This window comes from Dermacentor albipictus, unplaced genomic scaffold (assembly GCF_038994185.2).
Source record: "Dermacentor albipictus isolate Rhodes 1998 colony unplaced genomic scaffold, USDA_Dalb.pri_finalv2 scaffold_26, whole genome shotgun sequence".
NCBI classification, from domain to species: domain Eukaryota; kingdom Metazoa; phylum Arthropoda; class Arachnida; order Ixodida; family Ixodidae; genus Dermacentor; species Dermacentor albipictus.
The window spans coordinates 3,027,060-3,099,148 of NW_027225580.1; the positions used below are offsets into that span (position 1 = coordinate 3,027,060).

Genomic DNA, 72,089 nt, shown 5'->3' on the forward strand with positions numbered 1-72,089 from the left:
TTATTTATTTATTTTAATTATGCGGGCTCCTTCGCCATAACGAAAGAAACGGACAGTTCTCCGTATTGAAATTATTTTATTGTGCGGTTAGCGCTGCACTTCATTACACCATTCATTCAATGTGTATAAAACGCGAGCTTCATCTTTATTTTCGTCAGTTAATGTGGTTCATCTGAGTGATGAATAATCATTCTCTAACGCATGCAACTCGACCTATAAGTTGGTTGGCTGCTTTTCAGTCATGATAAAAAACTGCACCTTCCGTACGATTACTTTCGCTTCTCGGATATAGTTGCCATTTAACTTTTCTCCATGTTAACTTCCAGTATATAGCCTCGTGTGCTTTTTCAGGTTCATTTTGGAATGGTATGCGGGCATGACTAGCATTTGCAGAGCACAATAAATTGATATGAAATCGGTAATAAAATCAGTAAATCGGTAGTAAAAAGGTAATAAATCGATACGCCTATAAATGCCGCTGAAAGCGGCCGTGCTTCTGGATTCCTTATCTTCCAACATGTGCTGCGTCATGTGCGTGTAGAGCTCGCAGGTCCCACTCATCCCTGAGCGCTGGCGGCGGAAAGTTCTTGTGCCTTCCCGCATCACCAGGTATACGCAGCGTTTCTATGCCACTCTATTTTGACACTCAAACGTCACTGAATTCAGGTTTTATGTCGCATCACAAACACTTCTTACCTAAATCCGTGCCCGAAACATACGAGTCAAACATTGCCACCTTCCGTGGCAATGTTCCGTGGCACACCTGCACTCACGTATTGGGTTCACGGTGCAGATAAGTCGGCAATTCAAAGTAAAGGCTACTCTTGGCAGGCTTGATCGAACAGCATTCTAGAACATTTTGGAAGGATTACACGCAAAAAAAATAAAAATACAAGGTGGCGGTGGGGGCGGATGGAGCAATCCGCTTGGTTGCTCAAACTGCTGGAGCTTCGCAGGGCGTAATATATCTGCTATTCAAGGCCGTGTGCAACAGATATGAGCTGACAAGTGGAATCGTACCACCACACGTGGGAGGAGGCAGCTTATTGGCTGTGAAAATTTTTACGAAGTGCCAAGAGTGGCAATGTATGGTTTTGGTGGCACTGCAATGTTATGACTAAAGCGCGAACACGCCAAGGTGACAGAACGGGACGCCAGGTAACGTGCTGTGGCATTTGGTTATGTTGCACTGTCGTGTTTTTGGGTTTTAGTGATAATGAGTTTACAGGACCTATTTATGACTTTCATTTTTCACGTGTTACGCGTCCGTGTTTAAGGTTCTACGAAACCGCTAGCTTAGGTCTGGGATAGATGTGCTGTAGTTGCCCACGATGGCATGCGACGCCCACTCAGCTTCTTGGAACATGCCGAAGATCGGGTCGCCAAGCACGCACGTCAGTAGAATGGTGACCGCCATGGTGATGGTTTTAGCCAGGAATCCGGGTAGCACCTGCGAAGTAAACAAGCGGCCGCCTATTGTAAGGACACGTTTCCTCCTACTCTCACCGTATACTAAGATTCAAAGCCATGTACCACGTTGACCACAACCAAATATTGCACCGGTAGGAATACTTCCGATACCGCAAGTGCCCGTGCTGCACAGATCGTCGACTGGTGCACGAATGAAATGTCATAGGTATACCACCTCAGACCACGTACGTCCACGCCTAATCAGAGACAACAGCAATCCGAAGCCTGTTCAACTGAGTGGAGCTCGAGGCGGACGAAGAAGATAGCGAGGTTAGCCAGCGTGTAGACCGACCGGCTATCAAGCGCTGCGGAAAAGGAGTAAATGGGGAGTATATAGGGGATAGGATAGGGGATGTAAAATAAAACAAAAAATTAAAGGAATGCACATAAGCGCTATGTAGCCCACGACAACTCTCAAAGCCGATCACTCAGTCCGCATATCCTCAATAAACGCAGCAACGCATTCAACATCTTCTGTGTTGACGAAGGTATCGACCGGTCTCCCAGGTGGTGGTGGTAAGAACTTTATTGAGATTCTGCTCAGTGATGTTCTGGCAGGCCCGAGTCCTAGGATGGCCCCTCACGAGGAGCGACCCTTTCGGCCCAGGCAACGAGGGCTTTTTGTACTTTTACGTCCGGCGTTCTGAGCAGCTCTTCCCACGTCTGTTGTGAGGGACCTGGCAGGAGCGACCTGGGAGGGGGTAAGCCCTCGCACCCCCAAAGAATGTGATTTTGGGTAGGATTCTTTCTTGCGAAAGGGACCAATGTTCAGTCTGTCTATCGCGGTCGATTTTGTTTTCGACTTACTGTAGCGAAAGCACAATTCTCCCAACGAAAGTTGTCACACGTAAGGCTGTGGGCCACTTCGACGTCGAATGAATAGCTGTTTGTAAATGCTTCGATTTTGACAATTTCTACCTTTTATGTACTTTCCTCCACTTTGGGGGCTTCTGCAGAACTGATTTGCCATATGGAGGCGGGTGTTGGCTAGTTCTGTCGAGCTCCACTGTACCAGTGTATAAGGTCGGGCTCTATTAATCGAAACGTCGAAGTGAACGCTGTAGCTGCATTCGTTGTAGACAGTATCGCTATACTTTGGACATCATTGTGGGCAGATCGGTCGGCCTCATCCGCAATGTAATTACCACAACTGCCGCAACCGTCTGGTATCTACTGATGTGCTGTGCCGCATTCAATGTCTCAATATTTTTCTGCGATGTTTGCTTCCATCCGTGTCCAGCGGTGCTTCTCTACAATGTCACTCGCACTATCTGTGAAGCAGAAATGAACACGAGGGCAGACAAGTCTAAGCATGCTGACACAGTAAATGTGGTTGTATGTACATGGCAGCAGCCTAATGTTGAGAATGAATGCGGCCTTGTGGGCTGAAAACGTTGATTTCTATTAGCTCTCCTGCTAATTATGCAGACTAGCGAAAACATGGCCCGAAACATGATATACAAGCCTGCACCGTTTCCACTACGTTGTACATAGCGCGATGCCAACAAGTCAGTGTTGGTATCGTCCATCCCTAAGTACCATCCATCCCTATGTACTCCGATCGTCTGGAGCATTGAAAGCTCATTAGCTGCGACAAAATGGTGTGATGATCAAGTGTGTTCTCTCGCATGTCCGAATAGGCGAGCCACAGCTGCAGCTTCCGTAAGTCCGAGCAGCAATGATTAACAAAGTCCTGTAATAATAAGAAATCATCGATCTGTGTTTTCTTATATCAACGTACCATTTCCATCAGAGTGAGCCGACCCTGCTCGTATACCATGGCGTTCGCCGGCGTTCCCACGGGCAGTAAAAAGGCGTAGTTGCTAGCAATGGTCGCCGGAATCAAGAACAGCAGCGGGTTCACATGCAGAACCTTGGCCTTGAGCAAAAAACAAAGAAAAAAGATCCAGAGGGCATGATTTCCATGAAAGTGTTCGCAGTTTTAGACAGGCGCAACTTTGTCACTGAAGTTGATTTCTGTATACAGCGAGTTCCTTACGCCGAGATCAGTCGGTAGGCAATCGAGTTAGTTTTCTTTTTTTTCAATAATTGCCGTACGCTGTGGCGAAGTGCGTTTACGATGTTTACTCTTAAAAAATGCAGCCACCTTCGGGGCTTATTTTATCGGAGAACAATAATTGGTATAAATCTAACGTGCATTTACTTTCTTTAACGCTGCCCTCCCGGTAGTCTCACTAAAGGTCAAGAATTGAGTTAGCGTACCAGTGTGACATACCGTTCCTGAGAGCAAAATAGCAAGTGCTGAATTCAAGGGAAAGAGGCGCACGCAAGATTGACCACGACTGTCGTTGGGGGTTACATAAGATAAACCTCAAAGAGTTAGAATTTTACTGGTATGGATGAGTGTCATGACATGATAACTACAAATAATACTGAATTGTCGTTGTCTTTATGCAAAATTAACTTTTTACGTAAGGGGATCGAGATAACATGGGAGCAAATACATCGTTGTGCAGTACTCCCTACATGGTTTAATCCCGATTTTTTTTCTTGGTGTGCCAGTGTAAACTCAATTTCGATCTATCTTGCTAAATTCGCATCGCACCGCACAAGAAACCACAGCGATGCTCCATAAATGTCTACTCACCAATTCATCAAAAACTGGCAGGAGAACGGTACACGTTGCCGAGTTGCTGACCAGTTCAGACATAAAAGAAGAGACGATACTCAGGCAGATCATGAGTGGCACGGGAGGCATGTGGCCCAATGTGGCTAGTTTCTGGCCCAAGAGTTCCGACAGCCCAGAAACCTGGAGGTGTTTAAAAAGCGATACGAGAGAAAAGGGAGAGTTTTGAAGAGATGACATGGAAACATCGCTTAGGCCCCCTTCCTCCTCAACAATATTATTATTCTCAAGTTATAAAGCAGCGATAAAATAAAAAACTACAGAATTACCTTCTATCCCTCATGCTTAAGTAAGCCGAAACAATGGTTGTTCTGACATCAACATAACCACACAGTTCATCTATATATATACCCAACTCGGGTGAACGGACAATGTGCCAAGTGGAACGTGCCTCACAATCTATAGCTGCTCGCTTGGCGGCGACGTTAAACAATTTATTGAGCTATAGTAAACCATGCCCGATTAAATTCCGAGGTTTTACGCGCCAAAACCACGATATGATTATGAGATGGTACACAGGTATTCTTGCCTTTCGCCCCCATAGAAATGCGGTCGCCGCACCGGGTTCGATCATGCGCCGACTTCCTTTAAACTAATTGTCGTTCACATTATGTTTAAATAAGCCTGCGTCTGACTGTTCCAAGCTTCTCCCGCTACTTAAAGGTGACTTCCTTCCCCACTGGAAAGCCCTTGAATCTACAGAGCGCTACAATAGATGAATTGGAATGTAAGGAAAATGTACGGAAATGTACGGCAAACGCACGTCAATGTACGGGAAAAACGCTACGTTTTTCCAAGTGCCATTGTCAAAGTCTGCGGGCGGACTCCTGGTTGGCCAAGATGCAGACGCTGCACGAAAAATAAAGATCAGCTGCAAGCATTACATATTGCCCAAATGGCTGCACCTTCTAAGCCAAGTATACCTACACCAACTTTGCACACAGGTCAAGAATTTTAAGGTGCCACTCTTTGGACCTTCTTTAGAGCAATTACCTAAAGAATACATTATATTCGAAGACATCATGTTATAAAAAAACACACACAATGACAAGCTCAAGTTTCAACATGTTGCCAAGCATGGGCTGCATAACGTAAAACTATTCCATTTCTGTTTTACTCCAATCCCCTGACATCAAATTTGCGTAAACGCTGACGCAAGCATCGGGCGGTGACCCACAGCGTTATTTGAGCAGCCCAATCAAATGCTCTCTTCACTTATAGGACGTCAGTTACATTTGCTTTCAAAGCGGATAACATTGCCTACCTTAGCAGGTTTTTCTCGTCTAATTGGCTGACAAGAGGCAAGAAAGAGCACGGAAATGAAAGGACGTGGGTGGAGTCGAGCTAGTGCAGTGAAAGTAGATAAGCGCGCAGGAGAGTAGTGCCGGCGTCAGCGATTGGTCAATTTCCCCTTGCATAGGCTTCGGGGGCTGGTCGAAAATCGCGGCGACAAGCAGTGGGCAGTTAAATTGCTTCTAAAACGGATTTTAAGCTAAGAAAAGTTTGACAAAGTGATGGTATATACATGCCAAAATCGCTCGCTAACGTTATGCTCCCACCCAGGTATTTATTATAAACAAAGAAGCCCGTGCTTCCCGGCAGCTACGATTAGCCAGTACCAGACCGATCAGTGGGCAGCCATCTTCAATTTCGTTTTGAAACATGGCCATATCTGGCGGTACTGAAAATATTGCAGTTTTGTTTGGTATAATAATGCATCTTTACAGCGTACACGTCCCTTTGATATGGTGAGCTAGTTCTCGCGGCTTTGTGACGTCGCGTGGCAAACACACGAACTGGGCGCAGCCAGAGAATGTTCGACCTATGCAGAGGGCTAAGGGCGAAAAAGGCGTAGAATCGGAAATAATTATTAGATCGAAGATGTATATGGCTAGCAGGTTCCTCCGTCCGTCCGTTTGTCGCCTGTACGCCGAAAACTCCTCCGGTGCAACCCCATGCGCATGCGCGAAAAAAAAAAGGAAAAGAGGCGCGATTGGCTTTCCATCAGCAACGCTGCGAGTAGAACAGGAAACGAGCTCGTCTACGCCATGCCGATGTTGCAGCCCGGGCACAAGAACAGGCTCGTGCAATCGAGCGCAAGCAGCAACTGCGTGCCGAGGATCCAGCAGCCTACCAAGCCGTCGTTGAATGAACCGTCGGGATTGACCCAGTGATAAACACCGGAGCCGCACGTTTCACCTTCGTTGGTTAACCATCTGTACGGAGTGCTTTGGCGGTGAGAGAGAGAGAAATTTATTTACAGAAAGGCAGAGAGGTCGGCCTGACCTATAACTTGCTCTGGCCTGCTACTCTACACTGGGGAAAAGGGACGGGGAGGGAAAGGGCTGATGAATGATGATGGTAAAAGGAAGATATACGTATATACGAATTCACAGAGTTGTGGCATCTCTAAAGCCGTGCGTCCAGCTCAGTAGCTTGGAGAAAAGCTATAGCGGCATTTGTAATCAGGGCTGCGCTGTCTGCATTAGGCCAAGGACCTAAAAGAAACTCGTCTGATAGCGGTCTCTTATGGATCGTTGCAATGGAAGAGACAAGTTGCTGTCGTTCTTGCGCGTACACGGGACAGACGCAAAATATATGTTCAAGTGTTTCTGGCACCTCACTGTATTCACAGTTTGGGCTGTTATCACTGCTACCTATCCTATGTCTATAACGGTTGGTGAATGCGACACAAGGCGAATCCGGTGCACCATGCTCGTGTGGCTTCTTTTGAACTTGTGAGGCAAACGAAACTTCATTTCTTGGTCCCGTTTGTGTAATCGCTAGTGTCGCCGATCTGGCTGGGTCCAGTGTTCCAACGTACGGTTGCGTATTACGCGACGAAGTAGGGCGTTTGTGCTTTCCTCCTACAGATCGATCGCCTTAGCCAGTAGCGTCGGCAAAGTAATGGAAATAATGGTCTTGTCAAGGCTGGAATGGTTTCTAGAGAAAAATAATTGCTTTTGCGGTTATTTTTTTTATCCTTTGGGCCTAATCGTGCGTAATGTGCACACATTAAATCAGAAAACTGTCTTTGTAGTTTTCGGGACGTCGCGTGACAGACAGGCGATGAGGGCATGACCTGAAAGTGTTTGACCAATTGTGAAGGGCTAATGGAGTAGAGGAATAGAAGCGGATCGGAATAGCTTTACGTTATAGCACACCGCTTGTTGCAGCTCGAAGCACGTGACTACAACAGAATATAGAATTCAGAATCATTCACCAGCTATCTTTAGTAAGGTGGCTGAGTGGGCTAGTTCCTAATCCAAATTAAACGTAAACAGTGCAAAAACAGCACGTCCCTTGTTGTTTTCGTCCCCGTGCTGCTTTTGCGCTGTCCACGTTAGGCAGCTATTTTGGTCACCCGGTTCAACTACCACGATCCGTCCGTCGATGTGGTCCGTCGATGTGTTAAGTAGCTACATATCACGACATAAAAAAAAATCAAAAAAGAAATATCCCTTACATCGGTACGTGGGAAGCGCATTCGGTATACGCGGGGCATCGCATAAGCGCGTCGTCACCGCCACAACACGAAAACGCAGGCAAATTCACGTGTCACCATCTCGTCAGCAACAGCCTTACCAGGGCGGCCAGGAGAGCGCAGTTTAATAAAATTGAAGTCGCTGTGAGAGCAAGCTAGGCTGTAGTCAAAGGACATCTTCATTGACGAAGTAAATAGCGCATGGATGCGAGAGGTAACAAATTTCTATCTGTAGTACGACGACAATGATTAATATGCATTCTGTATATATATGTACTTCATGGAACTTCGTTAGCCACCAATATTTGGCCAAAAGTCTTCGCAATACATTTTTGGTTAGTACAAAGCCTTGCAACTGTTGCAACAGTTTCATTTTTTTCTAGAAAGTTCCAAGATAAAGACAGATTTTCTTCAGCATTAGACACATAAAACACAAAGTTAAAGCTTCCTTGAGCTTTACGTGTTCGCAATAATGAGTTACCGAAAAATGGCAATGTGATTTTTTTTCTTAACACGCTTTACACCAAAAGCAGTCCTAGATCAATGGACCTTCCAGAAAGTCCCACTGACCCGTCGCATTAGTGAAAACGCAATGTGATCAGTAGGCGACAACATAGGTGCAAAGAAATAGCGTTGTGTGCTGCGCATCTGGAAATTGCGATTTGCTCACCCTCATGCCTTCGGCGATGGCGAACCCGCTGCCAATCAGTAAAATGACGCTCCACGGCAGCTTAGCTTGCACCATTTCCCAAGACAGCAAGGAAGGACTTTTGGTACCCTCCCAAGGCTTTGATGGAATCATGAACAGCAGGATCACCGGTATAGTTACCGCTGTGGCGTCCTTGGGCTTTCTGCAATTTGAAGCACACGCAAAAGACCATTTATTACCGAACGCAAGCATTCGCTTCCAATAAAGCATTTCGTACATAATTCTTGCTCTTCGGACGCCACATTTAGCCCTTCAAGGCCAATAAAAAATGGCAAGGTATAAAATAATGCACGTCGTTAACGTTTCGACAAAGAAACCTGTTACTTCGAACACTTGCTGTTTTAATTACGTAACTACTCATTAATTATCTGCCCGGGCAGACATAATTCGAGAGAGGCAGGAAAGAAATGCAACCACTAATAAAATAATTACAGTAACTAGCTATAAAGTTCCCAACTTTAGAGCACATGCTTATATAATGTTGAAGGTGATCGTCATAAAAGTCTACCTGTAGGTTTCTTCATATAGAAATGGCGATGCAGGCCGCAATAACCGGCGTCAAATTATTCGTCGAACTTACATAATCACGCACACGTCACCCCGAAACACGGAACATTGTCCAACCCCTCTGTGACGTAAAAGCGTGGGGTAAAATGAAGTTGCCATCGCTCTGCCCTCGACTAACGGGATCATTCCCCATTCGCTGTTTTCGCAACTCGTGTTTGGGCGCTTAGTCGCCATAGCACCAGGAGTGAGACAGGCCGATTTATCGCGCTACGGCGGGTTTCTCTTTTGCGCTGCCGCACCACGTCCGAGGTAGCTTGCAGCAGGAGATGCGCCTTCACGGGACCATGTACGTAATCAGATAAATTGGGCGAATGATTTGACGCTCGTTATTTCGGTCCACGCGGCCACTTCTAAACGTATAAACTAGGAACTGCAGTGTTAGGACGATTCCTATCAACTCTTCAATATAAACACATGCCGTAAAGTGCATTAAAAATTCAGATGTGGAGTGTTAACCGCCCAAAACACACTCTGCTCAGGAGGCACCGCATAGTGGGATATTTAAGCACCTGGGGCTATTCAGCATGCACCGAATTCACGGTACAAGGGCGTTTTGGCCGGGATTCGATCCCACGACCTCATGCTTAGCAGCGTAACGCCGTAGCCACTACGCCACCACGGCGGGTGCCGTCAAGTGCGTAGCTAGGAAGTTAATATAGAGTCCTTTTATTAATCCTTTGATGCCTGATTTATTTTAAACTGGAGAAAGAATTTCAAACTTTGTGGTGTATTTAGTGTTTGCCCTTTTATTAAAATCTACACCGGAAATCTTCATTGCACGCCTATATTTAAAAATCGGCATGTAGTAAATTCGCGACACTGGGCATTTGGTCCATCTTCGACCAATGGCGAAAACGTAATAATACGGACACATACTTTACAAATGGCTGGTTCTTGTCTTCTGCAACGCTTTTCATGTTACTAGAACTTATAAAGCCGGTCTTACTGGTCACAAGTGCTGATGAATGTTGAAGAAGGCGTTCATGTGTTTATTGAGGTTGAGATAGGCATGTGAAAACCATCTGTTCGTTACAGTTAGGGTGCACCTCTGCCGCGTGCCTTTTACAAGTGTCCAGTGCCCCACATGCTGATGCTGTCGTCCGAAGCTGGCGCTGGCTCCATGAGAAGCATACCCTAGGTACGCCACTAAATATGTTTTCGTGGCCAATTTTTTCACGAAGGAGAAGTCTATCGAGAACACACAAAGACCAAAACTATCCCGTAATTTCGGCGCATTAATGTGTACAGAATTATTCCTCATGTCGCGAATTCGTAGTATTCGTCTAATTAATAGGTTAATTAGTGAATGGGTCGCTTTGGTTTCTCTTAGGCATTTTTTAGCTGTTTCGAATAAAAAAAAAGAAACCATACATACTAAAGTGCCACAGGACGGCACTATAACTTCTCGTTCGGAGCTCCGCCAGACTGTGTTTTGCACTTCATATTAGTAATTCGGTTAGTGAAAAGATAGAAATAAGCGATAAAACAATGAACACAGGGAGCACGCCAATGAGTGTTTTAATGAGCAGGTGAGTGAATATTTCAAGAAGAGGTTGTGCTATGCGGACCAGAGCCCTGCCGTGCTCGCAAGGCTCTAGATGGTGGGTCGGCGATTCCAAGGCCACCTTTACTGAGGAGTCTGTCTCTCTGTTGGGACAGCGGACAGTGAGGCGGGCGATCGTGTTGGTCACGAGGGGAACCAAAGGTACCACTTGCGACACCGACATCTCTCGGCGACACAGGGGGCAGCTACTAGATCCGGGACCCGTGTCAAGTGCCAGCCAGCCATGGATGTAGATGAAGCAAATAATGCGGTGACCGGAGCATCCCAAAGGCTTTCGGTACACACCAGCTCCTGCGGAGGCCTGGGCTCGAAGTTCTCCACGGAGTAGACGGGCGGTTCACTCGGCATATCGGTACGCAGGGTCGCACTCCGGCTAGAAGATGGCCCGGCCGGCGGTTGACGAGCTAAATTGCCGAACCAGTCCCGTTCAGATGAACTCATTGCCCAGTAGCGTTTACATGAAAGGCAGCTGCTAAACGCCGAGTTGTGGAAAGATCCGAGGCTCCAGTACTGCGACGCAGATCGCAGCTGACGCGACTCTTCGTCTCCGGCGTCTTGTGACGAGAACGTGGTCCAGCGTTAGAGAGGCGCACGCGGTCTTCGGTCGGCTTGGCCAGTTGCCGGTCCTGGAGTGCACCGTTCGCTGGACACGCCTGGTCGAACCGCACCTTCCGTGAAAGACCTCAGAAACGTTCGGACCTGCAGCGGCTCTTCTTCTTCTAACCTCGCAGCTCGCAGCACGAGGCATGAGACACACGTGCCGGAGCGCGCTATATATAATAAAGGCGGCCGAGGAAGATGACGATGGCTCTTAGAGAGGGATTTCGACAACTCTTTTCAATCAACCGAGTGTGGCCAATCCCACCTGTGGGTACGAGTCATGTTTTGAGGCACCAACAACAACAACCACAACAAAAATCGCTCTCTTGCTCCCCGCCTGCAGAATATACCTCAGGTAGTTGTTGTTGTAGCCTGTGATGCGTGTGGCGCCTACCCACGATGGGGGATTGGCCAAGAAATGGGTGGATTTTTCGAAATTATTATGGAGCATAAGTTTCCTAATAGCTATTGAAATAGCATTGAATAGCGCAGAATTACCTGTTAAATAAAATCAGGAAGGTCCTTTTGAATGAGTAATAATTAATTTAAAAGTAAAAATAAAAAGAAAGGAATTTAGCAAGGCATTCGTTTAGATTTATGGTATGGTAAAACTTCATCCTGCTCCTTCGGAACGCGTGTCATCACGTAGCGGGCCACTCCCACGTTGGTACAGAAAGGCCGAGCCTCTCTGTTGCATCACGGGCCCGATGGACAGACTCGGTGAAATACCCGAGCATAATATGTGACAACCGGCTTAGTTGCCGCACGCATGGTGAATATATAAATAAAAAAGGAGTGCAAGGGTTGGAATGCCAAGAAGTCTTTGCAACAGTCGATCGGGATTGCGGAGAGACTTTCTTGTGATCATTTGTGAAATGAATGTACGGCCAATTTTGGAATTTGGATGTGTTCTATATTCGGGTGTGCCGGCGCATAAATTACATCCCCTTGTTCTTCTGGAACAGGAAGCTTTACGCCTGTGCCTTGGTTTACCGAAGCTAGTTGCAACAATGTATTATACGTAGAAACTCACTTACCCGTCTCTTCTGTGCATATTTCGGCTATCAACAGTTCAAACATTCCTAAAGATGTATGAATTCCCTATAAAATTACAAATCATTTTGTAATTTTGCAATAATTTTTCAATCTTCCTGGCCTAGGTTGCACACTCCTCATGCCATCCTTGTTCAGGCACTTGTTGGTTGCTTAGATGTAGGATTATGTGATATCCCGCCTACTGACAGTCAGAGACAGAGAATCTGCAGATTATTTTTGACCATATATACCCGAACAACACAAAACACCTCTCTTGCAATATATTTCATGGGCTATTACAAAATCACTCACTGGAGCTAAAAATAAACGCTGTCGTAGCGACAGAGGCGTCGCAAACAGAAGAAAAATCTGGAATTTGAATTTTCTCTTCCGCTTTTGACTGGTCTTTGTCTTTAAGACTTCCCGACTAAGTACCAGTATTTATAGCTGTGTTTCCGGCGGTTACATTGGCTATACAAAAATTGAACTCATCAATCTCGGAAGTTGTAATAATAACGGATTAATAATAACCTCTGCCCGGCAGAGGCTTGGTGGGCGAGCTCAGCGCGGTTCCGCACGCTCAAGCCACGATGTCTACAGCTATGCAAATCACCGTTGACGGTGAGGATATCTCTCCCGACGAAGTCAATGAAAGCGCTGGGTGGACCACGGCATTACACAAACGAAAACCCATCATCCAGGACCCGCTCGGGCAGGGCGGCCCAGTCACCGACATGCGTCGTGGCGGGAATAAAAGCCAGGCTACGGCGAGTGTCAAGACACGGCTAACGACTGCTTCGAGATTGCCTCGCCTACCGAAAGAGCATGTTCGAATCATAATCCGTCCCCGTGGAGGACTGGACATCAAGAAGATGGGCCACTTCAGAGTTGCCCAAGCCCTCACTACCGCTGCTAGACTTACGGAGGCGGATACGGCGGAGGATATTATCTGTCCGAACGTGGTGCAAAACATATTGGTGGCAAGCACGCCATCAAAACGCAACGCCATGGCCTACGCCGATGTGAAAGCTTTACTCATTGGACAAGCAAGCTACGAAGTTAGTACATATATCGCGGCCCCCGAAAACTCATGCAAGGGAGTTATTCGTGACATTGATCCCACCATCGATCGAGAGGAGCTCAAACGCCTTATCATTCAACCCAAGAACCCAAGCGCCCTCGAGGTGAGACGAATCAAGAACACAAGCACTGTAGTCATCCTGTTTGATGGACTCAAAGTCCCGGACTACGTAAAATGCGGTCCCAGTTTAATCAAATGCTCACTCTATCGCAGACAAACTGACGTTTGCTATGCATGTGGAAAGCTTGGCCATAGAGCTGACGTTTGCCCAGCCCCTGAAAATGCCATCTGCCGCGGCTGTGGTGCGAGCAACCCGGACGATAAGCACGAATGTACACCGAAGTGCACCCTTTGCGGAGGCCCTCATCTCACGGCTGACAGATCCTGCAAGCAAAGGTTCCAAATTCCGTTTGTAGTTAGGCAACGGAGAAGAGAACGGCGCAACCGCGACCAATCCAAACAACCAACTGGGTCGCCAATGCCTCTCAAGCCGGCCCTCAGCAGCTCGCACAGATCCAGGAGCCGATCCCGAGACCCTGGTGGCGAGGATAGCGGCTACCAGGACCGTGTCCCTTCTAGGGGTCGCTCGACGGAACGCTCGTCTTCCAGAGGCCGCAAGGTCCCCGGGACCCGCTCCCGCTCCAGAGGCCACTCTCGTTCCAGGGGGCCTGCAGTTCAGATTCAGGAGCCTGCTCATCGTGGTACCACATGGGCTGACCGGGTCAAGGAATCACCGAAAAAGGTAACGGGGGGTCAATCGCCAGAGCAGGACAGGATTGCACAATTAGAAAGAGAAAATGCTTCGTTAAAATACGCTATGGAGCAGCTCAAAGCAGAAATTGCAGAGCTAAAGAAAGCCAGCAAGCGAGAGTCAGTTCAACCCAGTCAGGCCCCTGCAGTAGAAACGCCCATGGAGATCCCCGTAGCGGAACCGACTGCCAGCAAGCAAGCCAGCAAGCGAGAGTCAGTTCAACCCAGTGAGGCCTCTGCTGTAGAAACTCCCATGGAGATACCCGTAGCGGAACCGACTGCCAATGGTTTACCCAAAAAGAGGGCGCTGGCAGTTCATGCCTCAGACAAGAGCGCCAGCGTTCGAAAATTAGAAAAAACGATAGATAAAATTGATGAATCCCTCGAAAAAGTCCAAATTGCTATTGACAAACTTGCGGAGGCGGTCAAAGCACTAGGAATCAGATGCGATAATCTGGAACGCCACGTTTCTACAATGGCTTCAGTTACACCGTTGGAAAAAGTGAATGACACCGACACTGAAAGGTCGGCAGCGGCTGCGCTCCGCAGCATTTTCTAATACTAGCTATCTACTACGTCCCACCATGGCGGCACATCACAAAGTAATTAACATCTGGCAGTGGAACTGTAGGGGATTCCATCGTAAAAGGAACGTCCTCCAACAGTTCATTCGGACCCACTCGGAAAAGCCACATGTAATATTATTACAAGAAACGCTCACGGATAAGGTCACCCTTCCAGGCTATAAATCGCATACCCAATATGCTGATGGGAAGAGGGGAATAAGCACATTAGTCTCGAACAAATGTGCGTTCATAGCCCACGATCTGAATCTGCAATCCAATAAGGTTGAACACTCGCTTGTTGAAATAATCCCCAGCGGACCATTCAAGACAAGTATCTTTATACTTAACATATACAGTACTCCCAAAGACCTCAGGCAAAGATTCGCGGCAATTATTAACAGGGCTACAAGCAAGGCCAAGACATTTCCACTCCTGGTGGCCGGAGACTTCAACGCTCCGCATCCAGCATGGGGGTACCAACAAGCTAACCGCAAGGGCGTTGACCTATGGCAAACTACAGTCAATAATCACCTCACGCTTATAACAGATCCGGCTTTTCCGACCAGGATTGGCAACTCCTGCTCTAGGGATACCACACCCGATCTCTTTTTCATACGGAATGTGGAATCGGCATCTTGGTCCAACCTCCAAGTTGACCTTGGCAGTGATCACAACATCCTGGCCACCTGCGTCAACGTGAAAAGCGGGGACCTCAAAGAGTTCATTATTACAGATTGGGATTACTTTCGCAAGATTCGGGAAGAGCGAGCACAAACGCATGACTCAGCACTTAGCCTCGAGCAGTGGGCTGAACAGTTAAAGGAGGACATCAGCGTGGCGACAAAGAAAATCCAGACTGAACTGGAGGTGGACAGGATGGACAGCCGCCTCGCTCATCTTCTAGAAGCGAAGACGTCACTTTTGAAACGATGGAAAGGGCAGAAACTCAACCGAAGGCTCCGAAAAAAGATCGCGGAGCTCAACAGAACTATAGAAGATCACTGCCAAACCTTGAGCAGACAACAGTGGGATGAGGTCTGCAATTCTGTGGATGGCCAGATGAGAGTTGGAGCTAAATGGAACATACTCAAGCATCTGCTGGATGATACCAATACCAAGTCAAACCAAAGACAAGTGATAGCGAAGGTTCTACACCAGGCATCACAATCAGAGACATTGCAGACCGTACTCGACAGATTAGCTCGCAAGTATCTGCCACTGGGCAACTCGAGTGACGAAGACTATCCCCCCTACAAAGGCTCATCTTGCCCCGAGCTAGATAACCCCTTCAAGGCATGCGAGGTAAGGGAAGCTCTCCAGCATCTAAATGGCAGGTCTGCCCCTGGTCCTGATGGCATCCCCAACCGCGCCCTCCGAAACCTGGACGACTGCTCTATAGAATGGTTGACAGAGGAGATTAATGGAATATGGGAACGAGGGGTTGTCCCGGAGTCCTGGAAAATGGCCTCGGTCATCCTCATTCCAAAGCCTGGAAGACCCCCGAGTCTCTCAAACCTCAGACCCATTTCCCTCACGTCCTGCGTGGGGAAAGTAGCGGAACATGTCATACACAATCGAATTTCTAAGCACATCGAGAAACAAGGATTGTTTCCGTACAACATGATCGGCTTTCGTCCGGCCCTGTCAACGCAAGACGTCATGAAACTCATCAAATGTCAAATCATTGACAACACCACAAGAGATATAAGAGGCATCCTAGGCTTAGACCTAGAGAAAGCCTTTGATAATGTATCCCATGCTCACATTCTGAACTCCATCTCAGAGCTCAATTTGGGAGACGCCTTCCACAGATACATCAGCTCGTTCCTACGGGATCGCAAGGCCACGCTCAAAATCGGTGACCTCAAGTCCGACAATTTCAGTTTGGGCCCCAGAGGCACGCCACAAGGTGCGGTAGTCTCACCACTGCTTTTTAACATCGCCATGACGAAATTATCGCAAAGACTCTCCAACATAGAAGGGATCAATCATACGCTCTACGCTGATGACATCACAATCTGGTGCACCGGAGGAAGCGAGGGAGCTGTTGAATTAGGCTTACAGGAGGCTGTAGATCAAACAGAGCTGTACCTGGAAAATACGGGGCTTAGATGCTCCCCGAGCAAGTCTGAGCTCCTCCTCTACAGGCCAGTCAGGAGAGGCCCCAAACCTAGAGGATGGAAACCGTTGTCTGAAATAAACATCAAACTCCACACTAAAAGCGGCTGTACCATCCCCAGAGTAGACACCATTCGGGTCCTTGGCATGTTCATCGAATCGAATGGCAGTAATAATACTACGCTCAACAGGCTGACAGCCAAGACTGAGAACATGATGAGACTCATCAACAGAGTCTCGAATAGGCATGGAGGCTTAAAGGAAGACAACCTCCTCCGGTTGTTCCACGCCTTCCTCATGAGTCATATTGTTTATGTGGCCGCCATGCACAACTGGTATAACTCCGAGAAAAAACGATTAAACACTCTCATCAGAAAAAGTATTAAAAAAGTACTAGGCATTCCGTTACGGGCGAGCACGGACCTCCTTATGCAACTAGGAGTGCACAACACCTTGGACGAGATAATCGAGGCCCAGGAGTCAGCCCAACTGGCCCGTCTATCCTGTACCCCGGCTGGAAAGAAGATCCTGGCAGTTCTTGGGATCAACCCTATCCTCATGGAAGAGCGGAAATATGAAATATCAGACAATCAAAGGAACAACATACGAGTTGCACCGTTTCCCCGTAATGTTCATCCTCGACACAACGTAGGCAGACGCAGGGCAAGAGCCCTCGCCCTCCTCAAGCGTACCAAAGACGATCCTTACTCGGCATGTTTTGTCGACGCAGCCCAATATGGACAGTCGTCTAACTTCGCCATTGCCCTCGTTGATCACAACGGACAGATAGTGAATGCGGCTTCCCTGAAGTGCTCAACACCAACCAGAGCGGAGCAGGTCGCAGTTGCTATAGCACTCCTAGACAACAGCAGATCACAAATATTCACTGATTCGAGATCGGCGGTCAGGGCTTTCGCTTCAGGATCCATCGCTAAGGAGGCTCACAAGATTCTCAAGAACAAGATAATCTCTCCGCACACCATCACGTGGTTTCCGGCTCACCTCGACCCCCAGCTTGACTCGTTTCCCAATCTTAATGACATTGCCCACTCCCAAGCGCGCGCACTAACCCACCGCGCGGGAGCAAGATTGAGCTCAGACTCTGGGGTTCTCGAGTTTCGGGACACTCTCACTACTTTCAGCGAAATTACTATGCACTATCACCTGGGTAGGAGGACTTACCCTCCCCCTCACTGCAAACTGGCTAGACCTCTGGCGTCCACTTTACGCATGCTTCAGACGCAGTGCTATCCGAACCTGGCCCTTTTTCACATGATCACTCCAGAGGCTTTCAGCTCTACTTGCCCCGACTGTGGGGCTGTTAGCAATCTCGAACACATGCTCTGGCGATGCCCCTCGTTACAGGGACCCAATCGCATCACAGAACAAGAGTGGAGCTCTGCCATCCGGAGCTCGGAATATGCACATCAAACTTGGGCTGTCCAGAGAGCCCACGATGCGGCGGTTAGGCTCGGCCTACCAGTCCCCACGTGGGAGCGGCCCGCAGCTCTGCCCTAGGGCAAAGCGTCTCAGGACCTTGCTATTAAAGTTCTTTGTCTGTCTGTCTGTCTATCTTTATGCTCAGCTCTCACGGCAAATAGTGGCTCACATATTTCACGTACATTTCATTGTTTGATACCTTCTAAATTTACACTTTTTAGATTGGTATGGATGCCTGGTCATAAAGGATTAGCTATCAGTGAATTAGCAGACAGCTTGGCGAGAGCTGCCATTAGTGGTTTAATTCTCCCGATCCTTCCTGTGCCTGCTCTCATAACTGCTGCTAGGTTAAGGAAACGGGCAATCATGCAAGATTGTTGTAACATATCATTAACAAGTTTAAGTGATTACCGATACCTCCTATTTTCTTGGAACAGAAACTTCTGCCGTAATAGAAAAGTTGAAGTCCTGTTGACGAAATTCCGATGTCTGCATTAAACAATTATCTGCATCGATCTGGTCTGGCGCCCTCCTTCTTGCGCTCATACTGCGGTGATGATGAAACAATAGAACAATTCTTCATGTCATGATGCCGTCTTTCCGCATTCAGAAAACACGCTTTAGAAAGACAATTTCATAGTGCTGGATTAAATACGATTCCTGACATTCTATCTTTCGGAGCTTGTTCTCTGGGACACCATCATAGAGATGTTGGTTCAGCTATGGGGAGGTACATAACTGAATAAGGACGATTGCCTTGCTAAATTATTAAAGTTTATCAAATTTTATTTCTTTAGCCATTAAAAATTTAAATAAATTATGGGATTTTACGTGCCAAAACCACTTTCTGATTATGGGGCACGCCGTAGTGGAGGACTCCGGAAATTTGGACCACCTAGAGTTCTTTAACGTGCACCTAAATCTAAGTATACGGGTGTTTTCGCATTTCGCCCCCACCGAAATGCGGCCGCCGTGGCCGGGCTTCGATCCCGTGACCTCGTGCTCAGCAGCCCAACACCATAGCCACTGAGCAACCTCGGCGGGTGCATTCGAAATTTCTCAATAGCGATACTTTTCAGACTCGGATAATCTTTTTCTTAAATCAGCTGATTCTTCGCCAATCCCCCATATTGGGTGTAAGCCACTCTCCGAGGCAAGCAAGCAAGCAAGCATTTCGACAGATACTCACATGGTGCCAAAATAAGTGGCCCATCCCCTGGCGAACATAGGGTCCCGGAAGAGCCAGAGGAACACCAGAAGAATACAAAGCAGCAGGACGGCTACTTCGTGAAACCTGCGATGTATGCCACCAACAGATGACCGTTGGCACATGACGGTTCAAAATTAAGATAATGAATAGAAGACGTGAGGAATGAGGTTTTGGTCACGAGGTGAAACTTAGAAACCCGTCTGGTTATCGACACTAACTGTCTGGGCGCCATCGGCAGCACCTCTTTCTTCCGAAATACGTACACAGATATGTCCCTCGAGTCCTATGCACCTATTTTGCTTCCCTAATCAACGTCCACTGCGGAAGCCAATTAATCCTTCATTGATTACGTGTTCCTTAAGCTTCGAAAAGCCTTGGGTCCTATCAACTAACTTGTGTAAAACCAAACAAATCAAGAGGCAGCCGCAGCGTACTCTCTTAGATCTAAAGTTTACATTTTATAACACAAGGACGTTTCTAATTGCTAATGATTTCTAATACTTTCACTGCCAAGACACTGCGGCTGCGACGCGCGTTCTGTGCACAATCCTTACTTGTGTGCTAATTATAGCACTGCCATGCAGGTTGTGTGTCGACGAATTGGTAATTCACGGTGCAGTCTCGGCTCCCTCCGACGTTGCATTCCTTCAGTTTCACCCTAATGTGACCTCTAACTATTCCAAAGCCTTCCAAATTGGTTGGACTCAAGCAATCGAGACTGTCGAGAATTTTAAACAAAGCCCCTATCACAACATAAAAACATTGATAGATTGATAGTTAGAAAAAAATCTGTACATGCACTTTAGAATTCACGTAACTTATAACATGTGCTGTCCAGTGTTAACGTGTAGCTAAACGTGTTGCTGTCACGTTACAATAGTTGCGTCACTTTTACTTGAAGATACCCTCCCCTTGAAACAACTGCTATATATATCCCCTCGGAGCCCCTTGCAAGCATTTAAGTGTGAAATTCATGCGATGCATGAATTCCTTATTTGTTGAGCTTAACCGGAATAGGATTGTCGTGAACACGGTATTGGGTCTAACTATTGTCTATTTATATTCTCTAATATTGTCTAACATATATTCTAGAAAATATAGTTTTCATCTGGAACAAATTTTGTTTCGATTTTCTGCAAAAGCATACGTAGTCCAGCACCTAAAAATTAACTCGTGATATGAAATTAAAGCTGCGGTATTCACCTGATTTTTCTCATTATTATTTGGATTAATTCGACCCTTCTATGCAACTATGCCCGTTACCTAGCCTTCCCCGAAAAGTGAAGATAGACCACTCTGATGTTCACGCCGGGCACTGCATTTACCAAAGCATACTGACTCTTGAGAAGGATAAACGATAGCGCCCATTGCAATGGACATACGCGAGGAAACTGGTATAGATAGATAGAAAGAGAGAGATGCAACAAAAGAAAGGCGCGGAGGTTAACTAGAACGCAAATCCGATTCACTGCTCGGCACTAGGGAATGGGAACGCAGAAAGACAACGAGGAAATGGCACTTTCAGGGCTATTGCTCGTTCTATTTAGAAGAAAGCCTTACCCTCCACCCCCAGAAAACTAGCAAGACTAAATACCTTTCTCACGGAGCAAGATCTTGGCACCATGTTCTCGTACATCACAGCTGCAGAAGGCCACAAGATCGCTGCTACGATTACTGAAGGCAAGTGTAGCGGATACAACACTGTAGGTTCAATTACGTCGGCGACTCCAATACACATCAACACTGAGCTTTGTCACTTTCATTTAGTCTTTTCTTTTCCATTCCCTTCCCCCCGTACAGGGCTTAGTTCTGGTTAACAGACCCACCTTCCTTTATCTTTTGCTCTTTCTCTTTGCACCTACATTTCCATAATTAGACGCAGAACAAACGCCCCGCTTTATTTGTTGTCTTAAATATTTCGCAATTTACCCCTCACCACGTACCTTCATGCATATTTTAAGGATTAGAGCCAAAATACATATATAATTTTATACCTTTAGGCCCTATGTCTCAAACCACAAAGACTTCAAGCAGTGTAGTTAACCGACCGACCATATAGGGCTCAGAAGTTTCTTACCCACGATGTGTCGTGTTCTACAATTACTATGTGTGCATTTGCACGCAGTCATTGCTACGTGCTTTTATGCGAAAGAACCTTGGTACAAGACAGCTTGGAGTGGACACCGTAAGGGTGAAGATTAAAACATGGGGAACTTGGTTTAGCATTTTAGCAATATGGCGGCGTAAAGATGAGGAAAGGGCGAATTCTTCTCGGAAAATAAACAGTTGCAATGTGCGTCTTTGTTCCTTTTCTGTGTCGTCTTCTTTCCTGCTATATGTGCTTGTAAAGTTAAAAAACAAAAGACGCCGAGATAGCTTAGCGGCTATGGTTTTGCGTTGCTAAGCACGAGGTTGCGGGCTAAGATCCCGGACGTGGCGGCCTCATTTCTAAGGAGTCGAAATGCAAAAACGCCAGTGTTTCGTGCATTGGGGACAGATTAAAGATCCCCTCGTGGTCAAAATTAATCCGGAGTCGGCCACTGCAACGTGCCTCATAATCTAATCTTGGTTTGAGCACGTATAAAGCTAGAAGGGAATTAAAATTAAAAAAAAGCAATTGCTCAGGTTCGCGCTCTTTGTAACGTACTTGACGGGCCCCAACGCAGCGTAATTCCGACGAATGGCGGCCATGGTGTGGCTACGGCTTTCTTTTCCCAGGTCTGGGCTGGAACGAGAAAGCCGGGTGTGAACATTCTTGCAGAAACTTAACGCTGATCATGCAGGCACACATTACGATATGCTAGAATCGCAAAAGAAAAATACTCAAAATGGTCCATACGAACACACGTGCCGCTGAATCCTGCAACCGACCAACTGTACTACGTGGTTCCAACTGCAATTTAACAACTGAGGTAGGTATAACAGTGATAAAAGGACAAACCGCTCAGCTCGTACAAATATGGGGTGATCATTTATAAGTTTTACACTATTTTTAAATATCGCTTGTTGAAGATATCATTATTCTATTCCATGAGCTGGATTGTTTAGAATCTCGGACATTGCTTGCACGAAAAATTGAAAAAGTAACAAAAGTCACAAAAAAAGTCACAAAAGTCACCAGAACGTCCATGTACCTTGTATCACACTAAGGAAAAATATATCTTAATGCTGGTGCAATCCTGGAAATTCATTTCAAGTGGATGCGTCTTGCAAATTCACAGCCTACAATTCGTAAATTGCGATTTGTGCCGTAAAGTAACTGAGAAGTTATTTAGTAATTTTTGTCTAATTACTTGAATAGGTCTTTCGATTTCGAGTGCTAGTAATGTCCGCTTCCTCGAATAATCAGATAGGCGACAAGAATTGTGCTATCTGCCGCAGGTGATGTTGAAAAATTCCGTGAAACTAAATATCATCCTCCCGTATGTTTGGATTCTCGAGCGCTAAATGCCCCTCATAATTAATCTGAACCCAACAACCACTCCACAGCGGCACATATCAATCATGCACATACTCACGCATAAGCAATAAAAACCCCCACACGCGAACTAACACAGCCCTTCGCAATGGCACAAAAACCAAGAGCACGTGACAGAGAGGAGGGTGACCCCAGCTCGGCTCCATGGCCCCACATTCATTGGCAATCGCAACGCAGTCCTTCATGGTTTAACACGTAGAGCGGCTTCGCTTAATAACATGAACGTATTTGTCTTCCCGCAGGGACATTGGACTCTCGGCACAAATGTATTTTGCGTCCTCATTTATTAGTAAGCACAAGTTACCGAGTGACTGGACACGTTTATTAGGGAAAGTTTAGCAGGAACCAAACGGCAACACTCCACCAGCGTGACTAGTGGACGAGCGCAGGGTGGATTTCTTGGAGTGGAGGCATCCTGACTTTCTTTTTTCTCTCGGCTATACTTCACTGCTCATGGTATTGTTTATTTCTCCTGGTAGTGCCAGCGATACGGGCTCACACCGGATTTACCATTGCGGCATGTTTAGCTACAGGTTAATATGCTCAGATGGGGCGATTTCTGGGTTGCCTTTGCAAAGAGCAAATGCACTTGTGACTTTCAAACGCCTATTCCGCTTTACGGACCGCCAACGCGAGCACATGCATGACACAAAACAAATATGGACGTAAGATTTGAGTCGCAGCATCCCCGCCACATTCTAAATAAAAAGTTTGGTCTCTCAGACTTAGGTGTCCCTTCGCTTCGCACCGGCGGTGAGGGGAGGCGCTAAACCAAGGAATATATGACACAGCACAAACAGACATGCTGAAGTACAGGACCACCTAATACGAAAACATTAAGCGCCACCTAAAGCTGACCATGGCGACGAGACGGTCGATGACTACAAAACAACGACGGCAAGAGACCAAAAGGCCTCCTGCTGGAAAACCGCGGATCGCATGTACCGACTTTTTAAGTGATGTCTACAACGCTGATAGCATGTTCAGAATGAAGAAAATGATTTCTATCAGGCTGTCGAACAAAAATAAAAAAGCAATGACATCGCCTCGGTTCAAGTTCCAATTTCGGTGCAGTGTCTTCCATGTGTCTCGGCACCCGTGTGTCAGGCAGCACTTTGCAGCACAAGCTCTCAACAATAGCGTGTGCGCGAATAATTGCACCTCAGGAAAGATGAGTGACCTCACTAACACACTGAAAACAAGACACAGTGTACTGAATGGTATAAAACACAGGAACTCAATTTTATAATATAGATCGAGCGAACATACACGTAAAATGAAGCACTTCATAGCTCAAAAGCACGAAGAGAGACAGGAAGGACTCAACACTAGCGATGTCCGTCCTGTGCATGTCGACGATTTTCCGGTAATTTCCGGTATATTCATGCGGCTTATGGCGTTTTCGTTTAAATTCATTGGCGTAAAGCAACAGCATTAAGAAAGAAAGCTTGTGCTACAACAAAGAATGGGCCTCCATTCTTTCTTTTCGGTGAAAGCTGTGGCGCAACATGATGGTCCAGACTGTCACGCCACCACCTGCAGCTCTGCTTCGGCTTCACATGCAAGCCCGCTCACGTTATCTGACATGAGCACTTCTCTCGTAGTAGTCGCTCGCTAAAACACAGCGGGTCACCGCCGCATATATAGTCGTCTAGGTGAAGCGCTCGCCCGCAGTTGCGATATTCATCGGAGGCAAGGCGAAGAGTCGGCATTCTACCCTTTAATTTAGAGTTTTGAGTTGTTCACTTCCAGCACCAAGCGCAACTTCCCGACAGTATCACAGTTCACCCTACGATCATATTGAAATTATGACCTCAGCTGAGAAGCAGCGACTGCGAGCGTGTCCGCCACATGTCTGCTTTGTTGCCACTTTCACGGAAGTGAAAAAGTGAAAAAAAGTGAAAAAGCCAGGCTCTGGACGAGCGAAAAACGGCACCGAAATTCCAAGTGGCGGCGACGCCACCTCACGAGCGCACCTTGACGGAGCAGAGCGGCCGAAAGCGTGCACCTGCTGCCGCTACAGCGGGCCACGTGGGGCGTGAGAGTACAAGGGCATCGCCGTGATTCCACGTCACCCTCGCTCTGGGAAAGCGCGTTCCTCCCCCACGCAAGCTCCCGCGTTCGAGCTGTGCCTCGACATGGCCAAATGAAAACCAACCAAACAAACGCCTCCTAGATAGCTGGCCTATAAACTCTGTTTTATAACATCATGCGACTTGGACCGAAGTTTCCGTAACGGAGCCCGGCTTGTAGGAAGCGGTGACGTCAAAATCACCGTGGCTTACTCGAGAATGTCCCCTTTAGATTCTGTGGATGTCGGGCAAGGTAGCATGCCGTCACGGATCGAAGTGCACCGACCTTGTGTGGAGGCGCTGGCCAAGCACGCGCCCGATTGCCCGCGATTAGATAATTAAATCAAGGACCGCACAGCGCCGTTCAATTGGACGTTAATGTTTTCGCATTCGCAGCTCTTAAGTCCTTATATGTCCTTGTTTTATTATTATTATTATTATTTGCTCTGGTAATTGTGTCTTCTGTTCTCACGAGCTGGTAAGTATTCTTAGCCCTCCACGTGTATCGTTCTTATATATACAGAAAAGCACCACTTCTTTACGTGCTCTCCATATGTATAGTGCGATAACCCTACGGGTTGGCTAATTGGCGCGACCAATGGAATGATTTCTCAAAATCCAATCTCCCGCCATGTGAACAACGCTGTCAAATTTTAACCTCAAGAAACTAGAAGCACGCACGCTACGTTTGTGCGAAATTCACCGCATTACCGAAGTGCATAGGCGTACACCCAGAAAAAAGATGTACATCAGTGCGTACAAAGGTATGCGCCCGGCTATAGAGCGGCATTCAATTTGTTTAGAGTGGCGAGGTATTATTTTAAGATGCTATACTCCTTTATTTGGTGGAACCAAATTGGTTTTGCCAGCGGCGAAAATTACCCTGATGTCCAAAGTCGCCTACTTTTCAATTCTGCACCTGAAACACGGCCCCTTATATCAGTGTGATGTCAAGTACCTCAAGCAGCTAAGCTTCCAGGAAAAAATTTCTTTTGGTATCTTTCGGCTACTATAAGAATGATAGGTTAGTAAAATAATTTTTGCACGGTGTAATCTTTGCGCTTGTGGCTTCAAACGTTCTTTCCAAGTTATTATTTTACGCTTCATCTTTCTAAAGTTCCAAGCACTTATTTTTATATACAAACACAACATGGTAATGAGTGTTCGTACACATGCGTATCCATTGCAAATTGTTGCATTTGTAAATCAATATTTTGTTGAAAATGGTCAAGTTGAGAAGTCACAAAGCCGAATGAAGCTTAAAAGACCAAGTCCATGCCAATCCGTGTACTGTCCCTGACTCTAAAGATCCCTCAGCCGTCATACTCCTACTCCAGTAGATATTAGCGCCAGAGTTCCCTATGGAAGTTTTTGCGGTGCGCTTTCGCGTGTATTGGGGTTGGGACTGCCTGTTTGCCTGATTGCCTGATTGTGTCCTTGGTGAGGTTATAAATTAGCAGGGGGAATCAGAAGGCCCTCGCACCTATTTATTTAGCCAAAATACGGCTGTAAATGCGAAGTCAACATATCCATTCCCAGCGGTGCACCTTTCTTGGACCGGCCCAGCATTATCTGCCGGTAGTTCACAACAGGCATGAACACTTGCATGACAATGAACGTTAGGTTCCATAGTCAACAGGACGAATTCTATTCTAACATGTAGTGCTTAGATGAGACGAATGTCAGAACCGGTGTGGGGAGTATGTAGAAAAATAGGTTAAGGTACGTAAAATAGTATGTTATATCTGTAAAATCCTGTATGTACAAAATTTTGGCTAAAAAAGTAGGGGGAAAGACTTTCTGATTCGCCCTCGTATAATGCCATGAAATTTTTATTTACCGAATATTCCCGATTTACAACTGTAAAAATTCGTAACGCCATGGGAGCTAGAGCGGTAACTTACCAAGGAGGCATCTCGATCAATATTTTGTTCTTGCATTTTTTTCTAGCTTTCCAAGCGTTCACTGAAATTCATATTGACCTTCTTGCATGTTGCAAGCATAATTAACTAATACTGCCTAACTTAACATTCCTCATTAATCTCTCTTCAAGCATATGGCCAGCGCCTTTTACTGTTTTACTTGCAATAAAAAAAAATCCTTTACCGCGTAGTCTGCACACCTAGGTAATATCTGTTTAAAGTGGCAAAGAGCTAAAATTTTCTATTTAACCAAACAAAGCCCAACGTATCATTCTATCATTCTTTATACTGTGAGTTTGACATCAAGGATTATATTCAACACAAGAAACTTAATGCAAAGCTCATAGTAGCGTTTTTGACAGGCCTGTGCAAATTTTCCCACTTGTGCATAGCTCAGAAAACATGTTAACCCTCCGCAGTGATCCCGGTGGCTATGATGTCCTGCTGCTGAGCATGAGTTCAAGGGTTCTATTCCCAGCAGCGGCTTCGGCATATCGATGGCGGCGAAATGCGAAAATTACTGCAGGAAATCCCTATAGTGGGACTTGTCGGACAGTGCGTAAGCATCATTTCCAGTCGCTCGTCTTGCATTTCCGAGGGAAGTAGCCCCAGAAGCTAGCGCATTAAAACGCTCATATACTTAGATGCACGTTCAAGAACCCCATAGGTGGTATCAAAATGAACCCAGAGCCCTCCATTATACGTCGCCTCGTGGCTTCAGTGGTACTTCAGAACGTTAAATCTCATGTAATAACCAGTGAAAACAATCACAAATTATTTTTAACTCTAATACCACTTTATATATCTTTTTTTAAAGAATATACTCTCCATGGCCATAATTGAAGCTGAACAAGCTGCTCTAATGTCACTTGATGTGGAACGGTGCACGGGCTATCTGGGATTTAAGCACCTGGTATATGTGTCAGTATCAGTATCGGTGAATTGATTTTAGGATAACATAAATGTAATGGTCAGATGTTACGTAAACGACACAGTATTTAGGAGACTGAATATGGTGGAAAGAGCGCGTAATTGTACAATGTTACATATTAACCCCGATTTGCCTAATTGGGTTGTAACCAAAAGTAATCAGCCTATTAACCGATGCATTAACCTTCAAAAGTAGACGACAGATATTCAGATGGCCCAACACAAACACAATTCCCCAAATTACTCTTCCATAGAACGTTGGCTATCGTTTACGTTTCGCGTTTGTTCTACGGGGATAAGACATGTTTGTGTGTAGTTATTACAAAAAAAAAGAAAAGCTTGCCTCTTGCATCGAAAGAATGCGGGTACCACGGCGAGAAAAATGAGGCCAGTTCCGATGATTGCGGTTGGCAGGGCAAAAAACATCCACAGCGCATAGTCCACAGGCGCCCGGTCTCCGTACAAGCTTAAAAAAGAAAAGAAGAAATAATAAAGTTGTGCGTAACCTGTCTTCTTGAGCGTCCAGACTAGGGATGTATTAAAACCATTTAAATATTATTCCCAAGCATTTTCTTTTTCTTTTTTACCTGCTACCCAACTGCTTCATTACTCGCAAAGCCGGCAGTACAGTATACCCTTTAGTACCTCATTATCCGGCCTAGCTATACATCTAACTCTGTGAAGTCGCTATCCCCACTCACTCCTCGATAACAAATTTGAAGACAATGTTCGAAGCGCCGCTCGTGATGGTCGCTATGGTGCCCGTGTTGGCGCCGTACAAAACGCTGAGGTAGAGGAGCGCGCGTATTCGGTGCTCGGTCGTCTTGTCCAGGAAAGCATGCCGGTTGCGCACCTTCATGGGTACAACCACATCGGGCTCCTCTTTGTCCCTATCGAAGAGCAAAAGAACGCCGCCTCGTGAGATCATTCACTGGTCTAATGGTCTGTCACAATGCAAATATATTGTAAAAGTGGACCAAGCAGCAATATGGCGCCAACATAACAACAATACAACCGAAAGTGCTTTCCATAAGCATTAAAGGTGAACTAAAACGAAGAAAAAACACCGAACATGCATTGAGCTTTGTATAAGTAATATGCAATGGTTAATAATGAGTTGCGTTAAACACCTCACAAGATGACCCCGGGACGAAACCTGTACATTATGGATTGGTATTTTATAATAGGTAAATATTTATTCCATGAACAACGCCAAGAGGGAGGTGGTTCGTGGAATAAATATTTGCATGCTACATTAGATTAATTAGCAACGTCGCTCTTAATAATTGCTCGATCGAACACAATGGTGCTTTTTAGCAACAGCGCGTCCAATCAAGCTTGTCTATATTTTTTATTTTACATTACATAATTGTCCACTTAGGCGTCCATTTCGATGTCCATTGAAGTGTCCATTTTGCTGCCCATTTTAGGTACAAACCTAAAATGGACCGCCATACCAGAAAGCAGATGAATTCAGTTATAATGTCTAAGGTTCGGAATACGGCAAGTCTACGCCGGCTCGGGATGCGAAAGCACAAGCCATGACGGGACGTCCGGCAGCGCTCACCTATTTTCCGTCACCTCTTGGCCTCACTGAATGCTACAGAGTTAATTCACAGAGGCGGTGGTATTACGTTAACAATACACTTATTGCTTACATTTAAACAATTATTATTATAATAAATGATGCTGACGCACCCATCCTGGTGTGACAGGAGCTTGGTGCTCCCGTTGCTGACAGCAGCAGCAGCAGCTTTGGCAACGCGTTATCTCCATTCTTCACGCAGGCAACGGTGGCCGGAACAGCAGGGAGAGGGAAGTGGTGGGCAGAAACAGGCAAATTAGGATTAAACATTTCACACACGTCCTTAAGTATCGTCGATGAAGCCCAAACTAAACGTTCAACCGGCATCCAAAATACATTCTACCATCTAGGTCATCGTTTCGGGTAGCAAATTTTCTGTTAGCAATGAGCATGCTTGCACAGTCACACTGGGCTTTTAAAAAAGTTAACCCTAAAGAATTCGTAGCGCTTAACATGAACTACCTCCTCATGCGGCGAAAATTCGTGCACCACAATATGTTCGACTATACAGGGTTTTCAGAAATGCCTTCAAAATTTCTCATATAAAAAGAAGGTGCTATAATTAGGCAAATTCTTCTGGACTGCTTATACCGCAGAAGCGTACATTTTGAAGTCACTCGTGTATTCAATTAAAGATATAACTATGAAAATTCGGCTAATGAAAGTTTTCATGCATTGAACATGAAGATTACTCATAATGCAAAGTTAGGATGAATAGTTGGGAGTGTTGTTTAAGCATGATCTGAAGTGAAGGCGCGACAACGACGGCGGACGAAAAGGGAACCTGTCCACATCGAGCTGCTGCGAGTTTTCTTAACCAGACTGCCCGACTGGAAGAGACAGGCCACCCACAACCTGTTCTAGTTTACGTAGCAGAAACAATCCTGAAGAAGTCACGAACCCGCCAACTGGACCAGGAGCCACCTCGCGAAAAAGAAAAAGCAGCTGTCATACCCTACATACACCGCATGTCGCATAACTTGAAAAAAGATTGCCAAGCGAGCTAACGTAAATGTCGTGTTTTCTGCCCCGTGCAAGCTCTCTAAGCTCTGCAGAATGACCAACCCTCTTTTCCGCAAGGCACCGGCCTGTGTCACAAAACATGATAACAACTACGTAGATTTTCAGGCAGGAGTCGTATATGAGATTCCTTTAGATTGTGGTAGAAAGTACGTGGGCCAAACAGAGCAGTGCATGAATGACAGGCTGAGGCAACACAATAACAAAGTCAACAATGGGAGGAAGGGCCACTTGTCAATTCATTGTAGAAATTGCAAATGTAAGCCAGACTTCCACGCCTGCGCTGTGGTTGTCAGCAGCCATGACAAATGGGTTCGGTTAGTAATTGAAGCCAATAGGATTATTGAACCAGGTGATAACTGTGTAGGTGTTGCATCCAAATCAATATCACGCAAAGAACTGCGTTCCCTGAAGGCGAATGCGCACTGAGAAACTGTGATTGCGCTGCCTGTTTAAAATAGTGGTGTTTTTTTCCAGATTAAACATTGTTGGAAGTGGCGCCCTGTCTCTGTGTTCCCTCTTCGTCCACCGTCGTTGTCGCGCCTTCACTTCAGATCATAATGCAAGACTTGAAACTCGTCATCCGAGGAGTTTTTGACAGGTTTCGAACATTCAAAAAGCTGACAGTGCCAACTTTTGCTGCATACTAAGCTTTCAAATCGCGGCCTGATAAGGGTGCTCACCTCATACTTGAGAACAAAAGATAAATCGCATCTTGGTTTTCATTTGTGCACTATTTGAGGCAGGTGGCGGCCACGATGAAATCAGTAACGGCTTAAAATTAACTCACAGACTATGAAACGGTATTACTACTGTTAAAGTGTAATCGTTTAACTAAGCCAGCATGAAACGTTAGAAATTGAAATATTTGTGCCATTGAGCTCAAACTACGTTCAAAGCCACAGGCACGAAGATCATACAATATGAGCGTGAACACAGGAGCGCGTGTCATATGACCTCAAACCCTGCTATGGACGATACGCGGCGACCACCGTCGGAAACAAAGCGGAAAGGAGGACGCTGTTCTAATTACCATTGACACTCACAGCATGCGTCTCTTTATACAAAGTGCGGAACTTCACATCGCCAGCGTAAATTGATAATGCTGTTTCATATTGCGGTTACTGGTAACTTTGTGCATCGAAGCGTGGTCAATAGTAGCGCTGTTTTGAAGCGTAAACATTCGAGAGCTACTTCCCTGGAAAATCTGTCCATCTGTCTGGAACACGTGACACGATTCGCTCCAAAAGATATACATCACGTCCTATAGGGGTATATGTGAAAATACCTTACGCTAAACGCAGGAACGGGGGCCTAAGACCTGCGCTCTAAAAAAAAAAAAGCATGACTGAAAAAAAATGACTCGCTGTAAGTCACTGCGCACGTAACCGTCTTATCGGCTATCGGCGGCCAGTGAAATGCCGTAAGCTGCCGTTTTCGACAAACGCAGGCGCGGTGGGAGTGCCAACCGTCAGCGGAAGAGCGCCCCCTCTATTTTCGACAGCACCATCCGTGTATCGCTCTAACTCGGTTTCGAAAGCTATTTGCAACGCGTTCGCGTGTTCCCGCTCATATTGCAAACGTTAGCACTAGTCTTCATGTACATGGTGAGTGAACGCCAGCCGCGTAAAAGTTCCCTCTAGTAGTTTTAGTTGGAAACACTATGGGTATTTCGCAATACCAAATTATTTTGAACCAGAACGAATCGTGAATGCGCGGTGAAATAAGATGCAATAGTTCCACATTTAGACTTTTAGGAAATTGCGTTGCCTTCTTATAAACTTCCACTATTTGCAGCAAACATTATACAGGATGCATTATATATATATATATATATATATATATATATATATATATATATATATATATATATATATATATATATATATATATATATATATATATATATCGTTTTTATTTCCTGGTACAGACCTGCAAACGCCTTTTTTGCATCAAGTTTGTGGACATTAGCCGATAGAAACTGTAAGGCCATAAGCCGACGGGCTATCTATATTATTACGTCCTGCAGGCATTTTAGCGACACATCTATTAATTTCTATAGGTTGCCTAGCTATTTGTTGAAGTAAGGCGCTTCAAGTTCTCGCTCTCAGAGATTGCGTGACACGGTATAGTACGTTTTTATATTACCACCTCATCTTCGGATAAATTGAGCAACACGTGGATACCGACATTATCCGCAATATAGCTGGAGCAAGAAAATATCGCAGTTTTCGTTCGAAAAGGGAAGCATTGATAGCGATCGATATAGTAAAGTATTAGACGAATACGTGAAGTGAGGGTCATAGTTTTATTTGCGGTGGAAATTACCGTGAACATTCGCTCGCTAATTAAATTACCAAGGCTGCTGACACGCACGTACATGCAAGCACGACGAGATCCCACTCGATAACCGCGAACACTCGGCGTCACACAACGCTGGTGTAATGAAGAGCGCAAACAAAGGGGAGAGAAAGCTTCGTGCTGACGCTCGCGTCACCGAGATTCCGAAACTTGTGACTGCGTGGTCTCCAAGATATAGGCGAGTGCTGGAAAACTGCGCGCACGAAGGGACCAGCAATCCCGACTCACCCTTAGCTTTGCACCCACCGCATATTAGCTTTATGATACATCGTGCTGGTCGCGTACGTATGCGCTCAGACGCGCGCACATCCACGCGTAGCCGCGGCCGAGGAAGATACGCCCCTCCTAGCGCGCGCTTGATCCGCACGGGAAGACGGCGCTCAATAAGCCATCCTTCTCGGCTCATCCTCACCCGCTTTCCCTCGCACCCACAGCATACGGCGCATGGGGAGCAATAGGACTTTATAGCACCTGTACTTCATACACCACATCACGGCGACTATGACGGTGAAAATTCGCCTGTAGCACCCTTGTAATTGCTATTGCTACAAGACCATGGTCTTACCGGCTAGTCCTTCGACGTCAATGTCTCCTCTCGAGAGGCTCCTACGGCGCTCTTGAAGCAACTCGTGTGCAAGTGAGTTTACGGCGGGCATCATCATGGCGGTGATGGCCACGTTGTTAATCCAGATGGAGAGGAACATGGAGATGAACATCAAGCCGAAAGCCAGCCTGCAGCGCGCCCACATACGAAGAACACAAAATCAGGATTCCATAATCTCCGTATTCATTGGCGTTACAAATATGCTGTACGCATATGCTTGCTCCTAATCGCAATACGCGTTGAGCCTCCGCGACACTGTCTAGTCTTCGCAGATCTTAATCCTAAATACTCGTTCTACCACATTATTATAATTGACGCAAGGTATCATAAGACGAGCACGGGAACAACATTTTTTTTTTCTGTGATGCTCTCAAAAACAGACCGATAATATCCCGGGGATACCTGTTCCTTTGTTACAAAAGGTTATGCGTAGCATTTATTGCAATAGCAAATTATTAGATTAGACACCTGTACAAATTACCTAGGATATTAGTTTTATCAGCCGCATAAACTGCTGCTAGCAAACTAAACTGACAAGCGTGGTGTGACGTGAGCACAGGCAAACATGAACACATCTCGCTTGACGACCGCGGACACTTGCCATCAGGACCCTGACGTGATGAAGCGCGGCAGCAGCGCCAAGCGAATTGCCGTTCCTGCTGCCTCTCGCTTCAGTGCGAGAACTCAGCGCACACGAGGCCGTCAGCCATCTCGGATCACCCATTCTTTGCCCCCGCCGCGGATTAGTTGCAAGTTATAGTGCGCGCTCGACCGCTTTCAGCCGCGTCACGCGCAGCTGAGGCCGGGGTAGAAAAGGAGAAGGGCGCTAACCTGCCCCCTCCGCCCTTTCCTGCTAGCAAGCGAGCGAGATCAGGCCACCATCCTTCTCGGCTCACCCTCGCACGCTTTCACTAGCACCCACAACGTATACGGCGCGCGACCGCCATCTTATCGCACTTCGACTTTCTACAGGACATCGCGGCGACGGCGGAAATTTGCCTGGGATGTCCATATAATTGCTATCGTAATAAGAAAGTACGAACCACGAGTGTCACTCTACCTTAACATTACCGCGATTGGTTTATTCTATAAGTAGGGTTCGACATTTTCGATTTAAAACGGTAAAGGACCGAAAAACATACGCGGACAATTTTTTCCGGAATTTGGCTTTAACCAAAAAGGGTCAGTCAAACCCAATTTACCCAGGAGCTGAAACGGCGATCGGTTGGCAGCGCGTGTATACATTCACTTCGACACAATAAGCTTAACTGGCAAGGTACAGACCATGCGTCAGCTGGAGGTCGAAGCAATCTTTATTTATTAGAGTGAAACTATCTATGGCTGCAACAGTGGATTTATTCGCAGCGTAGCGCCGACAAACTATCATCATCAATCACGCATACTCCTAAATGCAATGGCTCATACAACCGTAGGACAGAGGCTGCAAGCACTCAGCAAAGTGAAGCGAGCAGTATGTAAATTCTTTAAAATCACGCATACAACATACAGAACCGCATACGTTTCAATAAAGAAGAAGCTCAAAACAAGCATGTGAACCACATAATTGGACCGAATCCACCCCCCCCCCCCAATTCAGTTTTAACTGTAAAGCTTCTCGCGAAATAGTAAAAGTTGATTGATTGATTGATTGATTGATTTATTTATTGATTGATTCGCACCTGCGCCTACATGTAATGAGGCACGTAGCGCTCTCCGCATACTTTTCCCGTTAAAGGTTACTGTTGCGCAAGCTGCGGTGACGACAGCAGCTTGACTGTTGCATAGGAATCAGTAAGTAACGTAACTACTTTTTCGTACGTAAAAGAAGAACCCGCCTAGCAACTGATTTCTGTTGTGACAGTGCTATGGGGAGGCCACGTATAGTGAAGACTCCTGAATAGCAGCGTGCATACGAGGCGCGGCGAATTTCTCTTCTTTCTGGTGCCATCCTTGTAGGTGCACGAAGTAATGGCGTAAGCCAAGTCGCAGGCCGTCTGAACATCTTCGGCTAATAATTGGGTAAGGTGTATGTGAATGTCGCCAGGTGAATAATTTCAACCTATACGTCGCGATGGGTAAGTGATCTCGATGTCATTTACAACTTAGCTGTCCAAACACCTTCACAGCTTGAACTGGCGACCATTTCTCTTTATTTGCGTCAATTTTGGCTACCGATGTATACGACGAAAATTAGAAGTAGCAAGGGGAAGAATGACGCAGATGGGGGACGGAGTAGCCCCAGCCCGGATCCCTGCAGTCTTCGCGCTGCGGCCACTCGCGAGTTTCGATGAGGGCAAGTTCATTGACGGTAGTGTGAGACCGTATATACCTAGCCATTTCTTTTTGTATTATTCGTGTAGCTCGGGGTAGATATAACGTAAGGCTATTCCAGTCTGGCTTCTATTCCGTTTTCCCACTATAGCCGTCCATGATTGGCTAAAAAGTGTTCGGGCCACCTCAATTCGCCTTTCCGTCACGCAACCTAATGAATCAGGGGCGTATCAGGGGCGTGGAACCGGCATGGCAGAAGCGGTGCCGCTCACGTTTTTCTTGCTGCTTTTGCAGGCTCATGGCATCTCAGCTTTGAAGCAGTCTTTTGGCGACGCCGTTTCATGTACGTCAACTACGAGTTCACCCTTTTGGTCTGGGATCTGCGTTGATGGATCAGCGAATGGAACTTCGTCTGCTGCTCACGACGACGAATCGACAAGCATAGCCGCTGACTTCGGCCGATGTACCGTGCCGATCAAGGAACACTGGTGCAGTGAACGCCTTATCGTCAGCCTACAAATACCGGGATCTGGCAGTCACCCAGAGGGGCGTGGAACCGGCATGGCAGAAGCGGTGCCGCTCACGTTTTTCTTGCTGCTTTTGCAGGTTAGTAATCCGAACTTGCATTGCTTTCGCACGCATTTTGTTTTGCCGGTTCCACCCCAAATGTTATTTGCTTGCCTGAAAACTCACTCGCAAGTGAAAGATTATTCGCGTCATCGCTTTCGATTATTGCGTCGTATTTCCTTTTATCTGTTGCTGCTACTTTTAAGTGGCGACGTTGAGCTTAACCCTGGCCCGACCACTGCCGAAACTCTGCAGAGGCTCCTCGGTGGTCAAGATAGCATTAAGGCCAAGTTAAATGCAATAGAACTAACCCAAGTTGAAAGTAAACGAGCTATGAATGATCTCAGCGCCCGTGTAGCGTCTATAGAATCTAAAATATCTAGTATTGACCAAATTAACTGCGCAATGAAAGAATGTAAGAAACAATGTGAAGAACACCAGCGTATGCTGGGTTCAGTTATGGCGAAGGTAGACTATCTCGAGAACCAGAGGAGGCGTTGTAATTTGCTTTTTTTCGGTGTAGAAGATACAAAACCAAACGAGTCAAGTGAGGACTCTGGAATATGTGTAATTGATGTGTGCAAATCAAAATTGGGTATCCAATCAGTGAATATGGCAAATGCTCACAGGCTAGGCAGATTCAAGACTGGTAGCAATCGTCCTTTAATAGCGACTTTCGCTTCCTACGTTGAAAAGCAAAATGTTTTAAAAAGTGCTTATAAATTAAAAGGAAGCAATGTCAGTATTTCAGAGGACTTTTCTGAGGATGTACGCAGAAAGAGAAAGCATCTATGGCAGTTCGCGAAATCGCGACAACAAAGTGGCGATAAGATCAGTCTTAAGTACGACGCTCTTATTATAAATGGTCAGAAGTACTTGTTTGATGATAATACAAAGGAGGTGGTACCAGTAATAAAAGAGAAAGCAGATGCTACAAAGGGAGTAGAACCGGTCGGATGACGGCGTCGGCATAATGCAACGCATATTTCCTTTCTTGTAATTAACTGCCGAAGCATTAAGAACAAGGTTGATGAATTTGCATCTCTAGTTGATATGGTAAAGCCGTCTATTATTCTGGGTACTGAATCATGGTTAGCAAATGAAGTTGCTGATGGTGAAGTATTCTCAGATCGATTTAAGTGTTATAGAAAAGACAGAGACTTGCATGGTGGAGGTGTATTTATTCTTGTGGATTCTAAAATTTCTTCTTCTCAGATAAATGCTGGCACCGATGAATGTGAGGCTGTATGGTGCAGACTGACGCTTAATAATAGCAAAGCTTTAACTGTGTGTTCATTCTACCGCCCGCCTGATTCATCCGTTGATGTGCTTAGGCAGTTGGCAGTGACAGTTGATGCAGTTCAAACAGACTTCATGGTAGTTGGAGGTGATTTCAACCTGCCTAATATTGATTGGAGTCATCAACCTCACTTTCACTCTTTTTCGGGTCGGTCTAGCCAGGAACTGATTAACTTGGTTGAATTTTTTGAGTTACATCAAACTGTATTGGAACCGACACGCGGGAACCATATCTTAGATTTGTTATTCACAAATAAACCTGAATTCGTCCGGTCTACTCACGTGCTACCTGGAATAAGCGATCATAATGTTGTGCTTTGTGAAATGAATGTTGAACATTTAAGAAGCATTGGAACAGCAAACAGACGAGTATATAACTACGAAAAAGCAAATGTATGCGAGATAAGTAAAGCGTTGAATGAGTACCGGACGGTATTTGAAACATATGCCGACTACACTGGAGTAACGGAATTATGGCCTATATTTAAGATGAAGATGTTTGAGCTGAGGGAGCGCTTTGTTCCGGCGTGGACATTAACGAAAAGAAGAAGTAAAAGTAAACCTTGGTTTACTCGGGAGTTACGCAGTCTAACACGCAAAAGGCAACTAGCTTACCGCAAATACAAAGGTAAGCCGACACGTGATCATTGGTTGAAGCTGCATGAAACTACCGAAAAAATGAAAGTTGCAGTGGTAGCTGCAAAGCATTCATTTGGAATTTCAATGGAGTCGAAATTAAAGGATAATCCGAAGGAATTCTGGAAACATGCAAAGAGAAATGGAAAAGACACTGTGACTATACCACCGCTTGTGTCTGGTAACAGCTTTATTGATGATGACGTAGGAAAAGCTGAGTTCTTTAATACGTATTTTAGCTCTGTTTTCAGCTGTGCATTGCAACACAGACATGATATGAGTACCTTGAATTTCCAGCCGGTGGTGAGTGATATGGATGATGTTGTTATTAGCATTAATGGCATAGAGTCTCTGCTGCAGAATCTGAAGATTGGTAAGGCTGGGTGTCCTGATGACTTGCCAAACAAGTTTTATAAATTTTGTGCACAGTCGGTGGCACCGTACTTGAAGATTATTTTCGAAAAATCGCTTGAGGAATCCTGCCTTCCCGATGACTGGAAAATCGCAAGCATAGTGCCAATTCATAAATCTGGTCCTCGTGACACCGTCTCAAATTATAGGCCAGTATCACTAACTTCAGTTGCGTGCGGGACTCTTGAACACATTTTGTACACTAGTATAGTAGCACATATGGACGCACATTCATTGTTTAATCCTCGGCAGCATGGTTTTCGAAGGGGCCTATCTTGTACTACGCAGTTGACTGAATTTGTGCACGAGCTGGCAGAAGCACTGGACAGGCGTCTTAGCGTGGACTGTGTGTTCTTGGATTTCAAAAAGGCATTTGATACAGTGACGCACTGTTTACTAATAAAAAAAATGGCCTTTTACAATATCAGTCCTCAAGTAATATCATGGGTAGAAGATTACCTACGCTTACGTCAGCAGTTTGTCATGGTTAATGGTACTCAGTCACAGAAGGTGCAAGTTGTGTCCGGTGTTCCGCAAGGCTCCGTGTTGGGGCCGCTATTGTTCTTGCTGTACGTGAACGACATTGGTGACGGAGTAGTGTCTCAAATGCGGTTATTTGCGGACGACTGCGTTCTCTATAGAGTAGTCACTTGTGACCGTGATGCTGAGAACTTTCAGGAAGACTTGAACAGAATCTCAGAGTGGTGCGTCAAATGGAATATGAATTTGAATCTGTCTAAAACTGTTCATATGAAATTTACAAGAAAGAAAAACCTTGATATGCAACCGTACGTTATTAGGAATGTAATGTTGGAACAGGTATTCGAATTTAAATATTTAGGTGTTTATTTTACTCCCACTTTGAATTGGCGCCGTCAAGTCGATTATGTCACTGCTAAAGCATGCAAAATCCTGGGATTTCTTCGCCGAAATGCAAACACTTTTCCACAGTCATGTCGGGACATCTTGTACAAGACTTATGTGAGGTCAATTCTGGAATACGCGTGTACGGTTTGGGACCCGCCTACTCGTAGAGATAAAGATAAGCTGGAGCGGGTGCAGAACATTGCCGCTCGCTTCGTATCTGGCATACGCGGGGCTCAATACAGTGCATCGCGTACGAAGGAAGCACTCAACTGGGAATTACTAAACATGCGCCGTAAGAAGTTGAGGCTGAAGTTCTTCCATGCTATTTATTATTCAGCTGTTCGGGTTGATCGCGAAAAGTTTGTGCTAGAGCCTTTTTATAGATCCAATCGTGTTGACCATGATTTTAAGGTCCGTGAATTTGCGACAAAAACTGAATTGTTCAGAATGTCTTTCTTTCCTAAAACCATTAGGGAATGGAATAGACTGCCGAGTGATGTTGTGAGGGTTGAATCAAATGATGCTTTCTTTTTGATCTTGTAGATTGTAGATGTGCATTGCTAGGGGCTTTGCCTTTTTTGCCGTTTTTTTTTTCGTTTTTCCTCTTTTGTTATCACTTTTAACACTGTACAGGAGCAGAGGTGTCGTATGTATTCCTTCTTGTAACCCCCCCCCCCCCCCCCCCACTGTAATGCCTTGGCGCTGTGGGTTCCTTAATAAATAAATATATAAATAAATAAAACCGCGAAAACTCTCCTTGTGCTGTGACGTGCACACACTGATTAGGCAGGATCACACCGATCAAAAGCGCAAGCATTTGTTCTGATTATATGCCAATTTCGCCAATGGGCCCTCCGGTATTGACCAAAGTCGCCGGGCTGCACCCACTAATTCTCCTTTTTGTCACGTTACGTCACAAGACAAAAAAAAAAAAAACTCACACGCACTAAATATGCATAATTATGCGAAACAAAACTTTTTTTTAACATCCGGAGACTTCCCTGTTCCGAAAGGAATAAAACATGCCAGCCCGCCGTTGCTCTTGCGCTGGCTAATCGGGGCGCGGCTTGGGAGAATGAATTTATCTGCGTGTAATAGGAATTTTCGCGTAAAACTATAACTCTGTCGAGCCCTTTCGGCCCATATACGACATCGCTCTGCCAACTCTTCGCTGAGGATCCGTTTTAGCCGCATTCTAAGCTACCGTATAGCACGTTCCCGCGATTTTCGGCCAGCTACCTCAAGGAAAACAAGGAGAGGTTATCTGGTCATCTGGTTATCTGCTTTCGCTACGCTATCTCGGCCCCACCAAAACCCTCTCCACTGCTGCGCGCTCCTCGGCTCTTGCCGGCCACTCAGATAAAGCTACCTCCACGTATTACCTGTAGGACCAACAATGAACAAGAGTGTTTGAGCGGGTTGTTCAAAGAACGCTTCGGGTCACTGCCCGGTGCGTACGTCGGCGGTTACGTAAATTTGACGTCAGGAGACTGGAATGAAATCAGAATGGAATAGCTTTACATGACACGGCCCCTGCATAAACTTAAGAATAATGTCGCATTCTATTGGCGTTTGACTATAAATGCACGCACTCCTAATTCCTGCATGGCCACACCCCCGTATGGCGTTCTGCCCTTGCTAGACTGCTTCTTGAAAGCTGTTATGCTGAGTATTGGAGGCAACTGGCAGCGCTGGAGAGCGGATTCCGCCGTGGTATAGCTCGTTTCAGCGTATGTAATATTTTGTGCACCAGATATTCGGCAACAACAAAAAATGTGTCACCTCGACGCGAAAAATTATGCACCCAATAAAAGATGCTGACAGTTCATCTTGAAGAACATATTCCCTAAAAACGAATTTTAAGGTGGAAATAAAAGTAAAACAAGAGTGCGCCAAAATTCCACAAAATAAAAATCAACACTGAATCGTTGTTATCCAGAAGTCTGGTACTGTACGCCACACTTTACCAAAAAAGAAATTCACGGTAGGATTGACGTCAAATGTAATCCGTCTCGTAATCAACACTGCAAGGTAAACAGCATTTGAAGTTTGCTGAAAACTAAAATGATCACCGGGATTTTCAGCCGAACACGGACATCAGCAACGAACGCTTTGTCAGAGGTGCGAGATGCTCAATCTATTTTGCTTTGACGAAAAAACAGCGCCACCAGACGGGCGAAATAAGAAGCGGGTTACAAAATTTTATTCTGGCGTTTAACGTGCCAAAACCACGATATTATTATGAGGCACGACGTAGTGGGGGACTTCGGATTAATTTCGACTACTTGGAATCCTTTAACGTGCACCCAATGCACGGAACAAGGGCGTTATTGAATTTCGCCCCCACCGACATGCGGCCACTGCGGCCGGGATTTGATCCCGTGACCTCGCGCTTAGCAGAGCTACACCACATATCAGCTACGACACCACGGAGAGTCCTGCGCTTCCGGGCTTAGCAGCGCAACCCTCTAGCCACTACACCACCGCGACGGGTACAGACCCCTGTCATTGTGCTCAATCTTGCTTCGTGCTAATACAGCTGTCTTTTTTTTTTCTCCAATTATGAACCAACTAGCCAGTCAGTGAATCCTCGCGTATTCAGTTTCGTGTCGGCTTCTATGCTTGCCCTCCGAGTCCCACTTCTAATGCTTTCAGTTCCAACCTGCTTTTTTTTCTCTCTCTCTCTCTTTTCTCGGCTATAGTGCATCTGATCAGTAAGTAAGCCTCACTGACATCTTGATGCCGGTGCCTAGCAGACACAACGTCTTGAGGGCAATCCTTTGATGCAAGTGCGAATGTTCAATGGCGACGGCCATAACCAGGGTACCCAGGAACATGAGGTTGATGTCCTGAAACAGAAATGAGAGAGACTGTAAGCTTCGAGGTAACGGCGGCGGCGTTTTGTGAGCTGGACAAAACCACCCATACAATACTGAACGAATGCGAGACGAGGCTCATGCATGTTATGCATGGGCCTCGTCATAACATAATGCACGCATGCTAGATTGTCAACCTATAACAATCCTGGAGGGGAGATGCACGAAAATACGAAATTCATAAAAGCACCTAAGTCCTTCTTTAGATACACTATGCGAACTTAGCGTGTTTGTATATGTAACACGTGTATAAGGTGTTGCAACAACTTAGTTGTTACACCTTTATAATAAAAATTGGAGGCTTATCAAGGTTAAGCCCAGTGGATACGAAGCATCCACTGGGCTTAACCTTAGCGTATCTTTAGCGTTTGGAGGCATCTTGACCGCATACACGGCCGGCGCAAAGACGCTGGCGCGGTTGCGGGCATAGAGACTGACGCGACGGCGGGCGCGCGCCGCTTCATCCCTGGCGTGACGTCGCATATCACGTGATGCAGCGATGGTGGCGCCGCCGCCGCGTCGCGCGCGACGGCGCGAACCGAAGCGTGGTGGCCACCGCCGGGAGGCGACCGACGGCGCGATATGAGGCCCCATCTGCAGCCTATGTGACGTCATCACGTGACGTCATGTCACGTGACCCCACTTCAGGGTCAATGGTGGCCACCGCCGGGCGTCACGCGAAGGCCCGAAACCTACGTTTTTTTTTTATTGATATGATATAAGGAGATGTTGGCGCACAATTTAAGGCGCCGGCTACTCCTCATCTCTTGAGTGGTTCCGTCACACATCGTACAAGGTTCAAGCATACATATCAAATAGTCTTTCCACACAAGCACCATGACCTATCACGCAGCGTTTCCACAGGAACACTATGACGTAAGGAACACATGGTACATACAAAATACAATGTATATGTCTCCACACTTATGTAGATGAAAGTCTCAAAAGTACAAAAGATATTTCTGCCTAATAACACATTGTCTAGTCAGCGGGTGGTATATACATCATGTAAATGCATTATCACATACAGTCACAACAGAACAGTCAACATAACATAATTCACAAACAGATGGATATACACAGTGACAATGAAATGAAGAGAACAATGAAAGCGCTAATAACTTCCAGCAATGCCGCTGTCTTCAAGAAAACTCTTTAGTGCTTTTAAAGCACTCTTCTGCAAGGCCGTTGTTGGCCAAGGGCCCAAAATTTTCCCTAAACTGAAAGGTCTGCGGTCTAATTTAATTAGCGCTGATTTAAGTCGGCTTCTTGGTGTGTCGTGATGTGGGCAATCTAGAAGGAGGTGATATATATCTTCGTCTACAAACCCACAATCACATTCGGGGGTTTCCGCACGGCCAATTCTGTGTAAGAAATGCTTTGTGTAGGCAGTGCCTAGCCTTAATCGATCAATAAGGGTTTCCATAGTTCTATCTAATGACAATGAAAATTTGAATTCAATAAATGGATCAATATGGTATAAGTCCGAGCTCTTAGAATTTCTGGTCAAACCAAGTGTTTCTAGACATTTTGAGAGACGTTGTCCTTATAATGCAGCGCAATTCATCCTTTGATATTGGGAGCGGAGATGTATCATCTTTGAGGTGTGCTTGTCGTGCTGCTTCATCGGCTGCTGTGTTGCCAGGAATGTCACAATGCCCTGGTATCCACTGGAATGCTATTGCATGTTTCGCTTCGCTTGCCTTTGTGAGGTTTTTAAGTGTTTCATATATTATGCTGTCACTGAAAGTTTTCCCCTTTGTGTTGCAGAGTGATGTTAGAGCCGCCTGTGAATCACTGAAAATTACCCATTTTTGCGCATCTCTTACTGACAATATAAATTTTATCGCACCTAGGATTGCGAACAGTTCAGCCGTTGTAGACGAAGTCGCACGAGTTAACTTAAATGATTCTTGTTTGTTGAGGTGTGGTATAATGAATGATGAAGTTTAAGAGGTTGCTGTACTGGAGCCATCTGTATAGACGTGTGTGTATCCTGAATACCGCATATATATCTGGTACAGCGCTAGTTGTTGAGCAGCTCGAATGAACATGTCTCTTTTGCTGAATATCCCATCTACTGACAATTCGATTTTTGGAACTGTACGCAGCCATGGAGGATATTCGATGTCTGAGTTCCAAAATTCATTTCTTGGCAATATGTGAAGATTTTCTTGAATTTCTATATGAACATAACTTCTATCTCGTTTCATTATGTCTAGAGCCAATGGGTGGTTTTTATGCTGGGTTTGAAGACGGAAATAATGCCGGCATGTTTCTGTAGTTCGCATAACTGGAAATGGTGATTGGCGAGCCTCAGCTATTACACGTTTATATGCTTCGCATAATAGTGCCACCATCGAATATTGTATGGTCTTATATTAACAGGCCTGTGGGCTTCAGAGATACCTAAAAGCAAACTATATGCAGGTATTCTGAAAGAGGAAATTGTCATCCACCCGAGTGTGGCACGAAGCTACAAACAAAACCCATAGGGGTTTTTAAAAAAAGGAAACTGTTCGCAGTTGAAGAAAAATTGGTCCTGATCCAGGGTTCCGAAGCTGAGGCCAACGCGTTTAGGAGGCGGTCGTTCTATAACGTCTGAGCTAACCTAGCAGATAGCAGTGCGGGGCTTAATTATTCTGTAAGTCGAAGCACCGGGGCACTAAATATGGTAAATTAATTCTACGGAAGCCCGCGACGTGGACGTAAGTTTATGAAACGGAAATTTTCTATCCACCCGACTACAGCATGAAGCTACAAAAGACTACAATGAGTTTTTTTTTGAATTGCGAAGGTTTCCTTCTCATAAGCCTGTATGGAGTCTCCTTTGTAGCATTTTGTCACAGTCGGCTTGATTTAAATAATAAGTTAAATTTAGATGTTTTATGCATCAAAACCACGATCTGATTATGAGGCACGGCGTAGTGAGGGACTCCGTATTAATTGTGACGACCCATTTGGTTGTTTAACTTGCTCTGAAATCTAAGTACACGGGTGTTTTTGCATTCCGCACAGATCTGAATGCGGCCGCTTCGGCCCTTAATTGAAGCCTCTCGCCACGGCTTATCGGCACAACGCCACAGCCACCCCGCCACTTCGGTGGATAGCCGGGCGGAGAACAATTGCCCCTTTCGTGAACCTTCATGCGCCTTCCGGGCTCCTGCAGAACTTGCTTGCCCTACACGTATTCTGCCGTGATTTCTTGCTTCATTGCGAACAGACATGCGCTCACTCCTCGCTGACACTTCGTGGGTCAGAATGTCGTGCTATATAAGCACGATTGCTAGAGTTAGCATTACAGCGCGAGCAGTGTTTGCTCGCGGATGTTTGCGACTGCCTGCTGTGCAGTGTATACCCTGGATGGAAAGCGGGCGATACACGTGCTGGCCTCACGTGGACAAAGAAGCCGACCAAAGGCTGGGTGCGCCTTCGACCTGGTGAAAGGCAATGCACACGTAGTTGAACATGCATGGCCGCTTATCGATAATTTTCTGCCAGCCTCTTGCGCCACCGTTTTTTACGTGACCCACCAAGATGGTCGCATCTCACTGGACTCCATGAGTGCAAATGACACATCTTCGATTCGCGCAACGACGTTCTTGTGAGTTCTCGTGACATCCCATCTTGTTTTCCCAACAAGAGAAGCTCTCGCGAAAAGGGATGAATAACATAATGTGTTTATCTCTCCGGCCTAAGCAGCTACAGATGCATGATTTGAAGGGTTGTGTGCTAAACTTGCGTACGAGGTGATTGCTTCTTTCTTGAACTACGATGTACGATGAACTACGATGAACTACGAACTACGATTTCTGCTTTAGCAAGTTCTGCAGCAAGACAAGGCAAAGACAATAATTTTAATGGTTCTTGAGATTGCATAATATAAATGCGCTTTAGTTGCAGCTGCACGCACCGGCTGTCTCAAGTCCGTCAGACATTGCGCTGGGCGGCGAAGTGGAGGCACGGAACCATGTCGAGAGTGCATCAGGGTTAAAATTCAAACACTCATATCTCCCTTAAAACAAACAGTGATAATAATAACATATACTTACGGAAATTAAACGCCAACAAACAAACTCATCTAACGAAGTTTGTGTTTCTTCTTTACCTGCACCATCACATTGCGAAAATCGGGGCTGAATGTGGACCATAACCAACATTTTGGCACTTTTCTCTTTTTTCTTCTTCATAAAACTCGTACAGTGTATTGGCACAGGATAATTATTACTGCAAAGTACAGCTCTAGCACAGTTAAGTGAGATAGTTACAACGAACAATTTTATCGTACATTTACCAGTAAATAATGGTCGGCTTGGCTGATAAGGAACTTTTTCCCACCGATGCATCACAAGCACAACTACGTATTGGAGACAAATATTTTTAGGTCCAGCACAAGAAGTTGTGCAGCGTTACACGCTAAAATACCTTTACCATTATTCTCTCGCAGAACCATGCACCGCGCACTTGAGCAAACTTTGGAAGCGCCTCAGGTAGCAAGAAAGTTCCTTTCAGACAAAATATAGTGGTAAGTGAGTAGGAATCTGGTAGTAAATAGCCATGATTTTCTACAAAAATATCTCAAACTGTAGAGCGAGACGCCTGGGACACTTGACCAGGAACGAACCCTTTGACGTGAAACTGTCACGTCGTGCTTGCATAAATTTTGCAATGATGATTTGAAGTGTACATGTTCAAAGTCGCTCATGATGATGTCAGCCTTGTCTGGTTTGGACACTTTAACAAATTTATTGCAGGATTTTCATACGACTCATTTCTAATGAGGATGGAGTTGTGCCCATAACGGAAAAGTTTTTACAGCGAAGCTGTTAAGGACTACTTTCCCCAGGATCGTGTCCCTATGTTAGCGCAAAACTATCATTTTTCACGATTGGCGCCAGCGTCGCCTTCTTCCACAGCTACCCGCCGTGGTTGCTCAGTGGCTATGGTGTTAGGCTGCTGAGCACGAGGTCGCGGGATCGAATCCCGGCCACGGCGGCCGCATTTCGATGGGGACGAAATGCGAAAACACCCGTGTACTTAGATTTAGGTGCACGTTAAAGAACCCCAGGTGCTCGAAATTTCTGGAGTCCTCCACTACGGCGTGCCTCATAATCAGAAAGTGGTTTTAGCACGTAAAACCCCATAATTTTATTTTTTTTCCACAGCTGGCTCGTTGGCGCCTCTCGGCGATACCGCGTGAACTCGCTCGTGCCCGCGTTCGTCTTCGCCATTAATTATACATTAACTAATTAAGAAATACAAATACGTAACGAATTTTACAGCGAAGCTGTTAAGGGCTAGTTCTCCCAAGATCGTGTCCGTGTGTAGATACAAAACTCCCCATACGTGGACCGATCCCGAAGATAGTGCAATGCCGGGCCGACCCGCGGCGGAGGTGCAGTTCGCCATTAAGGGGCCCACATACACAGCATCGCTGGTCATCCTTCTTCACAGAGTGGAAGCACAGTAAGTTATTTTATGATCCTTGATATGTGTGAATAATTCAAGAAATAGTTATATTCCAAGTAGAAATTCGGCTCTCATCCGCAAGTAGAATTTACCGGTTCTTAAAAAAATACGCAACAACTTCAATTCGCTTCAGCTGGTTCGTGCTGCATTCCAGATCTATTTGAACAGAGTGGATCGAGTTGATGCTTCCCCTTAAATCTTTTTGCTTACTTTCGAGAAGTAAATGTGTGTAAGTACACCAGGGGCGCTATAACGTAAAACTATTCCAAACTTTTCTATTCCAATTCTGCTATCAGCCCTCCACGATTGGTCAAAAACTTTTTTCAACCACGCCCACTTCACCTTCTGTCACGCGACGTCACGAAAACCGCGATACGTCCCCAGCTGATATAATGTGTACGCACTGATTATGCATGATTTGACAGAAAAAATAAAAACAGTTATTTCTGATTCACCCCCTTTTCGCCATTATAGCCCTCGGCTATTGGTAAAAAGTTTTCGGGCTGCACCCACTTCACCTGCCTGTCACGCGACGTCACAAAACCGCAGGAACTCACCGCGTCAAAATGACGTGTACGCGATAAAGATGCATTAATATGCCGAACAAAACTGAATTTTCTTCGGAATAGCCGCAGGCTGCCCCGTTCCGAAAGGAATACAAGATGGCTGCCGCCGATCACTCAGACGCGGGCTACTCGCACCTGCCGGAGAGCATGGATATATTTGCGTATAATAAAGCTTCTTGCGTGGCCGTGTAACGTTTTCGAGCACTTTCGGCACGTTTGCCCCCTCATTCTTCCAACTCTTCTTTGCTAAGGGTCCGTTTAAGCGTCATTCTTGAGCTTCCGTTCCATGCCGCCGCAAGCTAAGTAAGGGAAAGCCGACAAATTGTAGACGCCGGCACCACCCTCTTCATCCGGTTATCGACTTTCAGTGCAGTGGCTCGGCCCCATCGAATCTCTCTCCACTTGAGCGTTCTCCTCGCCTCTTGTCAGCCAATTAGATACGACAAGCCGCTCAGTGTAGGCAATGTTATTCGTTTTTCAAGCAAACAAAAGTGACCTCCTATGAACGAGGAGAGCGTTTGATTGGTCTGTTCAGACAACCCTGCGGGTGACCGCCCGGTGCTTGCGTTGTTGGTTACGCAAATTTGACGTCAGGAAATTGGAATAGAAACATATTGGAATAGTTTTACGTTATAGGGCCCCAGAAATGTGTTAAGTGCGTCCGTTAACGTTGCAAGAGCCAAAAGCTGACGACTGGAGGATTTGAGTAAGGGACATCTGGAGTTCAAACACCTCACCACTCAGTTTCCGCTAAGAACAATACATTCCACAAAGTGCATTCAAAAGATGAAGCGCCAACAGAGACAGCACCCTAGTGAAGAAAGAACAATGTCTCTATTGGCACTTCATCTCTCGAAAGCGATGAACCAACTAGCCCCACAACACGTTCTACCACAAAGTGCACTTACTGACTTTCACTTCGTATACACATATTACGAATGATTCGTGTACACAGTGCAAAAGTCGGCGCATTACGGCGTGGTCGCGTTTCTCTGGCTCGTTACGAAACGCTTACGTTCACCGAACTTACGTTCATGTAAAGTTGGCACGTTCTCTCTGTCGTGAGAACACCGAGCATCGGGTACAGCACGATGGGGATGAGTGACGTGGCTCCTAAAGGTATGGGCTCCACAATCCAATAGAGGCCCACGATGCTGACGACATAAGCACAGCGAACTTTCTGCAAAACAAACGGCACGCATCAGCCGAGTGTATTGACCGGGCGCTTAAACCATGTAGCTTCAAACGCATAATCATTCGCGTCATGACAAGCATTACGCTATGACCAAACATGTCAAATTAGAATTCTATCTTATTCGATTTTATTCCAGGATTATTTGATACGTGTAACAGAATATGGAAAAGTTACGAGAAACAAAATGTCTGGGAAACAGGTACAAACCACTCAGGAATAAACCTGTTTATTTCTGTTTATTTGTAGTCAGCCTGTCGATCAATTAGACTGTCGAGCAATTATAAGCGCCACCGCCTTCGTCTCAAGGGCCTCCTGTACAATGGTTGCTGACCTCCGTCGGCAGCAAGATGAAATCTCACTCGCGATGCTGGCGATCGCTGGGCACCACCCAGGGCTTGACACGCTGCTGCGACGAGTTCTACGGCCTTTATTTTCTGAAGACAGTAACGATGAATGACGCGCCTATCGAATTCATTCTCACTGGCCTACTGCAAACGGAGAGGAGCGTCTTCCGTAGACACCTGTCCGAAGTTGTAACGAACCTCTCACAAGCTCTTCGGTAACATGGCATCACAATGCGACGCTTGTAACACGTAGCACAGACAGAGACAAAGGAGTTGTCGACACACCGCCTTCTGCAGCCTCCTGCTGCGACTTGACTGATCCATTATTGTATGGCTTGACTGTGACGACACGGTGAGACCGACTGACTCAATTACTCCCTGTATAGACAAGAATGCCCAACTCTACAACCGTGTTCTAAACCTTTTCTAAAAACAAAAAAAGCTGTTGACTGATCGCGGATCTCTTTTATATATTCTAATTTTTCTAACTGCCGTAATTCCTGGCAACTAATTTGCCACGATACCTCGAAATTAGCCGACATGTCAAATTTCCAGTCACGAAGACAGCCATAGCCTCACTATACCTACACTCAAAGTCAAACTAATAAAGTGCCCCACCACATAATTAAAAGTTTTACATCAGGTAAGTAATCTTTCTTTTGATCACCAATCTCTTATGGAATGAAATTGTACCTGTTATTTGTGTTAGATCTTAACGTGCCTTGATGGGTTGTGTATTGTTCTAAACTTTTTTCTCTCAGTAACGTATTTAATGTAAAATAATCACGACCAATTGAATTTTTTAGAGCGCATTCATACTTCCAAAGCATGTCACCTCGATCCGAAAGGCATGCTCTGTATCAATTATGCTGCGGCGTTTGTACACGGAGCACGATAAGAAGTTCCCTAGCAATCGGGGAGACAAGACCACCAACACCATATTTGCGGGCAACGTTGAAAATTGCTTAATTCATCCCATTTCAGAATTATTTGAGAAATTGGAAAATCGTCAGAAACAATGACGCTCAGGTGCGTCACTCTAGCACTTACGGGCTTCAGCATTTTTAAGTTTTACGAAGTTTTTAGAAATCGTCTCCTGCAAATAACACGATTCCAGTTCCGGAACTGGATTATTAAGGCAGGCGGACATTACTTGCATGAAAATATGCAACACATATTCAACAACTTAACAAAGATTCACTAATTGACTTCTTAATAAATTACTCGACGGCGCATATTGCGATTTGCCAATTGTAGCGGGGGGTGTGCAAGGCGTATCCACTTGTAATGAATTTCCAGAATGACACCAGTTTGGAAAAACTGCACCATCAAACTCGCCTTAAAAATTCCCCCGTTGTTCCACTTTGTTTTTTAACAAAACGGCATTCAAGCGCGAAGGTAACTTGGACGCCGATGTATTCTGTCCCACATTTTAGGAAATATCTCAAAATTGGTGTCATCCTGGAACTTCATTTCAAGTGGAGAAGTCATGCAAACTCACCGGCTACAATCTTTAAATTGTAATATGTGCCATAACGCAATTAATTAAAAAGTTCATTTGTGAATTTACGGTAATTAGTTGAATATGTGTTTTAGTTTCTCGTGCTAGTAATGTCCGCCTCTTCGAATAAACCAGCTCACGGACAAGAACTATACTATCTTCCACAGACGACTTTCAAAAATTCCGTAAAATAATAAAATTATCACCCCGTATAAGATCTGTTATCCAATATCTCAAGGATAAAGGAGGCGCTCACGACACTCTGCAGCCTCCCTTTTCTTTTTTTTTTGAACAGTGCTTATATTTTCGACTCCATGGTGATTAGGCAAACTCTCTGAGGCATGAAATATCAGGATCAAGGGCTGCACTTGCGTTAGTCAACCATCCGTGTTTTCGAAGAATAAAAATGAATTTGCCATAGACCGCGACTGCGGCTGGTGCGCACAGTGTTTCCAGTTTTCTTTTTTATTATTTTCGCTGTATTGGATAATTGTATGTCCTTTGCCATAGTTATAAATTAGGTTTTTAGTCCAGCGATTGCTCATTCCGCTTCTGTCCGTGTTGGAGCTATTTCATCTCTTCAGCCCAGATCTCGGGTCAGGCCTGTTCACCCTTAGTCTCAGTTTCTACTTCCTTTGAAAGGAAAAGAAATAGAAATTCAGTACAATTCATCCTTTACTATACTATAATGAAACCGGACCGAGTGTCATTTAGCGAGAACACACCTTTCAACTCGATCGTTAGGCACTCGAAAAGTGTAGAAAGAGCCTCGAGCTTTGCCAACCCCCCTCCTTTTTTTTTTCTAAGAACAAGTATAGCAACTGGAATGCGTTTCTAAAAGGATCAACAAACTTATGGGCTATTGACTAATAGTTCATTGTCTAATATTTTTATCAAATTTGATGTTTCTATTCACATTTCGGAATTTGGGGAAATACATGCCGATTCTTCGTCGAACATAAATCCCTGCAGTGGTGCCACTGCGGTGATTCATGTGCGCTGTAAACAAATAAGCAAACGTTCGCGAATTTAGACAGCGTCGTTGTTATCTGCATGGTATTTCGCTATTCGAGTAATATGGTGGCTTTTCTTTGTCGCTGCAAACGCATTTTCGGGGTGAGGTTGATGCGCGCCATTCGAAAGGAACGACAAGAGCGAGTGTTGAAGCGCAACTGGTGTGCACGTTTCCGCTGCAGCCCGCAAAGTCCTTTTTTCTGGACAGCGAAATGGTGTGTAACGTCAGCAAAGCTGTTACATAAGCGGAAATGAAACGATCATTGCGTAATTTCCGGCATTAAACATGCGCAAGAGGGCAAGCGACTGCGAAGAGTACGCCAGCTTCCGTGTGTAGTTTCAATCAAAAGTCAACGATAGTAATGACAGAGAATGTCTTCAATAAGCATGATGTTTGCTATTCAGGGCAGCAGTGCTGCCCAGAGCGTTGCGACGCAGGGAAGACCTTTTATTCGAAGATTAAAACGTGAAAATCCGACAACAGCAACAACAAAAAAAAACTGAGAGCAAATAAAATACGAGCGTCGTATGACAACATGGAGTGCAAAAAATACGAGCCCCGAGCCATGTCAATATTTCGTTTTCCCCGCCATTTCACCGTGAATTAAAGATTCCTTAAGATTTTGAAAAGCGCATATTGCGTGAATTTGAAGTCTTGTTTTGCATGGAGTGGAAATGAGCTGAAATTGTTTAAGGTGCCATTGAAGCGTGTGCCGTTTTTTTTTTCTCCGATATTTGGCAATATCTGCTTCTAGCCTCCAGATTAAGTGTGAATTTTTCACGACAAAAAGTAATGTTTAGACGTGGGTCATTCGACAATGCATAAAAAGAGCCGGGACAAATGCAAAACCGATAGCACAAGCACAGAGCGCAGAAATTTTCGAACGTGGCTAAAAGGACATGGGACATACTTATGATAACTGGTATGTGCCATGGCAGTTGGTTCACGTACGGTTCAGCTTTCGACTGGGCAAGACTACGAAGAGGTTACGTAGTGGGTTATTCTATTCGTGCGGCAGAATATAAAAAGAAATTAATAGAAAAGCGTCTGGGAAACAGATAGAGACCACACAGGAACGCATATGTTTATTTGTAGTCAGCTAGTTGTAAGGCTCTTCCACCACACCAATATTTTTACATGATTGGATCAGACGCTCCTGCTTGGACTGAATGGGCTGAAGTACAACAAAGTAACGGAAACTCGCGGCGTGAAAAGATCTTCACGGTTGTCACTGATTAGAAAACACTTTCTTAAAGTTTTTTTAGCGGTCCACTAGCTTTCCTTTTTATCGATGTATTCAAACCGCGAATACAATATACTCAGAGCCAAGTGACAGTGCTCTTTCTTCAGCTGCTTGTTATAAAGGAACGAGCTTTCATTCTTTTCAATATTGCTGCTTGAGTGCACTATACCAGTGTTAAAGCGGTATATAGAGTATGTACCGATATTATTTGGAAGCTATGAAGCAACTAGCCCGGCACTGTACTTTATAAACAAAAATAGGCAGCGCCAGAAAAGTTTCAGTTCACAGTAGAGGAAAAAAGAAAAGCAATAACGCTTCTAACCAAAGAGCGGAAAACCCTCCATAGTACATCGATACCTAAGAGAAACAAGAGGTGGGGTGATACAAACAATTTATAAACAGCACACGACGAAGAGCTTTTAAAATCAAGAGGACACACTCTAGCCGTACACAGCCGCTCGGCGCAATATCTATTCCTGCAGCGTAAGAACAGCGGTGGCAACTCACCTGAGCGTCTTCGAAGAAGAGCAACGGAAGCAGAACGACAGGAATGAGTACCATCAATATTTGCCTCCAGAGCGCCAGTGCCCGAAGCGCGATCTTCTTGACATCCCTCATGGTCGCCTCGGCGGACGCGGGAGCGATATGCGAACAGCGACGCGCGTGCCACCGTGCAGTTTATGACAATCGACGGCAAAAGACGGGCCGACCACGACGACGAAGCGCGAGGGTTTCCTTCGTGTCCTGGTTGCCCCGCTCGTCGGCGGACGCCGGCGTCATAAAGTCAAGCGGCAGTGGGGACACGTGCAGCCCCCGGTCCCGTCGTGGGCGGCCTGCCAGCCCAGCGACCGTTGCCGCGACGCCAACCGTAACGCTGCGAAGAACCGCGTGGCGCACAAAGAGGTGCCACAGACTTCGTTTCTTCCGGCGACGTCAATCTCGCGTCACTCCGGTACTTCTAGGCTTGGCTTGGACCTTGCATTTCGCTTGTCTCCACCGTACAGGAACCATCTGAAGATGACGGCTGCAGCTTTAAAACGAAACAAGAAAAGAGACTTAGGAGATCTCTGCACAGTTAGCCGGCACATATAGAGAACAGTGTCAGCTGGGAGCGATACCCTAAAGGCTCGCAAGCACTTGGAAATACAATCTTTAACTCGCGCTGCAGTCTTTACAGACGTTAGTGAAGTCACCAGAGGCTTACGTGGAGACCATTAGAGATTAAATGTTGAGAAGGCTCTGCGCCGGCTGCGGCACCGCCCACCCGCTCAGGCGAGGTTGAGGCTCTCCACACAGGTATTTAAGCAAAGTCCCACACTTTGTTCCTGCGTAGTTTCACCTTGACATCTCTTCTTGTCTGCATGCGGCCATCGCTCGAATATCACCCGCAGGTTGCTACTCCAAACTAAATTCGAAAACGCCCGTGTATGCACCATACGCGTTGTGTGCACGTTAAAGGATCGCAGGTGGTCGAAATTAATCCGGAGTCAACCCCACTACGGCGTGCTTCGTAATCAGAGCGTGGCTTCGGCACGCGAAACTCAGGAGTTTAATTTTTCGCTACTCCACGAGCGTAGCTAAGCTCTCGGCAGCTTACGCAGCCACACGCGCACCCGCACACGTGCAAGTGGCGAACCCGCACAGCAGAGGACAAGACGAAACGGGACGGGTTGGGTCCGCGATTAAATTCTCTGAACAGTTCGCATGTGTGAAAAACTTTACACTAGCTGCATAGTACAACTACACTCTAGTGCAACTTAAAGGAGCCGTATTTTCTTTTTATAACCATAATTTCCTGTTCTTTTCGTCCTACTTCATTAGCTCCGAGACCACCACGCTGCCATGCATTGAAACCGGTCTCTCAGTGCGACGGAGGATGAGAAGTAAAGAATAAAAGACGAAATAGATAGCTACAAAATGCATCTTCCGGGTGCTGTATTTTGTGGCGATCAAGTTCATTTTTCATTCTTTTTTTCTTAGCGCAGGTCGCGCCCGAATTACTGTTTACCTGCGACAACGGTGGTGCAGAGCGGTCCAGCGCAACAACGAAAAGAATAAAGTAAATGGATTGTTGCAAATTACTGCCCTCGGCTCGCATTTCCAGCGCTTGTGTTACAAGCTGGGGGGACACCCTTCCTTCGCTAAAATGCATAGCTACAAATGCCCGTATTTTCGGTCGAACAGTTTCAGGGATACTTTCCTTTCTGTGCGATGTCCACCATGCACTGCGAATCACTGGAGTGAAAGGCATTCTGGCAATGGCGTATCCAACGAACGTGCACTCAAAGTTATATTACTCCACATGCTTTGCTGAAAATTTCCCGTATTAAGTAAAAGGAAAAAAAAGTTCCCCAAACTGATAGGTCGAGAATACGTCCCCAATGCTGCTCCGCAGCCGGTGGGGAGCGCCGATGCATTACAAGAGTTAGTAGCTCACTTTTGCATTTTCTGCTATATAGTTTCTCACCAACGTGCAAATATGTGTAGTAAAGGCAGTGTTCAAGCAAATAACGACTTTGCAAAAACTACTAGCACATTCGAAGCGCTTTATCCGTCGCGGAGTCTCTTATATAAGACACGGTCATGGAATCACCACGTGATTATACGACACACCAAGCATACCATCGTTATGTCTCGGCAGTTGCAAGCAAAAATGACTGGAGCTAAAAGGCCGCAGTAATGCTGGACGGTGCACATTCCATCATAGCAATCATCTCAAAGAAACAAAGTAATATAGTGTCCACGTGTTCTTGCATAAATGCAGAATTTTGTCCAAAAAGCAGTTCTGTCAAGCCAGCCTTTTTTTTATATACTGACACCTTCAGGAAGGCGGCAGAGAACCACTAAGCCATCCCCCATCATATATGCACTACGTCGCAATAACAACGCCTTCATATTGCCCATTTACACGGAATAAAAACAGCATACATCAGCGTGCCGTGTAGTTGTGTTCCCTAAGTGAGCATCACATCCATTATAGGTATCTCTAATTACTGAATGCTAGCCACAATTACGTTCCCTACCACTCGAAGTGACGCTACAGCGGTGTGGTATCGAACATAATACTTTACAAACAGCATTATCGTGGTGGAGCGGGCAGCCCACTCTCTACGTGAAAACCACATGCCCGCCCATGTGTATGCAACGATGACTGGCCGACGGCGTGCACTGTGCCTACCTGCATGGTCATGCTTCTATGGAGCGCACTCCGATGCTCGCATTTCATTTGTCATCGATAGCATACATCACAAAAAGCAGATGCGATAACGGGCAACGCTCGCCCAAGCCTATCTGAACGTCAGCGGTCTCGCCGCCATTTAGCCCTTTAAAAAATTAAATTATGGGGTTTTACGTGCCAAAACCACTTTCTGATTATGAGGCACGCCGTATAGTGGAAGACTCCGCAAATTTAGACCACCTGGTGTTCTTTAACGTGCACCTAAATCTAGGTACACGGGTGTTTTCGCATGTCGCCTCCATCGAAATACGGCTGCCGTGGCCGGGATTCGATCCCGCGACCTCGTGCTCAGCAGCCCAAGACCATAGCCACTGAGCAACCACAGCAGGTTATTGAGCCCTTCCCATGCTCTATGTACTTTATTATTTTTACATATTTCATCTATTTGCGTTATGCTGTGTTCCCCAGACGTTCATGCTATAAAGACGTTCCACAAGTTTTCAGTATTTCCATTGTCGTACGCGCCACTAATAGTCGGAAAGCAAAGTATAATGGCCTATTTTCCTCTCCCTGGCTATTACTATATAGACCATGTCGCTAGGAATAGGTCATTGTTTTTGCGTCTGTCTATTCTAAAAACGTGATAATAATTATCCCAGTATCTCAGTCTGTTCCGCCCATGCTTGAAACTTTTGCATTTTTACCTGCATACAATAGTGACGATACTTCAGCAGGTCTAATGTTGGTTCCTTCTACTTCTCCTTTATTTACGAGAGTCATACTCTGTCGCCAACTATTGGGATTTGTTTCTCCTCTTCGATTTCTTCCCATAGGTATAGTCACTTTTTCGCTCCACATTATGAATAAGCCTCATCGTTATTCCATTGAGTCCGATTGTTATACTTGGTATTTTCTCTCCCGCCATTTTTCCAGTCGATGATGTTCAGGACCAATTTCCTTTTTTTTTGTTTGTGTGTGCGCCAGCCTCACTTCTCTGCCTCTTCCCGTTTGCTCATTCGCTGCTCTTTAAGAGGGAGCTTTAGCTAGGGCCTAACTCCGACACCGCCTATTCAAATACATGTAAAACGCAGCAACGCTATTCTGAAATAACCTCTGGGCCGATTTTATTGAGAGTTCTTTCATTTGGGACAGTAAGGTAAGTCAAATCACTGTTGGAAGCGTAATTTAGATTTAGGGCCCGAAATATTTTACGGCAAATCAGTATTGCGGAGCCTTGCACGGTGGAGGAAGTATCACGAAAGGGAAAAATTGGCCGTCAGAGACCAGGACGAAGTTTTCTTCAACTGCGAAGCGTTCTTTCCGAGAAAGCCGTTCACTTTCCTTTGTAGATTCGTGCTACAGTCTGGTGGATGACAATTTCTCTCTTTCCTGAAATATTTTACAGGAGTTGCCAAAAATCTGTAAGTTTGAAAAACTAGAAGCACGAAGTTTACAGATCAGTAACACTGCTCCAAAAGCCTATATTGCAGTTCTTTAAACAGCATACTTAGAGTTTACATGCGGACAAATTTAATATATTAATTTATAGCTTTCGTGAATGAGTTGCAATGTTTAAAATGGTTCGCAAAAGTCCTCACATATAAGTGGTGTAATTAAGAGCCATGCATACTACGTCAATTTTGTCCGCTTTAGATGCACTGTTAGACGAAATTTACAGATTCGTGATATCATTTTTTTTATTGCTGAGTTACAAAGTTGTAAACTTGATAGTTTAAAGCTCTGTGGATGCTGTACCTTTTCTTGTATGTGTGGGTTCTCCGGATTATTTGCGCCCCCACACCCCATTATCTGAGTCCCTACGTGATTTTCTTATCCATAAGCTATAGGCGAGCTTTTTTTTCCTTTACACAGGACATTTCGTTACTTTTTTATTTTGGTTACCATATTATATGCGCAAGTTCACTGTAATGCCAGTCTTCAGTCTTTTCTATTTCTTCCTCAATGCTGCTGTCTTAGCTCTTTGTTGGCCATTTAAATTTACCCCGACACTTTCTGTCCATGCTGATCCTCTTTATTGCAGGGTTCTATATTCAAAATACAGATCCATGGGTACGTCTTGTAGTCACTCCATAAGCTTCTTCCTTCTTCATCCGTTATTATATCAGCCAACTTGCTGTATGTTCCTTCGGGTATTCGAGTGTAACTAATAGACGGCCGGCTGCCTGTTTCCGGACCTCCACATTAATTTACCGTCACACTTAGGTGCCCGGTTCAGAATTGCCATATTGTGCTGTTCACTCAGGTAAAGCAATTTTTTTGCCCCATAGTGCATGCACCTGTCCAGGTTTTCAAAGTGGGCACTCATATCGTCTAGCACATAATTGCCGTCTTATCTGTAAGCACCCTCATCTCTTCATGTAGACAATCTTTTTTTTCCTACAGTTATTAGATGTCTGCAAGCAAGATATTTCAGTCTTGCACTTTCCAGCTATTCATCCTGTCACCTAGATATGTCGCTTACAAGTGGGCTTGAACAGGCCGGACGTAAGTTGGAGTGCTTTATGATGAGAGTCGGTACTCAAGCCTATCTTACTCAGTGCCTGTTGCCCTATCGCAACGCTGGAAATGTAATTAGGCTATTGGCCTATCGCGGCTTTTTTTTTTTTTTTCAGCTGCAGGTAACGATCAAACGCGCTTCAGTGAGACGCGTTTCACGCGATCGCCGTCGAGTTTCGCGATGACGGCAAGGTCCAACAGGCCGACGGGCACAATTCGTTCTCGTGTGCTCGTCGTATTGCGCACCCTATGTTTGGGTACGCAAACCACCGGGTTCACACGCAAAATATATAGAAAAGAAAGCAAAAGGGTTACAAGAGATCCCAAGCACTGCGTTTTGCTTTGGGTGTGCATTGTCCCTTTGGGTAATGAAAGCCGCTTGCGTGTGCGCGGTTTAAAACTACGTAATAATAAACTCTTTCGAGTAAGTCACTCCACAAGCGAACTAGGGGTAACTCTGAGCCAGGCGGCTCTGCTGTATACATATGTAAATAGTTGTGTTCTTTACTCTCTGTTATCCTCTGTCGTTTACTCCCCCACTACTCCCTCGTCCCTCTGCTGACCGCTGTTCAGGTGCCAGCCGTCTGCGCTAGACAGTTACGTTGCGGTTATATCATCTAATTTCCTCTCCTTCCTTTCCTTTGTATTTATTATTTATCTATTTGTTAAATAAACAACAAATTACTTACATAATAATTCCTGGCCTGTCAGTAGGCTGGTGCGCACATTTAGCGCTATCTATAGCACTAACAGCGAGAGGAGAAAGAAAAAGGGAGAGAGCACGTTACAACGGTGCGAAGAAAGGAGGCGGAAGAGAGCACTTTAGAAAGCTCGGAGCATCGCGTCGCCGGGACATTATAATTGAACGCGACAAATGTATTGTGTGGTAGGGCGACTCAATGCTCCTGTCTATACTCCTACGGTGTACCGAGTTTGCAACAGATAAAAAAAGAGCAAATGTATCGGTTACTAAAATTTGACCAACCACTTCTTTAACGCCCGTATGCAGAAATGCATCTCAACTTGATCTCCACGCTTGACTTGATCGAAATGACGCCTGGCATGAGAGTGCCCGGCACGCTCATTGCGTTTTCTTCGGCGCGTTCACGGCAGGCGTCATTTATATCGAGCATACATTTCTGAATACAGTGAAGAGTAAACTTTCTGCAGGCGCGATGGCCGCAGTTGCAGGGAAAATGCAGTGGGTCAAAGAAGGATATCTCACGTTTCTTTTCTTTTTTTTTCGGCTTGTAGGCGCAGTTGTACTCACGCAAGAATCCCCTAAGGAAGATGCATCTGGTTTACAACCTGGGAAGCGTGGAGCAGCTGAACCTTTGCTCAGTGCTTCTTACCGCGAAGGCAAAGACGGACGAGCAAGAACTGATAACACAGCGCACTACAGGCAAAGCCAGCCGTGACGATAAGCGCGATGGCGTCCATTGGCAGTGCCCCGAGCATGACGCCGTCTTCTCACTTTCGCGTTCCCATACATGTCAGCGGTGTGGGTAGAGGTGGATAGGTGATTGCGTCACATTGCGTAAGTACCCCTGCCGATGCTGGCGTTAAGATCTTTCTTTGCTTTGCTACCGCTCAACCTTTCCCTCCGCACACTTTCACTCTTTCTATCTCCGTCTCTCTCCCGCTCAAGAGCACGTGCTAAACCAAGGGAGCAGACGTCTCCCACGTGGTTTTCACATGTAAAACTTACGGTTGATCGAATGAGATCATATCGGCGCTTTTTTTTTATGCCAACTGCTTCAAATAATAGCGAAATCTTCTTAATCCATGCAGTAGAGATAGCAATGTCTTTTTGAAACAACATATCACTAGCGTAGTGACATATCGGTAAACACATAAAAATCACCGGAATAATTATTTAATTAAACAATGTGAGTTATTATTTACGTTATGGTATACATGCCACAAATCCTTCCCCTGCATCCGTTCTCAATGCATATACACTTAGTATAGGAAACCTTAGACGAGCACCAGTACATATTTCTTCGAAGACTTGCATACAGACATGCATTAGTGTTTAGGAGGCCTCCCTCGCGCAATGCCGGGACAAAGCTACGAAGGCGAATCAAAAGTATTTACCCCTATTTTTTATTACCCAAAATAAGGTACACACAGGTAATTACAAATATACGTACTATTCTACGTACCTTACACTATTTTTTACACATAGTACCCACACCAGCTCAGACATTTGTCCCTTCGCAGCACTAAACTTGAGAAGCCCCTGTCATCAGTAGGTGACGCGCGCGGCCTCCTGGAGCGCTCATTGTCATGCAAGTCTTCACGGCCTTTTGCGAACTCACAACACCACCACTCCTCATACGTGGGCTACATTTCCCTGTGAATTTCGATGGGCGTTCGCCCCTTGCTCGATAGAAAACGAATCGCACTTCGTTGCTCGTACGCCGTGGACATGTGAATACACAACCGCCATGTTCAACAACTGACAGCAGCGCCGTGCCGCGGAGCTACCGGCAGGTAAGGCCGGGGTGGTCCGAGGAAGGTCTCCACCGCTGGGAATGGATGTGTTGACTTCGCACTTATAGCTGTAGTCTGGCTAAAAAAAAAATAGGGGCTATGACTTTCTGATTCACCCTCGTAAATAGACCACCAATGTATCTGGTGGAAGAACTTTAAGGACGAATATCTTGAAACTGCATGGTGCTAGAATCAGGATTCCTGCTAACGGGACGTGCATCCAACGCTGAATGGCTTACATTCTGCAATTTTAACGAGCGCACTAAAGTAATCAAGAGGCTACCTATTAAATTAGGAATTTCGTGATATTGAGCTCATTTTTATTTTTCTGCGATTGTCACTCATTTGCTGATGCCCGCCGCCACTATAATAATGTGTTGCCGAAAGAAAAGAAAGACATTATGCTATCTCCACAGTCGTGCGTTTAAATATGTAGGTGGTAAAATTCACGTGGCCTGCCTGTAGTGGTTCAATAATTATGGCAACCTGCAACTCAGAGCGAGATCGCGGCCGTCATCGATTCCCGAGTATGCGGCCGAATACCGATAAATACAGAATGCGAAAACGCTCGGGCACCGAGCTTTAGACCTTTGTACGCACGTTAGACCAAGGTGATCAAAATTATTCCTGAAGTCCCTCCTGCGGCGTCTCTAGTAGTCCCTGTATGGCTCTTGGTGTTAAATCACATCATTTATGGTCCTACAAGATTATTTGTTATAGAGGCTATCAGAAATATGACTACAGGACAGAGAAACTGTGCTTCACCTGCGCCGACAGAACGGCGCCGTGGCGGCCGACCACAAGGTAGGTTTTCGTTTCAATGGGGGAGAGTGCATCTGAACTCCTAAGCAATAGGCTCGTGTGGAACGAGTTGCATGGCATTCCATGAAACGTTATTGTGCCTGTTATTTACGCTCAGGGTCAATTATAGTGGATACTCCACGAGTAAACCTTGCATTTTGCTTACGCATGCCTCTGTATATCACGTGTATCTTACGTGGCCGCAGCAAATGCGCTGGTGTATAAAAGAAGAACGCTGCGACAGTCACCGTGCACTGACGCTTTTAAATGACGCGAGGAAACTAGCCATGCATGTGTAGTGCGTTGCTGGACCTGTTGATATGTCACGTTACTGCACGACTACAGCAACGACGTAAAAAAAAAGGACAGCTAGAGACGAAGATGGTGACAAAACACAAGACTTATATCGGTATTATACAAGTGTGTTAGTTTATTCGAAAGAAAATACAAGCTTACTTGTGGCGCATGAGGCCGACCACGGCAACAATATCCGACAGTTTTCTGAGTTGCTCTAGAAACCTGCATTCTTAACCTGGGATTATAAACATATTATGGGGCTTTAGGTGTCAAAACGACTTTCTGATTATGAGGCACGCCGTAGTGGGGGACTCCGGAGTAATTTGGACCACCAGGGTTTCTTTAACGTGCGCTTAAACCTTAGTACACGGGTGCTTTCGCATTTCGCCTCCATCGAAATGCGGTCGCCGTGGACAGGATTCGATCCCGCGGCCGCTGACAGACGGCTCGCTGGCACCGCGCTCAGTGTCATGTTTTTAAACGGGTATACATTCATAAAAAAGACAATATCCATAAAACCGCAGGACAAGTCTTTTGTACAATCACCTTCTGCGTGTCTGTGGGGCTGGTTTCGTATCATTAGCAAATTGGCACTGGCCACTACTGATGGAGCGGGGTTTAGTGGTTCGGGAGTCTGGCGTCACTCAGAGTCTGGCGGGAGTTAGCTGGCCTGTCTTGTTAGCTGGTTTCGTTACGAGGGCGGGACATGAAGTATCTGTGGGTCCACGCTATCAGCAGTGCTTACACGACGAGAATGACTTGGTGAGGAATTGATATCGCGAGATTGCAGGTACAACAATCGGTCTTTTTACATTTTCACATGTAGCTAAGGAAACATATTTACAGGATTAATGGGTACTCATAGTTACGGGATTACCAAGCACACTACACGTGGGAAGCACTCTCGTAGCCGCTCGTAACACACAAGATGTCCGTATATAAACTGCCTGTCTTTCCTAGATTCCGACGCCCGGAAAACCCTGTGATGTCAGGCACATCCAATCCGGTTACTCGGTAACACAGCTCTTCGCTCCATGTGGATTCATCAAGCGCCATTTCTGCCAGCCCGTGCAGACCACCAGCATAAAATCAACACACCCCGCTATAACACCGTGACGTGTTCAGTCATTTTTTTTCCACGAACATGCGATGAATGTAATAATGTACACGCGTGAATAATTGACATTGAATGCTGAGCTTTTACGTGCGAAAACCACGATTTGATTATGAGTCACGTCGTAGTGGCGGACTCCGGATTAATTTTGACCACCAGGGGATCTTTAAAGTGCCCCAAATGAAGGGGACACGGCCGTTTTTGCATTTCGCCCCCATCGAAATGCGGCCAAATAATTGACATTCACCCGCCGTGGTTGCTCAGTGGCTATGGTGTCAGGCTGCTGAGCACGAGGTCGCGGGTTCGAATCCCGGTCACGGCGGCCACATTTCGATGGAGGCGAAAACAACCGTGTACTTAAATTTAGGTGCACGTTCAAGAACCCCAGGTGGTCAAAATTTCCCGAGTCTTCCACTACGGCGTGCCCCATAATCAGAAAGTGGTTTTGGCAGGTAAAACCCCATAATTTCATAATTGACATTCGAGACCCCCTTTAAAAATGCATTGAATAACATTTTGTAACACTGCAATTCTGTCTTTGTGGTTGCATAAGAGCATTCTATTGTTTTGTAATTTGTAATGATGCCTCTTTGTGTTTTCACCATGTTATGTGTATTATACATATGTATTTTTGCCATTTTATTATATACTTAGCTGCTTCTAAATATGCATTCTTGGCTTTGCACCTCAGTTTTTTTTTCGCCCCTCCCCTCTACAATATACTCCCAGGTACTTTAGGGTAACAAAAAAGTCACCTTTTAGTCCGAAAGGCGAGACATCGATTTCAATAGCAAATTAGTGGAAAGTTATACGAAGTGAGGATGGTGGTTTTATCCGCCGTATAAACTCCCAAACATAGGCATACTAACTAAACTAACAAGCATGGTGTCACCCGCTCACAAGCTAACATATGACCACATCTCACGCAATCAGCGCGCAAACTCGCTGTCAGAATGCTGGAGTGAGGAAGTGCGGCAGCAGCAGCGAGCGAATTGACCTTCGTGCTGCGTCTCGCATAAACGTGAACTAAGCGGCGAAAACACAGCGCGTGGCCGGACTCAGTCCCCATCGCATATGGCTTTCAGGGTACAGCGGCCCGGGCAGGCGCGCGCTCCGCCGCCATGGTCGTCCGAAGTAGAACGCATCCCCCTCCCTACACTCCCCTTGGAGCCTCGCACACGACGGAAGAGGGCGCGCTTTCTCCCCGCTTCCCTCCCTTGCGTGCGCGAGATTGAGCCGCAATTGCCGGCTCACCGTCACACGCTTTCACTCGCACGTACAGCATACGGCGCGTGGCGACGATTTTGTCGCCCTTGAACTTTATACAGAACCTCACGGCGACGGCGACGAAGACGGCAGAAATGCACCTGGAGTTTGCATATAATTGCTATCGCAATAATAAAAATAAATAAATAAATCAGTTAGCTCTCCGTGGAGCTCGGCTTGGGCTGCTTGCTTATCTTGAAGAAACCCTTTTTACCACGCCTTTTGAAGGAGTTTTTTGCAGAATTCCTTGGAACCGTCTCGTCGTCGTGGTCTCATGACGAACGCCGGCAATTAATGGCGCTTGCTAAACACGCAGGCGTTGAAAGGTTGAAAGGTTTACAGGTCTGTAAACTGGGGAGGCCAAAGAGATGATGTACTGAAACGGGTGAAAAAAAATGCCAGTTAGACCCTCTCAAAAAACACTTTTCTTTAAGCTGCACACAAACACGCTACCCGTAAAAACATGGTTAGACGAAACAGGAATATATGTGCCATGGACAGTAAACTGCTTACTTTGTAAAAAGCCAGAGACCATTGAACACGTTTTCATCGATAGCTGGGATCCAATATTTCATTGGGATGTCTTACAACGTACACTTAAAAAAGAACTACCGATTACACCTCTTGGTATTCGATATTTGCCAACCGATAACGAAGGAGGAGTTCCGTACGATATGTTTATGCTCCTTGGCCTCCACAGTCTGTGGAAAACGAGAATGGCAGTGCGACACTCGGATGTCGATGCTCGTCCGGCGAGAATAAACTTCATCGAAAGTGTCGCGTATATTCGGGAAATATATCGTGCCCAGAGTGAGCCTCCCGAGTGGGTGGCTATTCTTGATGAACTGATCAAGCTGAAGCGATTTTAATATATAATGTTAGCCAAAGTGTGGTTGATATGTTTTAGCATTTGAATGTGTTCTTGGTTTGTGCTGCAAACAGGCAATAAAAAAAAAGTTGAAAGACAATTTTCACAATCACGGTGCGGGCGAGCCGCTCGAGTATAGACGCGCCCTCCTACAGGTATGGCTTACTTATCAGCATTTCAGCGCTCACTCTGGCTAGAAGTTTCAGTGGAACACTATTTTTGCCAACAATACAATGACTCCGGCATCCAACCTCCGGCTGCTGCGAATAACTTAACAATGCCCTTTATGCCTTGCCTGTACACTCTAAAAACGGCGCCTTCTACAAACGTGCACGTTTTCCCATTTTTAATGGTAGGCAGCATTCTTTACCTTATAAATACCGGCAAGAGAAGCGTCGTTTGGGATGTTTTCGGGTTTTTTGTTAGATAAGATACTAGAATCGGTGTTATCACAATATTCAGGGGCAATACACACCTTCACACTTTCGCAAATTCACATTCCTAAAAGAAAAAGTGTGTCTGAAAGTTGCCTCGAGGCACAGGATAGAAAAATAATAGGGCTTCTTTCTGACGTCACTTGCTTTCAGCGATACATAACTTGAGCAATGACATAACTTTATTGCTGTGATTGCGTTGCTGTGCATCTGCACAACATTTTTGTGGACATGTTGTTTGTTCTATAATTTCAGTTGTCAGTGGGCACCCATCCTGTGCCCACTTCTCCGTGCCCTGTGCTTTACAGCGAAGCTGTCTATGGCTAGAATCCCTGGATTTTTTCGTGGCGTAACGTCGACAGAAAACTATCACCTATGGCTCATACCCCCAAATACAATGGTTCATACCCCCGTAAGGCAGAGGGTACAAGCACTCATCAAAGTGCAACGAACAATGCATACATTCTTTGGAATCACGCATACAACATGAAGAACAGCATACGTTTCAACAAAGAACAACCGCAACACAATCATCCAAACCACATTATTCATGACAAGGCGCTCCTGCGCTTGCATGCGATTCGAAGCACCTAGCGCTCCCCACATACGTTTCACAGCAAAGAATACTGTTGCACAGGCTTCCACGGCAACAGCAGCTTGACTAGAATACGAAGCAGAGAGTGACATCACTACACTTTTGTACGTAAAAGATAAACCCGCCAAGCAATTGATTTGTGATGTGACAGTGCTATGCGAAGGCCACCTACAGTTATTACTCATGAAGATCAGCGTGCATACGAGGCGTGGCGAATTTCTCTTCTGTCTGGTGGAATCTTCGTAGGTGCACGAAGTAGCAGCGCAAGCCAGGTTGCAGGCCGTCGAAACGTCCTAGGCTAATAATTAGGGAAAGCTCATGCTAATGTCACCACGTGAATAATTTCAACCTCCGTCGCAACCTACGGTATTCCTCCTAGTTGTTTACAGCTTCACTGTCCAACCACTTTCACAGCGTGGATTGACGACCATTTTTGCGAGCTGTTTTATTATCCCTCATGGATCTGTAGCAACAAGCGCAATTTGCTACAGTTCTTCATGGCACAGTTCGGCACCAGTCATTATTCTGTACACGCTGTAAACCAACACATGGTGCCGCAGTTACATATTCATGGATCCTGTAAATTTTACTCACACTCATGCAAATTTTAGGCCTCACATTACGTCTTATATGAGCATTAATTAGGGCGAATTGTTATCTTGGCCAAATATCTATTATTTAGGGCACAGACCACCGGTTTTCTACAAAAATGCACTCAAATGCACTCATATGTTCAATATGCACTCATATTGAACTGATTACTACCAAAGACTTAAAAAAACTTGGTCTTCTTAAACGCCGACTACGCCAAGCCAACCAGGATACAAAACTACACGCATTCAACGCACTAATCAAGCCTGTGATAGACTACGCACCCGTGATCTGAAACCCTCATTATACCTATCTTGTTAACATGTTGGAATGTATACAAAACAAGGCTGCTCGATTCATCCTTTTCCGTTACTCTCGGTATCAAAGTGTAACAGCACTGAAAATATCGCTCCGTCTCCCGCCTCTGATGATGCGCAGAAAACTCAGCCGTTTATCTTTTTTCCATACTCTCTACCACAGCAACACACCATTCGCAAGTTCACATCTTCTCCCGGTGCCGCACACACCGGCTCGTGTAGATCACATGTAGAAGACTAAACCCATTTTCGCTCGGACAGAACGATACAAATACTCACCTCTGGTCCTGGCTATTGAAGAGTGGGATTCGCTTCTTTCTAGCATTGCGGCTATCGCTGGAACATCATCATTTCAAACAGCTCTATGGTCCCCCGCCCCATACTTAGAAAATTCCACTGTAGAATGATGTGCGTTTTTTTTCGTTTTTTTTTCAGTGTGTGCGTGTGGGCCGTAACGTTCTGTGGAATGTTAGATGACATGTTTTGTAACTTCTGAAGGTGCGATTTTTGTTTTGTTTTGTGAGATTTGCTACATGTGCATTTTTTCAGTACCTGTTCCCAGCCATTTCTTCCCCTGTCAACTTGTACCTCGCTTATTAACTTGTTTATTCCTGTCTTCAGCCGTTTATATTCTGTGTTGTATATTGTTAAGTTTTCTTTGATGAATCCCCCCCCCCCCCTACGTAACGCCCGCATTGGGCCGTTAGGGTATTGAAATAAAACAAATATTGTTGGCTTGGATATGTTTGGCGCGAGGCCCAAGTCGGTACCCTGTCTTCTAACGCGTTCTTTTGTTTTCGTCTCTGTCTTGAAGGGACGCGCACCGCAACATGCTGCAATTGTGCATGCATTGAGCGTATGTAAGGTGATAAACGCGGTTCTAAAATGTCTGTTCACTAACTTGTGCAGTAAGCCCATGTTTATAGTATTCGCGCAATAGTAAGAGTCACGAATATGGCAACCGTAACCGCAAGCGCCGCGTTATAGTCGTAAGTTGTCGCGACAGCGTAGTTGAAATCCACTGACCCTGCCACTAAGAAATACGTGGCGAGGTATAGCTGATGAATAATTAATTGCGAAGATTGGTTTTCAGCAAACGTTTGTTACCAAGAATGGCGGGTGCTTATACTACTGCAAATGACGGATGCTTGGCGGTGACTCCAATCATTTACTCGCCACATCACAGATCTACACTTGAATTCAACTGGTTTCACCAACTCTTGCTTGTATTCTCTCGTCCTTAAACTGCGCCTTCGCCTGCCACCCGGCCACCCGGCCTCCAGCTTTTCCTCTTTGTCCCGCGCTTCTTTCCCAATCTACTGAGACGTGCTTCCACTGATGCTTGGTCTTCTTTTTTCTCAATAAATGAAGGCATTCATTCATGCTTTCCTATGTTACTGCAAAAAATAGCGTGTCTTTATCTACATAACCACCCTGTCTCTCACCTGGACTCTCCAATCGCAAAACCAAGTTGCGGTGTTGCAAATGACTGGGCGTCACATATACAATTTTCTACGAATGGCCAGTAGCACGGCGGGCAATTTTCGGTGGGTGAAGAGACAGCATATAGAACACCTTCTCTGCAATATCCCCACTCAGTCCTCTGCTTCATGAGCTACTATTAGCCGCTACTACGAAGTACGAAATGAAAGAAACCTGGCTGCGCTGGTCACGGACAGCTCTTTTTGGATTCGTGATGCCTCGATATAAAATATATATATTTCGTATATAAGCCTAAATGACAGCGATATAAGCGAGGTGAGTTACGCTAGCACGTTGGTTTTGACTAACGACGCTCTTCATGCAGCACTTTCGTCTTATGCGTGTTTGCGAACGGGAATGAAAGACAGGAGGGTAACACGCCTTCCTGAAATTAAACATTTGGAATAACTCTTTGTTTGACGGTTAGACATATGTTGAGGGCCCCCGATACGAACCACCTGCAAGTCTGTATCAGCATGCAAAAAAGGAACTGAGATTAAACGTTGTCAAGAGGATAGGCTTTTAATTATCACAAGGATATCTTTATTGAAATTCCTTACCATGAGGTGAAAGCCAACTAATAAGCATTTATATTTTCTGTGTTATTAAAACGTCCTGTCAATAAAAGGTTGCTGTGCTTTACAGCCTCCTAAATTAGGTTATAAAAATTAAATTGATGCGGTAAGTGTGTAAACGCAGATGCAAGAAAAGGCCTATAGTCCGTTTTCAAGTATTCACTCAATGAAGATGGGGCGCCTCTATACTCTCACATTGTAGGGATGTCAAGAACAAAACCCTTCCAAAGAGTGAGTCATGAATATAACTCATTATAAGGTGAGCTTGCTCTGGAAAAGAAGACGCTCAAAGCGCAATGATGGCTGCGCGCAAAGTGCTTCCTCTGATTCCGATCTACGGATCAAGGCGTTAGCTCGTCATACTGAAATGGTCGTACATTGCAGCGCAATCTCGGGTCCTCAAATGTGACGGCGAATGTAGGCCAGTATTCGCTTCACGCGTGCAATCTGATAAGATAACGCTCTTTCGCTATTTAATCCGTGACAACATACTGGATATTAGAAACACACGCAGGCGCATCTTGAGCTAACCAAGCTAACTGATAACTCTGGAACTGTGGTTAGACGCTAAAAAAAGCCTGCCCCCCAAAAAAAGAATACAGATGCTTTCAATATCAGCTGAAAAATAGTGCTTGTCGTTTAAAAAGGGCCTCCAACACTGCACAGTGGCGCCGACATACAGGAAATTCAAGCGCGAACTATCAAACCACCGTATCGTGGTTCAATGTATCCCAATAGTCCAGGGGCCAGTTCCACCACGGGTACTGTGTCGGAGCTCATATTTCATGTCAGCATTAATTGTCACAAAACCACAGTATTTTTTCTTTAGATCTTATCATTAGACAGCTAAAATACATCCAGCGCAATCCTCATCTTAATATTTCAGTACTTTTTGTTCTAATTTGCACATCCGTGCTGATTCATATGTTACAAAGTACTGCTTTCCTCCAGGCAGCTGTTTTTATTCCATATGATGCCAGGAAACCGAGCCTGATGCCACCAACGCTCAGGAACCTAATTGGGAGCGCGCACAATGTTCTCGCACATCTTGTGGGATGTACCGTAGCGCTGAGGTGCTTCTTGTATAATATATGAGAATCGGTTGTAAAGGCAATCGTGCAAGGTTTGACACATGTGCTTAAGCTCATGAAGTTGATTTGTGTCAAGATAACCTGTCCAAGCTTTCACACTTACTTTGTAAGAAGTCTACAACATCATCAATATGCCGGCTGCTTTTAACTGCACGAAACAAAACTATTGAAATGACACAAACAATGTTAACATCATTTTATCATTCGAGTGTTCAGATTGGTAATCTCTAGATGCGGAGTAAGTTGAGAAGTTCTTTGCGTAATTAACAAAGCTACGTTAATTAAATTTTCAGTAATGGTTCTTACGTGGCTAGAGAAAATGAGCAGTTTGGAGCCCGTCCACGAGATTATGCAGCCAATCGAAAAACTTTCGACTAAACATGCTTTTGTAAGAGCCATCCGAACAAAAATTTTCAAAGTAAACACTCTTGGAAGGCGTAACTGACGCAGAAAAGGAACATCTGTAAAGCCACAGAAAGAACAGCAGTTCACGACGGGACACAAACGAGGAACCACACACAAACTGCGCTAAAATCTTCAAGCGCTGTTCTTTATGTGATAATGAAGCAACTAGACCGTCAGTCATTCCTTCCAAACCTGTAAAGTCAACCTGACCACATCTAGCCTTTCGGGATGCTGTCATCAATAGTATTGCCCCGCGAACATATTCCCCGTGGCCTTATAGTCGCGTTCCATTTTTATTCATGCTGTTTTCTCGAAAGCAAGCAGTTTAAAGTTTTGGTGTCAATGCGGCAGTGTACATGTGCCGCCGAAAGCTTGCTTGGTCGCAGGAGCGATGCATGACGCAATGATGGTGCAGATTTAGCGCGTCGCTGGCATCAAGACAATGCGCTGCCGCCGAGGGAAGGAAGATAACGAAAGTGAACAGCTTGGTAGCTGCTCACGGAGCCGTGCCGATGGTGACGGTGCCATCATGACGAAATCTGAGCCAGCAGTGTTGCTGGCTGCAGCGTTCTTGTTTTCTTTCATTCTT

General features: G+C 45.5%; 1 pseudogene; it reads right to left on the reverse strand.

Annotated features, from left to right (window-relative positions):
- Nucleotides 1-215: 215 nt before the first annotated feature.
- Nucleotides 216-54,091, reverse strand: LOC139052526 (Na(+)/dicarboxylate cotransporter 3-like; annotated as a pseudogene).
- Nucleotides 54,092-72,089: the final 17,998 nt, after the last annotated feature.